Raw genomic sequence first — 72,089 nt, forward strand, 5'->3', positions numbered from 1 at the left:
TCAGGGTGTCTACTTCCATGGACTCCAGTTCCTCAAGGATGTATGGAGTCCCCTTCAATCTTTTCCCAATCTCTGAAGAGGTAACTAGTATTGTTGATTTTCACATGGGGCTCCTCTATATTCAATTTGTTCATGACCAGCATTTGGCATATGTTACTCTAGTTCATTGAAAAGCGGACTCTATTTATCTCCTCACTGAATTGGCTAATAAAGGTAATAAGGCTTTAAGGGAGAAAGCCACCATTCTCCTTTCCTACGTGTGATATCTTGGCCATGAAATCTTGGCTAGCATGTACCAGCTGTCATCTGAACAACTTGAATCCATTTTAAGCTGCTTCACTCTGTAACTGTCTCCCAGGTATGCACCTTTCGGGGCATTGTGAAGCAAGCATTGTGGAACTTTGGTTACACTGAAATATCAAAGCCTTTGTAGGATTTTATCAAAAAAGACATTCCTAAACCCTTGCAGTGGTTCAATCGGTAAAAAATGCGGTCTAAGATGCGAAATCTTTTACTTGGTATTGTCATAAAATAATGGATTTGCAGTTGGAGAGTTGATACAGAGTCATGGGGAACCCCTAAATGCCCATAGTTTATTACTCTTCAATTCTGAACCCAGTAATGGCTGGGCTCCTGACATGTTTAAGATCTGTAGCAGCAGTTCTCCTTTAACTGTTGTGTGCCTTGTTTAGTGGTGCATTCCTCCTCACTACAGAAACCCACCTCCTATCCACAGCCCAATTATCTCTATTCTCATATTTCTCTGGCCCAGTGTCCAACCCTTTCCTCTGTCTCTCCATGCCCACCATTGAGGATGGAGAACCCCATGATTGTATTTGTGTTACTGTAGCCAAACCCTGTGTGGACTTATCAGATGTACCTATTTCTTGACTTTGAGTTAACATAGTTTGCTGATGGATCATGTCACAGAAACAATTATGGTGCCCTGATTACTGGATATGCTGTATGTACTTTGGATCTAATTGTAGAGAGTTAGCATCTACTGACTGCAAAATTCACTTACATTGTAGAGCTTATAACTCTCACCGGATCCTGTATTTTAGCTAAAGAAAATATTGTAATCGTGTACACAGACTCATAGCAATAATTTGGAGTGGTGCCGAATTTTAGGCTTTTATGAATGCAAAGGTTCTTTTAGCAGACGTCCAATGAAAATGGACAGTATGTTCAAAATATTCTGAATACTTCACAGTTGCCAAAGAAGGTAGCAGTAGTAAAGTCCCCATGATGATGTTTCAATGAGTAATATCCTGAATAATTAAGCCAGACAAATCCTGCATTGCCTAAGACTGCTGATGTTGTTAGATTTTTTATGAAAACAAATTTATTCCTGTACCAACACTGAAGGATTGGCCTTAATTTCAGGAGCAAGCCCCTCCCTGAAATTGAAAAACAGTTCTGAATCAAGCACGATGTAAAGGAACCCCTGGGTGAGGACAGTCAATACTGGGTGTGTGTTTCCGCTGAGATTTCTACTTCCCAAACTCTCCAGTTTGCCTCACGGAACAGTTTGTGTTAGTTGGGACTGCACAATACATTCTACAGCAAACTATTGGTATGTGTCTTTCTTTTCTTTCATATATCGGAACTATTGCCAGTCTTGGGTCAAAGTGATTAATAACAGCCACTTTGATCATCCCCCCTTAGGGACATTTTGTGCACATCCAGATAGACTTTATCCAGATGCCCAAAAGTGCAAGTTTTTCATACGTCCTGGTTATTTTAGGTATGTCCTCAGTATGGGTGAAAATGTTAGCGTGTCCCCATTTTTTAGAGACTCTATCCCTCTGTTCAGAGTACCAGATATCAAGTGACTGTTGGACACACGTTGCGTCAGCAGTAGTACAGGCAGTTTTCAAAAGGCAGAACATCTTCATTTGTGCCTATCACTCACTGTCAGCGGACAAAATGGAAAGGAGCAATGGAACCCTCCAAAACAAGATAGCTAATATATGATCAGAAACATAATTAAAATGATATCATGGCCTGTCATTATTGTTATGGTCCCTAAGAGTGATTTCTTCCCAGAAGAATGAAGCCCATATGAAATAATCATGGGCCTACCAATGATGCTGTCTTTGAATCCCTGTGTCTCAACTGCTAAGTTTGATGTATAGATGAATGATGATGCAGTTTTACATTATTAAAGAAAGCTTGTGTATTGTCTCTACAGTTTCAATTTTCAGGTTCAAGCAACCTTACCTAATTGTCTGATACAAGCCTACCACTTCCTCAAGCCCAGTGAATGGGTACACCAGACAAAGACCCTACTGCAGACTCACTAACGTGGTCCCTGTCCGATCCTGCTCATCTCCAACACAGCTGTTAAATGCCATGATCTGGCACTGTGGAGCCACTAATCTCACTACAAACAATCTGCTCTTCCAATTGACAACAGTGCACCTGCTTCTCTTCTAGACCTGTGCCTGACCCTGGATCTCCTGCTTCAATTGCTCCTACTGTACCTCTTTATCAGATAGTGGACAGACGTCTTGGTATCCACCTTTTCATCCTGCTCTAGTACCACCAGGCAACACTGCAGCCTCCCATTGTTACCCCCTCTGTCCGAGGTAGGCAGCCCCCTCATGGATCACAGATCCCTATATGGGTATTGACTGCTATATTTAATGCTGGTGGAAGGTCTGGGTGGTGGTGGGATACATCCACGCTGCAAAATACAGAAGGGTAACTCCTATGTGTTGACATTGGAAAAGTACAGACAGTTCTTCTTCCCGCTAAATTTGCATGCACATACCTGTTGATGTGGGGAATAGCATTCCTTTGATGGTAGTACCATCAGTTACAATGACAATTACCTTCATCTTTTCTACTATGAGCACTGACTGCCACAGGGTTACGGCATCTCCCCCAACTCTGACCCAGGCCTTGAAAACTTTAGCAATTCTATGAACTGGAAGATGCCAGATGTACCTCATATTGCAAAGACTGAGCAATAATTTATTTGAGAGCACCTAGAAACAAGCCTCTCCAGTGTTTCTGTTGGATATAGTAAATGTGATTTAATAGTAGAGATGAATTCTTATGGGCTACCTCCATTTGAGTACCGTATCGATCATGGACTATGGTTTTATAAGCGCCGCCAGAAAGTAGGTCATGCCTTTTTCATTTAAGGGTCACAGACCTACCTTTGCCTCTTTTTTGATTGGGCTGGGACTTGTTAGCCAGGATACATTGTCCTTACTTTGAAACACTTTACTGACCACCTTTAGAATGAAAGAGGGGAGGCAGGCTGTTTCTACGACTTCTAGATTCTTTTCTGACTTTATTTCCATTCATGGAGTGACCTGTGCATTGGATAACATAAGAAGGAATGTAGCGATCTTAGACAAAATTGCTAATTCTACCTCAATAGCTTTAGGATTAGTGGATGAGCATCTAGATACCCATGTCAAGATTCTGATTCAAAATCGAAAAGCATTAGATTATATCTTAGCAGCCAAATATGTGGTTTGCTTTATTACAGGTATCGGTACTGAATGTTGCACCCATCTTCCCAACACTTCCTTTGGCACACATGATAGATAACATTAAGGAGAGTGACAGAGAACTACATATGATACAGAGTGAGCCTTATCTCAGACCCAATGGCATCTAGACACAATTGGAAGAGTCTGGACCCTAGGGATAAAAATATTTGAAACAATTATTGCAATTATTTTAATTGTGGTTGTGTTACACATATCAGTAAAGTTAGTAATGTGAATCATCCTTCCCTTTTGCAAAAACAAAGACATTGCCAACGCTTATAAGCTTGCTGTTTCTGAGGATGATGAGGAAAGTGAAAATGAAGATATAAAGAAGGAACTAATAATGGTCCTTTCTGTTTAATTATTGTATCACAAAAATGTAGCTTTCCTCCTCAAAAAGGAAGGGGTGGTTGTTAAAACATAATCATGCTATGCACTTAAGCATTCTTTTTTATCATATTTCACTGTGTGTACAAATATGCTTTATAATTATATGTGGTTGGTGTTTCTTATTGGTCTGAATTATCTTTTATCCTCAGTAATGATTCCTGAGTTTTGTGACTACAGAAGGCTTAGAAGCCGTTTTTTCAGCATAGTACATTTGCACATTTCTGCAAAGCAAAACCTTGTTTTCAGAGTTGGCAGTTGGAAGCAGGATTTTAGGAGAATAATGAACTCAGAATTGTATTCATGAATGATATCTTTTCCTCAAGGATGTATCGTTCTTCTCCAGAGAATATCCTGCCACCTGCTCATTAGATACGTTTTTGTTGAAGGCAGTAATTAGGCTCCTTAGACCTGAAATGAGAGAAAACACATATATTCTGAAGTAAATTCTATGTATTTTAAAACGAAGCTCCAACAGCCTCTTCGGAGTGAGAGCTATGGTCAATTGAAATGACAATTTATTTTATTCATTTACTGTGCTGCTTGATTTGAATTTGTTTGCATTAAACACGTTAGGTTAGAGGGCTTCCTGATATATTGTGTTTTATTTTTAACATTTATATACAGGAGGTAGCCAATGAACACCATGATACCAGTTGTTGGGTAAGTTTCATAAACTTACAGTGTTAGCAGGATGTGCAAATTGTCTCTGGTTCACCTAACTTTTTTAATGCGAAGTCATACCTTGCATTAAAAAAATCTCACAAGATACTATTAGGAGGCTGGTTCAAGGAGTAAGACTTTTTCTGTTCAATCCTGTGTCTTGCGGGCAAAATTACACAGAATAGAATATTCTAAAATTTCTAGTAATCTTGCAAATTAAAAATACCTTGAAATGTCGAAATTTTGTGAATTTCAATAAGGTAATTGAAATTTCAATCAGCTTTAATTCTGCCTGTTTCTTCAGGTTAAGAAATGACATCATTTAGGGAGACCACTTTCACTGCCATACTAACATAGGGCAAATGAAGATGGCAATGATTTGTTGTTTCGAGACTTTAAGATTAAAAATAAAATCAGCATGCTGCCTCTCACAGACTTCAGTTTCTCTTCTAAGGCTTTCTGCCTAATGACAAGTGATGTCTTTGGAGGGGTGCTCAAGCTGCCACCAATGCACAGATAACTTCATATGACATTAGTTTATATGGTGTGTTGATGGTTAGAGTCTGCTTTACTTAGAAGAATCAACCAATAAGTAGGATGCCGTATGTAATGCTTTACAGTCAGAAGTTGTGTGAAACTACAAAAATATAACTTCAAGTTTTGGCACTATTTTATAACCATTTACATATTCTGGTAAGTTTCCCAGTTAGGTCTAAATTTGCTCGTGGGAAATGTTTTCCAGAACAAAGTGCTTTAAGAGAGATTTCGTTTGTAAAATATATTTTAATGTTGCATGTCTGCTTTAAGTTTGTGTTGTTTGGAGATTTCTTTCCAACACACCTACTAGTAGTAGACGTTTTCTGCCACTATTTGTTTTTTCAAACTTTGTAAATGCTGTGAAGTTCTTAAAGGGTGCATTTAAAAAAAAAGTAAAGAAACATCATGAAGGTGTGAAGGAAAACTCATGTAACTTTGAACCCTGTTAACTAATTGCAACATCAAGGCCAATACCTAATCAATTCCTATGGCAGCCAAACACAGCCTCTTCTGTGAAGGTAACTTGACGTGTCCTTCATTTAGGATGGTCATTTGGAGGTTCTAGGAAGGCAGGCAGTTGAGCATATACCACTATTGCCATACAAAGCAGCCAGGTCGATGCTGCCAGGGATGTTAGTCACTCAAAGGTGCCAAGAGGGGAAGGGCCTCTATTTCCCAGAGCTGTACCTACACCACTACAGTATGAGGAGGTGCTTTTTTAAAAAAATCCACAGCAACATACCTCCTCCATATAGGGAAGAACAAGAAAGGAGGATGTATATTTGCTTATGCTATACCTGAATCAGAGGAGTATAGAAACTGACAATGCAAGTCAATGTTCTTCTGTTCCAGATTTACAGAAACTATCTCTGATTACATCATGGAGGCAATATTTGTGGAGAGCATAGGTTGATTGTGCCATTTACATGTTAGTTCTGAACAGAGGTATGGACTGGAAACAATCTCATATGAGTCCAGAATCTGGGAGCAAATGTACTAATATTGTGAATAGCAAATAGTAAATTGTAAAGAAGCAGTATTTACAAATTGGTAATCAAGATGTAAAAAGAAAATATAACTATTATAAAATAGCTGTTCATATTAATTTGCAATTCGAGATTACTGTGTTCCAAATAGCAATTCGGTAACATTCCAAAAATTATTTTTCTCTATTTACTGAATTAAAATTTGAGCATTGATAGTTTGCAATCTGCGTGTTGTCAGTGAATGATGACTCACAACCAGGAAGTTGTTTGCTAGTTTCACAGAGCAGAGAGGCAAATGTGCTTTAAAAAAAACTTAAATAGATTCTCCTGAGCCTCAACATGAGAAAGTGGCCAGGAAATGAAAACATATATTCAGAGAAAAGAAGTTGGCTCCGGATTGTATTGCACATAATAAACAGCTAGTTGGTAATTGTTCACTCTGTGCCAAATAACACGAAAAAGGTCAATTTGTTTCTAAATTCAACAGCTCATTAGGGCTGTGGCATTAACATCCAGGATTATTGATGAAATTAGAAACAGTGCTGTGAGCTACACTCCCAGATAAAAGTAAAGATGGCTAGCAGGAGAAAGGAAGCAAGTGCCACTAGAGGGGAGACCATCATCTGAGACACCACCCACCTAGACTGAGGAGACAATTGAGAGCACATTGTTGTCCCAGCAGTCCCAGCAGTGTCTGATATTGAAAATGAAGTACCATCTCAGCCATCATCATGTGTTACCTTTAGAATAAATAATTTCAATGTTATGGTCATTAGAGAAATTCCTTACACTGCAATCTTAAATTTAAAAAATATTTATTTATGTATACACCACATTTTCAAATTGCAGTTCTAGATTATATGCAGACCAATACATCAGAAATGTGTAGTTTGTCATTGAAGCAGTAATGTATGTATGTATGTATGTATTGGTACACTTTTATAGCGCGTGTCTATAGCGCGTGTCTGTCACCCGACGGGTATCCTGGCGCTAATAAACATAATTTTTTTCAAATTTGTATTTAAAACATTTTAGAATTCTAACTCTTGGAAGCATCAACCCATATCAAAATTGAAAGTAGTATTGAGTACCTAGGACATATTCTTTAAACTTAAAAAAAATATATACATGTTAAGTTTAATTATACTTAAAGCTCTTATATGTGTAAACAGAAGAAACAGAAGAGGTTGCAAATGAGGAGAAAGAACAAGAGGTTTTCTAGTTTGGAAATACATCATGATACAGCTAAGCAGTCCCAACCAGCAACCCCACTAACTAGTCAGTGGCAAAGCCTATTAAAGTTACTTGACTTAAAAGCCCCAAAAGCAGCCTACTCCAAGGTCTCGAATTCTCAAACAAAGACTGTTAACGTGCCACAGACTTGGTGTTAGAGCCGGGCCAATATGTGGTCATAACATTGTGTCACGTGTTCAACTGCAAGGGCATTTAATACATTAGAAGCAACAGTAGAACACCAGCAAAAATCATCTTTTTAGATACTTGATACCAAGAGTGTAGCTGTGTGAATTGGGACCATCAAGCTCCCGCACAGCCAAACCCGTTTGAACCGCACGCTAGTTTAGGAGTTTTCGACTGTCTGGTGGGCTGTTCTATGACAAGCTTGAAAGTACTATGTATTTCAACCAGAAATTACATGAAAAAACTGATGTGGTTAATCATGCAAACATGTCATATGTGATTTTTTAAATGTTTTGCATCATCTTATCTTAAAATATTTGTCCTGTTTACTCTGCATGGCCTGCTTTTGACTTCCTTTGATAAATGCTACCAAGGGATGGCAAAGTTGTTCCTCATCATCAGGATCATCTTCTTCTGGATAAATGACAAGTTATTTTCAGGTTGCTGTATTATGTAGCACAGCACAACATGCAATTATTTTACATGAGGTTTTGTGAGAATATGGCAGAAGCGGTTCCTCCATTAGGGTGGAGGAGCATCACCCTACTGCTATCACTGCAGTGAAAGCATTAAAAATAAAATAATAATAACACAGGTTATTATCATTTTATTTTCCTCGCTTACTTCAGCTGAGCCGAGGGCGGGCCATCCATTCTGACAACACATCAACACCAGGCAGCTGCGGGAAGGAGGAGAAGTGATGACACTGCAGCATGTGCGCATGACAGTTTGGCCGGCTATCTTAGAATGGCCAAAACGCCATGCACCCTTATATCTCTCCACCGGAGCTGTGCTGTACAGCCAGGTGAATTACAGGCACAGGGTCATAGTCTGTTAGTGAACGCAGAACCAGGGCGCTCTAACCAATCCCGATGGTGCTTTCATGCTGGGAAATACCAGCATGACAGCAGTGTCTGGATTGGTGAAGGGGAGCTGTGAAATGTCGGGGTGTTGAGGAGCAGAGGCATAGAAGAGCACAGAGGCTGCAGAAGGTAGGTAAGCACTATTTAAGAAAAACATTCTTACATGCATTGCACTCTGTGTTGCTGCCCCCGCACTGCCTCCACTGCACTGCCTTACCACTTTAATGGCACAGCAGCCACCACTGGAATATGGCAAACCACCACCACTCCTTTGAAGGCACAGCAATATGCTTTCTAATAGTCCAAAACTTCTTTGTACTACAGAGGAGGTATTAGGGGATAGCTTTCCTTAGTTCAACAGGTGCAGTAGCACTGAGGCCCTGACAAGTGAGGAGCTCTCTGCACACAAATCAGTTGATGTTTCAACTACCAAATCTGTCTTTGGAGGTCCTATTTACTTGCAGGCATTAAGGCCCAAGATAGACTTGATAGTGTACTGCCATGTATGTTTACGTGCTCTGAAGTGTCTCCTTTCACTGGGGAAACGGTATTCAGATAAAGCAGGCAGCCAATGACGAATTGAATATATACTGTCAGCAACAAGACCACGATATAATGCTAAATCTAGTGTACAAATAAACAATGCATAATCAGGATAGAGACATTCAGTTTTTCTTACCCAATAGAATTTCGTCTCCAAAATCAGCCAAACGATTGTAGGAACCACATTGTATAAACATTTTGTTGTACATGACTTACTTCTTTAATAGTACTACTCATAAACTACAAAATAAAACTCACAAACCCATGGACAAAGAACCCCCCTCTCCAATCATTTCTGCGCAGAAATCTCAGCATGGTGGCAGAGATATCGGCACACAGGTTTATAATGTAGTAATAAATATGGAAAGGGCCATGGGAGTGGTGGGAATAATTACTACTTAATGGGAGGGAGTTAGGTAAAATTAAGGTGCGGCTTGAAGGGACATGCTAATACAAAACACATGCCTAGAAAAGAGTATGGGCCATATTATGAGTGTGCCTTTGTGGATGCTGGACCGCCCGGCTCCCGCCCCGCCAAACCCATGTTTGAACAGCCCACCAGATTAGGAGTTTCCTCCTGTCGGGTGGGGCTGTTCCACGGCGTTCCCCGGCTGTGCCTATAAAATAGGCAGATCAATGGGAACATCAAAAGGCAGTACCTGCATGGCATGGGCAGCTGCAGTCCATGCCGTGCAGGTATTTGTGTGGATGCAGAAGGGCACATGTTGTGCCCCCTTGTGTGCATTCACATGGCATGAGGCACAAGGGGTCCTGTAGGGCCCCTGTTGTTCCCTCACCTCCACACTTTTCATGGCGATCTTACTGCCATGAAAAGTGCGGCGGTGAGGTAATTCGTAATATGCCTGGAAGTGCTGAAGCAGCCCTGCCAAGCATATTGCAGTCTAAGGACCGCCCGCTAAATCTCAGGCAGTTGCAGCGGATGTGGTGGGCTGACCACTCTAGTAGTAAGAGGGAGGTTGGGAGACTGCCACTGTGAGTCTGGCAGCCCGTGGACCACCAGTTTCATAATAAGGCCCTAAGCCTTTGCAAATCACAGAATATATTTCTAAAGTTACTACATCCCTAAAGGGCTCAAAATAGGAATCAATATACTACAGCCAAGCCTCAGAGTAAGTCAAGCACCGCATATGTCTAACCACTAGTACTGTAACACATTCCGATAGAAAACAGTGGAGTCAGGGAATTAAATGTCAATTTAAAAAAAATAGTTTGACATTAAAAGGGATATATATTCTTTTTAAGTTATAAAGAAATAATTAATTTTCAAATGTAGTAATAAACTTAATTAAAAAGATTAATTAACACTTAGAATTAGACTCCCTAATAAATGATGATTGGAGCTCTATTGAGAATAGGTATTTTTTTGCTTTTTCACCCCACCCCTCCGCCCCTCTGTGCCCCCCCCAAACCCCCCTCCCTCCCATGGGAAACCCTTGTACTCACTATCCGGAGTACCGGAAGTAAGTGCCCCGACTCCTCCCAAACCCCCCCATGAGTGCCTCAAATTATATTTTATTGTGTTCTTTTTCGCTCCCTTTTTGTTATTTTTTGTTAATTTTTTTTTTTTTTTGTGCATAATATACACTATTTCATCCTTGGAAATTTAATATTTTACCTAACAGAACCAAAACTAGATGTTGATCAATTTTTTTTCCTTCCCTTTCTTTTCTCGCTCCCCCTTATTTTATATTATTAGATTGGATGATTTGCTTCCACTTCCTCCTAAATAATAAAAAAAATAATTCTAAGCGGCAGATAAACAGGGCACTGTACAATTTGGCGGTATTTTCAGCTATCATCTATTCCCGGGGCTATGCTGAAGGTTAATATTTTTTCCTGGAATGTTAATGGTCTCCGCACCAAACCGCGAGCAAATAAAATCCTTCAGTATTTGCGGGATGTTGATGCGGATATCATTATATTGCAGGAGACACACTTAGTTGAGGGTGAAATGCTAGAGCTGGTTAAGAAGAATAGATGGTTGGACACTTCAGTCTCTACCTCCCAATCGCTGAATATAAGCGGAGTGTCTATCTTGTTCAAAAAATCTATGATTATGAAAATCATCCAGCAAAAGGCAGACACTGGAGGAAGATGGGTCATAGTGGCGGTCGAGATAGGTGGTGCAGTTTTAACACTAGTAGGTTACTATGGCACGAATCGTGATGACCCTTCGGCATTAGAATCTTTATTTTTCCATCTTCTGCAATTTCCAGAGCCAGTCGTAATTACTGGCGACTTTAATATTGTTCTGAATCCTATGCTGGACAAATCTCCAACAAGTAGACAGCAGCCTCTCTCAAAAACCAGAAATTGTTTACTTGGATGCATGAACCAATATGGCTACGTTGACATCTGGAGGGTAAGAGCAGGACAGAGGCAGGGATTCTCATTTAGGAATCTTAAATATCGACATCGGTCGAGGATAGACTTTATCCTAATCAGCCGAGATTTGGCTAACTCAGTCAAGAACGTAGATTACCTTCCTTCGCATTTCTCCGACCATTCTGCCATGAAGTTAGTACTTGAGTGGGGAGATAAGCCCCCCACTAGGACGTGGTCTTTCGATAGATCTCTCCTTACTTTATTGGAAGATATAGAGTATATACAATTAGAAGCACGGGCGTTCTTTGAAATCAACACAGGTTCAGCACCACTGGGTGTTGTTTGGGACGCCTTTAAGTGTACATTAAGAGGAATTATAAAGAACAAGACTGTATACAGAAGAAGGCAGTATATGGAAGAGGTGTCTTCTATTGAAGAGAATATTACAACAACCCAGGCAGATATTGAAAACTGTAGAGAAGATAACAATCATGATCTATCCCAGAAACACGCAAAACTGGTCGAATTGAAGAATTCATTGACATCAGTATTAGATAAAAGAATTATGCAGAGATGGGAGGCGAGCAAATTATCTCATTTTCAATACGGGGAGGGGGCAGGCAGGTTGCTGGCCTGGAAAGTAAAATCTGATCAGGTGCGAAATCATATTGATTCAGTTACAACTGACAATGGCACTTTTATAAAAGATTTTGATATTAGGGAAACTTTTAAAGATTTCTTCCAAGCAATATATCAGGAAGACCTTAGTGTCACTTCCGAAGATGTGGTTAATTGGTTAAAAGATCTCTCTTTACCATCTTTGACGGATGAACAGAGTACATTTTTAGATAAGGAAATAACTAAGACTGAGGTAGAGCAGGCTATACAGGGAGCCAAGGGAGGCAAGGCTGCAGGAACTGACGGTTTACCGGCAGAAATCTACAAAAACCTGCTACTAGAGGTGTCTCCTGTTCTGGTGGAACTGTTTAATAAGATCTTGAGGGAAGGAGAGGCTCCCCCAGCATCCTGGGACAACGCCTCGATAACACTAATCCTGAAGCCAGGAAAGCCCCCATCTGACTGTGGTTCGTATCGGCCAATATCAATTTTAAATGCCGACTATAAGATCTTTGCGGCAATATTGGCCAAAAGGCTCGGTCAGGTAGCCCCGGATATACTGCATCCCAATCAAAAAGGTTTCGTAAAGGGGAGGCAGCTGTTTGAGCTCACATATGATCTAGTGGGAGCTATAGATCTGGCGACGAAGGAGACTCTGCCCCTCTCGGTCCTCACTTTGGACGCCACCAAGGCCTTCGACAGGGTGAACTGGCAATACCTGTCGGAGGCTTGTTGAGGTTCAATGTGGGGGACAAGTTCTGTAGAGCAATAAAATTGCTTTATGGAAGCCCATCGGCCTCTATCCTGATCAATGGGGGCTAATCTGAGCCATTTAGGGTAATGAGGGGTACGAGACAGGGTTGTCCCCTGTCCCCCCTATTATTCGATTTGTATATAGAGCCATTTGCGCAGAAACTGAGAGAAAACTCACAAATTAAACCCTTTGTTTACTGCGATTGGGTCAAAAAAGTGGCCCTCTACGCAGACGATATCATGATTTTTACACCAGATATTAACACTACGTTCCCAGTTGTTATAGATCTGGCCCTGGAATTTGGAAAGGTTTCAGGATATGAAGTGAATGCCTCCAAAACGGAGTCAATGTCATGGAACGTTAACCTAAATACCCATAGTGCGACATCAAGGGTTAACTTGCGGTACCTGGGGATAGTTATAGACAAAAATATAAACACGATAGCCTCTCTCAATTTTGTAAAAGTTGCAGCGCAGTGCCGAAAACTGATGAGAACATGGGCACATCTCCCTCTTACCATCTTGGGGAAGGTAAATTTAGTTAAAATGTCCATACTGCCAAAGATTTAATTTTTATTTAATTCAATTCCGCTGTTTTTTGACCCTAAATTAATTTCAAAGCTGCAGAGCGAGATATCCTCTTTCATCTGGAATAACAAGAATCCAAGAATTGCTTGGAAAAAGATAAGGCGTCGGAGGGAGAAGGGCGGGCTGGCGGGCCCAGACCTTCAGGCTTACGCATGGGCCTTTCAGTTAACGCATGCTCGCATGCTTTTGAAAACACCAACTGAGACAGGCCTGGGCCTTATGTTTTCCACTTTGCTGAGCTGTGAGGGAGTTGGGCAGGCCAGTTTCTTGTTTAAATTTGGTGACCCCAAATTAAAAAAAAAAATTAAAGCTGAAGGTACTACAGGGGATGGCCAAGACGTGGTATAGAGTGAGATACTCGATTAATCTAGGATATTATTCAAGCAGAGCTCCAATATGGGATTTACCTGTGCCCCCAGCCTGGGCGGAAGACGCATTAGCCCTACCACTTAAAGAGGCCGGAATTATATCTTGGGGAGACTTATTTTCTGACGGATCTCTACTTCCATGGAACTACTTGACCAACAAAGTCGGGCCGAGACTCTCAAGATTTAAATATCTGCAAATCTCAAGTTGGGTTCAGGCATTTAATACACGGTCCTCGCGTAACAGCAGTCTTCCCATAGGGGGAGGGAGTGAATTAGAGGCGTGCCTGCTGGACAAACCCCTTATAAAGAAAGAGATCTCGCTTTGGTACAACATGATCATAGAGCAATCAGATGGCAAATTCTGGCTTCCAACGCAATTGTGGGCTGAGTCGATGCCAGGAAAAGATGTAGAAAAACTTTGGCTAACCTCATGCAGGGTACTGTGGGATTTGGTTAAGCCTGCTTGGCTCCGAAGGAACCATATATTCACAATGCACAGAGCTTACTGTTCCCCGCAGAGACTGTCAAAATTCTCCCAGACAGGGCCGGTCTCTTGTCCAAGATGTGGTTTGGTGGCGGCGTCCGATACTCACATGTTTTTTGAATGCCCACAAATTACCCCTTTCTGGAATTCCATAAGTAATAAATTGTCCTCGATTCTGGATTTTCAGATCACTATCGATTTGGGTTTAGTTATCTTTGGCCTGAGTGGAAAAACCCGCAATGCTGCCTCCAACTTGGTGTTCTATTCCATTCTGGCGGCCCGCAGGGAAATTTGCAGACACTGGAAAGACGCTTTGCCACCCACCTTTTATGAATGGCGTTCTTCAATCCTCCAGATTTCGAAACTGGATTTGGCAAGGGGAGGGAATCAGGGGAAAAGAGTCTTTTGGAAGCAGCTAGAGAGGTCATGTTGACACCTGTTTTTTTTTCCCCCAGGTCCAATGATTAACGCAGACATGGCTCACCTTCTGGCTCTGCCACAGAAGTGGCATTGCTTAAAAGGGCCCTGGTATCCCGGGCATTATTGTCCAACAAAACAGCCCACATGCTAGAGTTTCATGGCCTGCCAGTTGATACTGAAGGGATTTGGCCACCATCCCTCCTACTCTATCCCTGCCAGCTGATGCTGAGTCAGTACAGAAGCACTGCCTGATTTTCTGCTCCGCGGCAGTTTATTGTTTTGACAGATTGGAGCCATGTACGCAAATGAGGATACAAAAAAAAAAAAGAAAAAAAAGATTAATTAACACTTTTGAAATACAAACATTTTACCCATGTTCACTGAATAATAAAAAATGAATATTAGTGAGAGTGAGCATTGTTTTAAGTTATTGCTTTATTATATTTCACTAAACGTTCTCATAGGAAGACCTCCATCTTATGGCGGAGATGTGCACAAACAGTTGAAAATTAACTTTACACACACAATTTCTGCTGTTGGAGGCTCCACACGTTCATTTGAGGGTACGGAGACATTTAAGTGAATACCAAAAATGGAGAGTTGCAATTAGATATCAGACTAATTAATCAAGTGAGTAATTATACAGGTGTATATTTATCTTCGTGATTTGGGAATTTAGGAGTCATGTGCAATCCTAGGTTAAATGTAAGAACATCTGTAATAATGAAATTCGCATTACATCCAACTTGCATATTTAGGGAATGCTGACTTTTATGATTGTGAAAGAGTAACTCTTTTCCAGCAGGTGGACATATTAGAACAGGTTTTCCATCCGTGCAACCTTATAGTTTGACTTCTTTAGTTGCTGTGCAGTGTTTGGAAAACAAATATGTGCATTTTATTTTAGCAGCATACCAAGTAGGCATTTTGGTACATTAAACTTAGATAATGCACTCTGTGATTCCCCACCTGCTGTGCCAACTTTACCCTGGCAACTGCATGAAGCTAAATAACACAGATAACATAGGACACACATGTGCAGAAATAGTCTCACTTTTGTGGGTCTGAATGCCCAATATAGAATGTAAATCAGGGGTGAGGTAAAAAATCGCCAACCTGATTACCTTTTTCTTTGAATATATGCCGTCTTCTCTCTGATCAAATATTGTGAGCCCTAGTCCTAAAAAGTCTCTCCCGCATTCCCCCTGTGCTGCCAAGATCCCCTTCCACCTTGCCACTATTATGTTTTACATCACATTGTCAAAGGTTAAATGTCAACTGCCAAAAGGATCACACACAACTGGAAATCATTGAGGACTCAAAAATTGAGTTGTCGCTTGAAGTACCATCCGTGACACCTGAAAAAAATTTAGCTTCCAAAAATGTACCAATCGAAGTTAAGGTTGAACTAAGAAAAAATAATGTTCAAAGTAGAGTCCACCCATTTGTCAATCTGATGGTAGAAGGATTCACAAGTAAAAACGTAGGAAAAAACATAGATGAAAGCAAATAAAGAAAAGAAATTTTCGGTACAATGGCAAAGGCGGTGGCTGTAATAGACCACAGACTAGCTGAGCTAACTAGTCTGATAATTGGAGCACAATCTGATTCATCAACTACCTATTTGGAATGTTCCTGCGCACCAATAATAAATAAATTAACATCAATACCGGAAGTCATTAATACTACATTGGAAGACGTGAAAGCCAACCTTCAATTGAAAGACGCTAAGAAACCAAAAAATAATGAAAGCAAGGGCTTAGGAGTTGAAAGTAATTTTACAACAACGGAGTTAACAGCCAAAAATGATTTAGTAGACAAGGGGAGAAACATATTCCAACAGGAGGTAAACCTTCTGTCCAACCTACACTACATTTTACTGATGATCAAGGGATTAATGCAGAAGATTCAACATCATATACAATTACAAAAAGACAGAGGAAAAAACTACGCAAAGCAAGACACAAAATTAAGATGGAGTTACACTCTCAGGCGGAAATACCTTGCAATGAGACTAAAAGTAAAAAATATCATGCGGAGGAAACCATAGGACAAAAAAAAACATTACACTTAATGACCAGTTTATATCAGGAACAACAACAAACATCCAGTGCTTTGATATCTTTGTGAAACCTGCCAAAATTTCTATGAAAAAGAACACCCACAATGGCGAAGATACCATAAGTGACAACATAATGCTTTCCCCTGTTGAACGAACCGAGGTGAGGACGCAAGCTCAACCAGAGAAGGCTACCAAAAAGAAGAAGGGAAGCTGCTATGAAGAAAAAATAGCCAGAGAGGACACCCAATAGAGCACACTGAAAAAGGGTGACCACAAATCAAGTCCGCCAAATGGGGGAAAAGCCAATGCCCTGGAAGTTTTAAAAGAAGTAGAGCAAATAAACAACAGTAACCAGGTGCAACAATCACCTTATGGCGATCGTCATATAGTATCACATCTAAACTGGAATTCAAATCAATCAGCTTGTAATCTTGCTTACTCAAGTCGGATACAACCAAATAACAATGCATAGCATGAATCTGTGCGACAAATTGAACAGACAGACCAAATTGAGGACAGAAATCTGTTTTAAAAAATGGACCATTTAGTTATAGTAAGACAAAGTGAGCACAAAAGAGTTATACATAAAACCCACCAGGAATCGAAAAACAATCCAGAGAGGGAAGTGCCTGTCAACGGGTCGGAACAACTGATTTTCAAACCTGTATACGAATCCCGAGGGCAGCAAGATATGTTGAACAGAGGCAATCTCTTGTGCCTCTTTAAATCGATACCTTCATTTGCCAACGTGTCATCCAGTGACATTGAATGTGTTGGTTTCTTACATAATCCTGATGGTTCACAGCCACTAACAATAATAACCGTAATATCACCCTCTATAGTGGAACAAATTATAAATGAGCATAAACCTTTCGCAATTGGGGGATAACTATTAGCAAAGTCAAACCGAAGGAACACCCAATACCATTGCTAAAAGCAGAAAACGGGCTAACCGGTGAAAAAGGAAAACATGGCATCCCGGTCTTCACAGTATTAAAATATTTGCAAGGAAAAATAAACTTAGATGTCGAAAAGCAACTGGTCGACAAAAAGTTTGAAAATACTAGAGGGATAAATGAGAAATGGATAACAATGGCCTTGCATGGGAAAGATAACCAATGACACAATAAGCAATACAAGACACATAAAAATGTAACGAACGGAAGCGATACAATAACAATCTGTTTGTGGAATATAAATGAAATAGGTAAAAAATTAGATAACTTTACTCAATCATCAATATTTAATTCTTACCAGATCATATTATTACAAGAGACCTGGGCAATCCACGCGTGTTTTCTCCATTGATACAAAGGATACTTTGAACCAGTGAACAAGCATAATAAACATAGCCGTCCTTGCGGAGGCTTAGCGATATTCATATCAATAGACTTGAAAGCAAAACATCAGCAAGTGGCGTCAAAAAACTGCATTGTTCAAACGGTTAAGTTAGAATATAAAACAAATAATCAAGTAAAAATTATAAAGTTGGTTAATATATATATTCCTCCGACAGGAATCGCAAGGTAGTCTATGTATTCTACACTCACTAGTTATCTACTCGAACAAATGATTGATGATCCTTTTGCAGAGTTTATAGTTATGGGAGACTTGAATCTAAACCTGATAGTTCCATTTACAAGAGATGATGTCATCCAGTCACAAGATCAACAATGGCTTATTCCAGAGCAATCAATGGACACATCAACAAAAACTAAGCATAAAAGATCAGGTCTAAACTTTGTGAAAGATATCAAAGCACTGGGGCTACGTATATTAAATGGGAGATTTCAAACTGACTCGCCCCCAGCATGGTCATTTTAAGCACAACATGCGAAGTCACAAATTGACTACAGGATGGTATCATTGAGCATCTTTAATAACATTACTTCGTTCAATTTCAGGAAGCTGGCTGAGAGTGATCACAGCCAGCAAATATTTACAACATCACTAAAAATACGATACATTAATTTTATCGGTCAATGCAAGAGCAGGTCGGAACCATAAATTACGGGAAATTAATTTGGAAGCCAAATACAAAAGAACGTACCAGTGAACTAGCACAAAAGCTGGTAATTGAATGCTTTCAAGAAAAAACAGCTGTGTCTGCAATTGATCATTGGGTAAGCTTTATACGCAAAATAGTTGAGCCATACGACCCTTCCAGTAATTCAAGGAATAATAATTCAAAGCGGAAAGAAAAAATAGAAACAAAAATTAATTTGACATATACGGTTCGGAAAATGAAACAGCCGCAAAATAAACTCTTGAAGGAGTTAACCAAGCTCCCAAACAACAACGAAATACTAAACACCATAAAATCTGAGGAAGCTAATCTGGAATGAAAAAACTAAAGCCAAGAGCGATCTGTGGACCAAAATTTTCTATGACAGCAATCAAGCAAACTCAACAGAGTTATGGAAAATGATAAATAGCTTAGTAAGACCGGATAAAACTGTGGTGTCATCTGTACTAACTGAGACTGAATGGGTAAACAAGTTCAAGTGGCTAATTTATTAAAAAAACAAAAAGATGGTACACCTGGTCCAAATGGTGTCCCGTTTGCCCTCTACAATGTGGCTCCAGGCATATGCGCTGAACACCTAACTAAAGTCTTTAATGAGGTAGTATGGAGAGGGATGATCCCCGAATCATGGAGTGGGTTACTAATATCCCCCATCTTTAAAAAGGGAAATTGGGCCCAGCCTGAGAAGTACCTTTTAATAACACTACAAGACACGGACGCCAAACTGTTTGCAGGGATCTTCTTGTCAAGCCTATCGGACTGGGTAAAGGAAAATTAAATTCTCCAGCCAAATCAAACAGCCTTTATTAAAGGTCTAAGAACGACAACAAACATCCTAGCCCTATCGATATTAATGGACAAAGCAATTGCAATAAAACAACCATTGTACCTTTGCTTTGACGATTTTATATCAGCTTTCAACTGTGTGGACAGAAATTTACTCCGGAAAAAGATACGACTGCAAGGGATCCCACCACAACTATTACAGTTGATTCGTCTCCTCCACACACACACCTGGGTAAGAGTGCGGACGGGCGATGGCCGATCACTAACTAAGGAAATACCGACGTCAGGGGGCCTAAAGCAAGGCTTCGTACTTGCCCCATTACTATTTAACCTGTTTCTAGCGGACTTAACGGAGGTACTTAACGAAATAAATGCTCATCCACCTAAACTTGCAGATAAACACATATCAAACCTCCTATATGCGGACGATGTTGTACTTCTAATACAAAAGTGGGATTACAACGCCTTATAGCGCGATTATCTGAGTATGCAAAAGATAATAGGATGGTTATAAATGTATCAAAATCCAAAGTCATGGTGATTAAAAAAAATTCAAGAAAGAAATACAAGTCAAAATGGTTTCTGGGAAAGTCACAATTAGATCAAGTAGAAACCTATTGATATTTGGGTGTTATATAAAATGACAACAGAAATTTTCTTCCACAGAAACTTGAAATCCATAGGAAATCAAATGCATTGACAGCAGCATTTAGGACTATCCAAAAATCTATTAGCGACCTTACCTATCGCCCATTTTTAAAAGTTATTTCTGCTAAACGGCTACCCTTGTTAACCTACGGTAGTGAGGCCCTAAATGGAAAAGATCCAGCCATTATCAACAATGCTACCTCAAAAATTTTCAAAATCCTTTTCCATTTGCCCATCAACACCTCACAAGCACAAGTCAGACTGGAATTCGGTCTAAATAACCAGATGTATGCTCGAAAGGGACATATAACTAAAGTCTGGTACAGAATAAAAAACAACCAAGACAACTTAATGTCCCAGTTAATTTGGAGAGAAATTAGCGGCAACAGCAAATCATCAGCTTGAAAATACTTGGATGCGGCCTTGGAAGAATTTAAGGTTAGACCGGTTTGGGACTCCTCTATTACTCAGGAATCATTTAAGAAAATTGCTAATAAAACCACAGATCATTTATCATTGCTAAACGAAAGGCCACTTTTGCAAAAAGGAAGCACGCATGGCAAATAATAAATGGTTTTTCAAAAATGATGGCTCAGCAATACTTGAACACCCCATGGTCGCTGAAAAATAAACAAATCTTTATTGTGGCACGTTTTGGTGTACTGCCGGGTCTATGCCATTTACCATCTTGGAAAAAGTACGAAAAGGATACTGTATGTAGGCTGTGCAAATCTGGGGAGGAGAACATTAACCATCTCTTGTGTCTCTGTTCTGTACTGAGAAATGAAAGAGCAACTGTATTAAGAAGTCTATTTAATGAAAAAGTGGTGAGAACTTGAAGACAGGCACTGATCCTATGTCTTTCCCCAGACGATTTACCTTTGAATTCCACTCTGGCAAAAATTTTAACGAAAGTGTGGAAAAAATTAGAACTCCAGGAAACATAAAATTAATAATCACTTTATATTCTGCCCTTTTAAAATGTTATTGATTGCTTTATTCTTACTTCATTGTAAAGGATTTTATCAAAAATACTCATTCATATAAGATGTATTGCATTTTTAAAAGAATTGTTACTATTTAAACTGTATAATGGATTATTGCATGAATTTGTTTTATTGTAAGATTTTAATTAATCAAACAATAAAGGATATATACTTCCACCTTGCCACTACAGGAAAAGCTGCCAAGTCGGAGGGACAGATTTGCTTTCTGACCCAGATTTTATAGTTTGCACTAGCTTAACAAATGGTTCCACTTAGTGATAATTTGTGATTGCAAAAAGCTAATTTCTGAGTTTTTTGATATTACATAATACCAAATTTATTTTAATGAATTGCTATTTAGTAATCACAATTTCCTTTCACTATTTCACAATCAATATTCTTTTGGGTTCTTATTGCAGATTTTGCAAACTGCCTATTTTAGCTGCTTAATATATTTCAATGTGGCATTTTTGCTTTTGAAAACCGCGTTCGGACTATTTGTGAATCGCAAAACCTTCAGACATAGGGTCCCTGGTGTCATAGGCAGCTACTCATGCTCATTAGACTGGTGTCGATCCAAAACAAGAACTTTGACACAGCAACACTTAGCCAGGGGGCTTAACATGGAGTGAAACTCAATGCCATTGATTCTTTTTTGGTTTCTTCACCACCAAGAAAAGACATGAAAAGAATCATCAACAGAAAAACACAAGCAGAACAACAGGCAACACCAGCACGCATAAATTTTCAAGAAATGGAATCTCCTTCGCCTTACCTATAGAACACACTATGGCAGAGGTCCTTCATATTATAACGCAAAGATGATGGCAAACAAATCAAAATTTTCAGCACTGCCTATAATATTCAAAGTATATAATTGTCGCCAATGAGGCTAATCAGCAGTCCTATCCCCCCCTTTACCCAAATCTATACCGTTTTCTGGGTATTCCTCTGAATATGTGTGAATTACAGAAAGTAGCAGATCTGCACTCGGATGTAGGTGTAAATCTGAGGGTGCATATTTACTACTTCCATTGTGAATAGGGGCCACCGCTTGTCACTTTCTAAAGAACTGAGGGGCATATTATCAAGCATTAGTGATAATTATCGCTATTGCTTGGTTAGAGACAAAAATTTACCGCTGAGCTGCGGCGATTTTTATCGCAGATAAACCTTGGTATTACCAAGGTTTATCGCAAATGCGATAAAAAACGGCCGCAATGCATGAACATCGCTGAAAAGTCAGCGATATTCATGCATTACCAAGCTAATGCTCTTAGCCATGTTATCCACCTCCCATTGGATAACATGGCTAAGAACTGCTCAGGGCAGGTGTTAGTTGGTAATAGGAGATAGCGATGATAGTGACTGTTTCCAGTCGCTAACATCTTGGCACGCCCACTTTGCATGTCATTAGTGATAAATATCACTGACATGTGATCCAGCGCTCTCACCAAAATATTGCACAAATGACACTATCTACTACCACAAAACTTACATTACAACACTAGGCCCATAACAACTATAGAGCGCTTGAATCATGAGGCGATAAGATCTAAATATAGTTGTTTAAACCATCTGCAATAATCAAGACCAGCTTGTCATTTTAGAAAGTTTATTTTAACACATCTAGAAAAACTTAGGTTTTGGTATTTTATTAAACAAGCATTAGAAATTGTCATAAAGAAAGATTTATTCAGTATTAATAAAAAGAGCATAAATCAAGAATTATTATTCATTAGCAGGAATAAGTAAAATTAAGCATTTCCCAAAATCCTAACTATATCTCTGTCTCTACCCTCATCACCTAGTAATAAAGTAATTAATAAAAACTCCTGTCCTCACGTGTAAAGTCCATCAGCATAACATCGTCCTCCAGAATTTCTCGAGCGTAAGCCAACTATGTGTTCTCTGAACCTATTCTTATACCCTAAATTGAGCTGAGCTAACTAATTTTCACATTCCAGCAGACGAATTCTAGTTCTCCATTGGCTGAGCCACCTCGTACCACAGTAAACTGTGACACCTCCTTCTTACATGCCCGGGCAAATTCACTAGTCCATTGTTCATTTAGAAGTCTTGGCAGTTCTTCCTTAGGCTGCTACATTTTGTAGCGACAGCTTCCTTTTAACCTTGAGCCTGTCAGCTCTGAACTCCCGTGGCACGTTAGCAAACGTTAGCAAATTTCTCCAAAAAGTCATCTTTTTAGCAGTTCAATCCAAAACCTTTCAAAATAAAAGCTCAGAGGCCTTTTCCATCCTTCTCAGAATTATTTTCACTTGAGCCATTTTCATCATTAGGCCTCTTTCAGAAAGCGTCAATTTTCTGCGCCACCTTCCCTGCGCCACTTTTAAAAGTGTACTATTTTCTGCAGCCATCTCTAAGCTTCATTTGTAAAACTATCATATAAACAAACACAAAGAATAATTAATGAAAGAAATACAGTTTGTTCTGTTGCCTCCCATCATTGCTAATAATTAACCCATTAGTCTAAATTACCTAGCAGTAAAGCACAAATAAAGCAGCATTTTATATTTACCAATCTTCATGAATCCATAAAACCTTATGTGCACCTAGAATAGTAGAAATGACATCACATAGACAAGGAAAGCAAAATAAGCACATGCCTTTATTTTAAAAACAGCTGCTATTAGTTATGACATGACAATAGACAAAATTAATTTATTATTTTCTACATACATGAGAATGCAACATAATGCACATTTATGAGCACACATGTTAGTTTCCCGCGTGTTCTGTGAAAATGCAACTTTAAACTAGGTTGAATTATTATACACACAGCACAAGTTGACAAGTTGTTAGCATTATTAATTTATTTATGGAAGTGTGACTTCACGGGTTTAAACAGATTTCTGTTTTCTATCCCGCTCCATCAACTCCCTCATCTGGTGATTAACAAATCACCACACCACCACCCAAAATTTAGCAAAGAATTTATCTAAGATGAACATGATTCAATTTCACCTGTATTAGTATTTCTAAAGACTTATCTCATCAGTTTATCTATAATTCTCATACTGAGTTTTAAGAAACCCCTCTAGTTCTATTTCTTTTTCTTGTGTAACATACAACTAAGCTTCAATAAATGTGTTGCAAAAACTATAACTAATAAAGTGTCAGTATTATACTATGTTTGTCATATTAACCTTTAACTTCTCCTTGTTACTTTCTAAAAGAACAATAACCTAAATTAACCATAGTAGAATTATATTTTCATTAAGCTTGCAAAGAAAAATAAAACAAAAATTTTAAAAATTTTACCTAAATTTTCTAAAAATTTCTAACACCCCCCTTTTTTCTAATTTTTTTTTTTTTTTTTTTTAAACCTTCTAACAGTTTTTCTTCGACCTTGTGTCACCTAACACATTTTCTTCAGCCTTATGCCAAAAACAGAAAACCTAAAATTTAACAGGTATATACTTCAATCATTGTCCCTTTTGTTTTCAATCTCTTTTTGACTGTGACTATTTACCTCCATTACAGGTATCACTTCTATTTTCTTTCCTGCCTCACTTTTCTTTACAGAATCTTTTTTACTTGATATCTCATTAATCTTTTTCTTTGATCTGTATCTCAATTTGAATTTTAGGCCTTCATTTTCTTCTGGCCAGTTATCACTTTTTCTTAGTAATTTCTTCTTTTGCTTGGTCACTTTACATTCTGTTCTCCAAGCTCCTTTTCTGAATTTTCTTATTTCAGAATCTTCATCACTTTCATCAGTTTCAGTGTCAGATATTTTCATTCTGGACTCAGGTACTTCTTTACTCAGCAGCTTCACTCCGTTAGGAACATCATCTTTGTAGCTGGTACTTGGCAATTCATTTTCTTCTTCAATTACCTTCAACTTCCCAGTTTCAGAATTCCTGTTCCTGCTTTCAGAGCTACTTTTCTGCTTTTCAATACTCTCCTGGTCTTGAATCACAATCTGATCACATTCTTATTCTGCTTCTTTTTCTGGCAGATTTCCATCATTTTCTGAGTCTTCAGTCACAATTTTCAAGTCTTCTTCAATCAAGGCTTGTTTTCTTTTCATGTTCTCCAGATGTCGACCAACTTGTCGATCTTCAAGATCTGAATTCTCTTCAGGCTCTTCTTCAGAATCTGAATCATCAATTGTGACACTATCCTCATCAGGATTTTCAGGTGTAGTTACACGAAAAGTATGGCCAGTGTCAATCCACTTCTTCAGTCTTTTGCATTTCACTGCATTTGTTGTAACAAGACTGACTAGCCTCCTTTTCTGCCACCTTGGCACTAGAGAATTTCTTTTTAGACGAACCTTTTTCCTGATCCTTTTACCTGGTAACGGATCAAGTACTTGCTCTTTTTCTCTTGTTTGTACTTCAGTTTCTTCTTCATCAAACACAGAGATCATTTCATCTGAGAAATTCCTGCAGTTCTCCAAATTGATGCTATCATTGATAGGCATCATTCTTTTCTCTGTTATGAATGTCTGTCTCATGACCTTGTCCATCTTAATATCACGTGGACTTAAATCTGTCTTTTTATCAGTAGTGTTTCTCAGAAACATCAAAACAAATGGAAGAACATCTGTCCACTTTGTACCTGCAGCTAGGCACATTTTTACATCTCTATCTTTTATAGTAACATTCTCATGCTCCTCAACATCTGAAATTTCTAGTTTATCTGCACAATGAAACAATCTGTTTTCAATATGTTTTCTGTCATCTAGTAAATTTGCAACAGTAATTTCATCATTACGTCGCATCTGAAATGTTTCAACCCAATTTGAAAACAAACAGTAAATCACAAAAATGTAGCACAGTTTGTCATGCAGTGCCATCTCACAAAAATCCATTTGTAATCTGTTCAATGAATCACTCTCCTGTAATTCTGTTCCCAATCTCACAATTGTTCTCTTAATTGTGTTCACTTGCTGATAAGTCAGACACCTCTGGTAAAGAAATTCTGCAATTTTATGGTACATTCTGTCCATGCCAGTAATCATGCTATTTAGCAAAACTACTCTGTCATCTTTGTGTATCCAAATCTCATCCTCATCTCGCTGTTTAAAATCTGTACTCAACCATGTGTTTCTCAACCATGTGTTTTTCTCCTCATGAGTTGCTTCATCTTGTAAGTCTTTGACTACCTGCCATGTTTCAACTACAGATGTTAGTATTAGTGAACTCAAAGCATGTTCATCATTCATTTTGTATGCTGCACATATCACGACAGCAAACCTTTCTGCCAATTGAATATCATCAATCAATCTTTTAATTAAATTTGCATTTCTGAAAAGTGAACCTGCAGAAGTCAATGTTTCAATCTGTTGATTAATTGTGTCCTTCACTTTGATGTCTTCACTTAAAAGAACATTATTTTCATTCCAACATTCTGGAAGTGCATTTAATCTTTTTGGACTGTTTTCCTATTCTTTATTTAATCCTGTATCTGTTTTCTCTATCTGCTCATTAACAAAAAAATTTAATGGCAGTGAAGCCATCTCAATCTGCTGAACCATTACCTGTCGCTGTATTTGTAGCTCTTTATTTAGCTCATTTATCTCAATCTCCTTTTCCTTTGAACATAATTTTGACTCATCAGGCTGTATCAATTTAATCAGGTCAATGTCAGACTTCTCACTTACCAGAACTGAAGTCATCTCTGTTCCTTGCTCGGTTGCAATCCCTACTAATTCAATCTCAAGTACAATAGAATAAACCTTTTCAATTAATGGGACCTTTAAAATTGCGGAATTAATTTCATCTTTTCCCAGCACATGGACTATCTCTGTTTCCATAATTTTCATGGACTCCTTTAAATCATTTGATGAATTTACATGATCAGGAATATTAATTCCAGATGTACCAATCATTTCATCATGTTTTTCTGTTGCATTAATTTTTGAAGAAGTCTGAGTTGGGACTCTATCAATTTGATCTGACACTTTTGGCGTTACATTAATCTGCTCTAGGGATCTTCTTGAATTTCTATTCTCATCCATATTTACAACATCAATTTTACACTGATCAATTAATTCTTCTCTGACATGTTTATTATTTACATTCACTAATTTGGGAATCTTTAATTTGCTCTCGCATTTGGCAACAACCTTTTTCATTTTCTTATATAAGGAAGACATTTTCTTTAATTAATTTGGTAAACGTACTCTCTAAATTTGCCTTGCAGCGTTTGCTGATCAATTAATTAATTAATTTAACACTATCAGGTGTAGAATAATCTTATAATTTGGTCAATCTAATATTTCTCCTAATTTGCCTGTATCACTAATTATAATTAACCTGTAAAGAAAAACATCAATTTGCAAAAACAATAGCAACGCAAAATTTTTATTTATAACAATAATACTAACATATAATCACATGTGTTTTAAATGTACTTATTTTTCACTTACACACCTTCTGCATCATATACCTGTGAAAAAAGAAAACCTAATCTATTTGCTTTTAAATTTAGACAGTAATCTATTTGCTTTTAAATTTAGACAGTAAAAATGTAAATTAACTAAAACACTATTGGTAATAATTTAATCAATAAATCAAATAACAGACCAAACCACCTAAACAGAACAAAGACTGCATATACTTTTAATATTATGTTTCTGCGCGCGCGACCACTTTTAAACAGAATTTCTGCTACACTGCTGCTTTTTATTTATATGCAGCTTAATGGACAGAAACAATACAGTAACGAACAAAATACTTGGAAATATTTATTTATTTAATTTTGCTGTATTATTTTTATTTAGAAATTACAAATCACCAATTTTATTTATAATAAAATGTTTGTCTGCCAGTACAACACACATCAACTCAATGCTGTAATCCTTATTCCAATACACACTGCCACTACAGTCTCTCCTTTTTGCTCAGTCCTTCCCTAACACAAGACACAGTGTGAGGGATTTGATTAGACCATGTAGAAAATACATCCACTAGGATGTACTCTTTAAAATGTACAATGTAATTTATTTCTGCTCATTTACTAAATTTTAATAATTTCTCGGCAGGCAGTTATAATAAAGCCCACACTCGAGCCTCTAATTACACGGAGCTCTGCCCGGCTCCTCTATGACGAGTCGGGACCAAGGAATGCTCATTAGAAAAGCCTCAGCCAATCATAGTAGGGCTCACGGAGCCTCGGCCAATGAAGTCACAGCGCCTGAGTGACGCGGCGCGTTAATAGCCAATAAGTGCGCGACTCCTCAATGACGCGCCGTGACAAAGCGTGCAACACCCGGGGACATTTACAATTGTTAAACTATCTATGGAGCCTCGCCCAATCAGAGCGCGGCTCACGGAGCCTTCCTTAATCAAGCCTAGACGACCTCGAGGCTCACGAAGCCTCAACCAATGAGGTCGCGGCCTTTGTGTGACGCTACGCGTCAACAACCAATGGGTGCGCGGCCTTGTGATGACGCGCCCAAACAAGGGCATCTCCTTCTATTACAAGCACTCTTTACAGCCGCAATCAGTTTCCTTTCACACACGCTCCTTTCTATGCGTGTAACACCCGAGGCTAATGTACATCCCGAGGCAACAACAATTTAATATTTGGACAATTCGCAATTGCTAAACTACCTACGGAGCCTCGCCCAATCAGAGCGGGGCTCACGGAGCCTCGCCCAATAGAAGCGCGGCTTTTCTATGACGCGTCGGCCTTTTGACCAATGGGAGCGCGGCGGCTGACGTAGACAGCCGCTGCAGCTCGCAGCTCTCCCTTTGCGCTTCAAACAGCAGCAGCCCCTCCTTTACAACTGCTCTTCATACAGCATGCTCACTATACGCATCGGCCTTAACACGCTCCATATGTGACAAACTTCTATTTAGCTCAACTGAACTACTTATCATTATTTCTAAACCCAAGTTATTATACGGGGATGCTTACAAATTTATGAATAACTTGGCATGAAGTGAAGACGCGCACTAGCCAATCACGCGCGACTATTCCAAAACATTTTAGCGAATCATAGCGCTGCTTTGCTATGATGCTCCAGACACCTGAGCCAATCAGAGCGCGGCAAGCTCTGACGTAGGCAGCTGCTGCAGCTTCTGTCTCTCTCCCCACACGTTCTCACTCGCAAAACCAGCCCCTCCCTTACAATTTTCGATCGGGGCACATTTTAATGATTTTAAACTACGGAGAACAATTTATTACTATATTTAAAGTGTGGAATGTTTATAAAATGAATACTAATCGCTTTTTACTTACTTAAAAAAAGTTTAACAACGTGGAATACCTTAATTATAGCCTAATTAACACAGAACATTCTAAAATGTTCCTGAATGTTTTAAAATAGCACAGTTCACCTTTTTATACTTTTCAACTATGCTGAACACTTTTGAATTGAATTTTATTAGCGTGCAGAGCTTTTAAATGTATTTAAACACTGCACAACATCATAAAAAGTCTTAGAATGGTACAGACTTTATCCTGAACTTTCCTAAGTACCTTAGAATTACTTTTGGTACATTTTAGTGAATACATAAAACGAAACTCATCTGTCTGCTTCTCTAATTAGGATAGTTTACATACATTCAAGTATCCACACTTCGGAATAGTCGGCGCTATTCACACTAAGGATAATTTCCATTTGCCTGTAGAGCAACTCTTACCCTACCCTTCTAACACGTAAAAATATGAACTCATTTTCCTCTGAACGCACCGCGAAGTGACATTTCTAAGAGTTCCACTTGAACATACCTTACAAAACAATCACGCACTTTCACACTGAAAATTCCCTAACTTCAGTCACACATGAAATCCGTACAGGACTCTCACCTGTTTATAGAAATCATGCACCGTTAGCAAAATAACACCGTTATCCGTACAGGGCTCTCACCTGTTTATAGATATAAAACATGTACCCGTACAGGACTCTCACCTGTTTATAGATAATCATGCACCGACATTACCCTGCCCTTCACTCAAGCTCGAATATAACTAATACTCTTATCACAGTGAGTTTTATGGAAGGCGCTTTGTCCCTATTCTCATGCTGCTCTAATTTCTTAGAAAATCCTCACTATTACAAGATTCACACCTAGCCCTAAAACTGTGTTGCACGGCGACAACACTGTATTGCACGGCGACAATACTTCTGGTACACGGCGATACCAACAGTGATACTCGGCGATATCACAGAAACAGATCAGATATTCTGCATGACTACCTTCTCATCACACAGTTTTTGTACCGGTACACACATAGCACAAAATAAACAAACTCAACATGTGTTAAAACTTAATCCTATGAATTTACCAACATATATGTATCATGCATGTAACATGTATGTCAAAAACAACATATATAAACCGTCCGATGGCTACCAGAAATTGATCCAGCGCTCTCACCAAAATATTGCACAAATGACACTATCTACTACCACAAAACTTACATTACAACACTAGGCCCATAACAACTATAGAGCGCTTGAATCATGAGGCGATAAGATCTAAATATAGTTGTTTAAACCATCTGCAATAATCAAGACCAGCTTGTCATTTTAGAAAGTTTATTTTAACACATCTAGAAAAACTTAGGTTTTGGTATTTTATTAAACAAGCATTAGAAATTGTCATAAAGAAAGATTTATTCAGTATTAATAAAAAGAGCATAAATCAAGAATTATTATTCATTAGCAGGAATAAGTAAAATTAAGCATTTCCCAAAATCCTAACTATATCTCTGTCTCTACCCTCATCACCTAGTAATAAAGTAATTAATAAAAACTCCTGTCCTCACGTGTAAAGTCCATCAGCATAACATCGTCCTCCAGAATTTCTCGAGCGTAAGCCAACTATGTGTTCTCTGAACCTATTCTTATACCCTAAATTGAGCTGAGCTAACTAATTTTCACATTCCAGCAGACGAATTCTAGTTCTCCATTGGCTGAGCCACCTCGTACCACAGTAAACTGTGACACCTCCTTCTTACATGCCCGGGCAAATTCACTAGTCCATTGTTCATTTAGAAGTCTTGGCAGTTCTTCCTTAGGCTGCTACATTTTGTAGCGACAGCTTCCTTTTAACCTTGAGCCTGTCAGCTCTGAACTCCCGTGGCACGTTAGCAAACGTTAGCAAATTTCTCCAAAAAGTCATCTTTTTAGCAGTTCAATCCAAAACCTTTCAAAATAAAAGCTCAGAGGCCTTTTCCATCCTTCTCAGAATTATTTTCACTTGAGCCATTTTCATCATTAGGCCTCTTTCAGAAAGCGTCAATTTTCTGCGCCACCTTCCCTGCGCCACTTTTAAAAGTGTACTATTTTCTGCAGCCATCTCTAAGCTTCATTTGTAAAACTATCATATAAACAAACACAAAGAATAATTAATGAAAGAAATACAGTTTGTTCTGTTGCCTCCCATCATTGCTAATAATTAACCCATTAGTCTAAATTACCTAGCAGTAAAGCACAAATAAAGCAGCATTTTATATTTACCAATCTTCATGATTCCATAAAACCTTATGTGCACCTAGAATAGTAGAAATGACATCACATAGACAAGGAAAGCAAAATAAGCACATGCCTTTATTTTAAAAACAGCTGCTATTAGTTATGACATGACAATAGACAAAATTAATTTATTATTTTCTACATACATGAGAATGCAACATAATGCACATTTATGAGCACACATGTTAGTTTCCCGCGTGTTCTGTGAAAATGCAACTTTAAACTAGGTTGAATTATTATACACACAGCACAAGTTGACAAGTTGTTAGCATTATTAATTTATTTATGGAAGTGTGACTTCACGGGTTTAAACAGATTTCTGTTTTCTATCCCGCTCCATCACATGCAAAGTGGGGCCCGAGATGGTCGCTATCTCCTACTAGCTGTCGCTAACTGGTGTTAGCGACAGCTAGGTAATAGGGAGATAATTTTATCTCCGCTTTCTTGGCTTTTAAAGCCAAAAAAGCGGAGATAAATCCCCTTGATAATATGCCCCTGTGTTTGCAAATCACTGAAAATGAACACTTCACTCTAAATGCAACTCTTTGAGGTGTAGGAATAAAATATGCACCTCTGCACAGAGTGGTTTAACCATTTTGTTGTAAGTCTCTTCAGTGTATGTGACATCCAGTATGGTATTCTGAAACCAGAACTGAAAGTAGATGAAGGGCCTTGAGGGTGGTGGTAGTCAAGTTACGACACTTTCCATCCAACTTTAGGGTTCTGGGCAGTGAAACACAACCCTCTTCCCCATGCCAATCGACTTGAACCCAGGAATCCTCTTAGGACATCTCTGGTCTAACCATATGTATAGGCAGAGTGAACTCCCGAGGCTCCTTTAGCCCAGGTAAGGAAATGGGCATCCATCATTACAAGGGAGTAACAAGGGCCCCCACTGCCCCTGCAGTGCAAAGGGCCACAGGCTTATCCATACTGGAGGGGGGGCCTCGGTCCCTACTGATGTGAGCGGCCCCTTCAGCATATCTTGCAGAGGGGCCCCCTCACGTTTCTTTACACCACTGCCTCATTGGTCCCAAAGTTGTGGTCAACTTTTCCCCACTCAAATTAGCCAGGAGTCATATGGCCGTGTTGGTACTCACAGAACTACAACTGATCTGACTGTATGGACAGGAAAACAAAACATAATGAACATGCTGGAAGCCAGGAGGTGTGACTTAGACACAGTGAATCGGTTTCACCCAAAATATTTTTTAGGGTTACATGTGACATAGGAAGATGATAATCAGACCTTTAAGTTTAAGTTTAAAATATTTATCAAGCGCAACGTACACCTGGGCGGTTTCTTGGCGCTAAAATAGCAGGCAGCCAACTGGGCAAGATCAGTCGCTAAGACATAGACTGAAAAGGCGAGCAGAGCTTACGAAAGGAGAGCCTGAGTGAATAAAAAAGTCTTCAAAGCTTTGCGGAAGCTGGAATACTGGGTGATGGACCTAAGATGGAAGGGGAGAGAATTCCAGAACATGGGGGCAAGAGTGGAAAATTTCGAGCCACCCTGTTTTTTTTTCCGGTAGCGAGGAACTGCTAGAAGAAGTTGTGCCGAGGAGCGGAGGTCTCTGCCAGGGACATAAGCTTTGATGGCTGAAGATATGAAGAGAGGGGCCAGGCCCGTCCTGGCCTGAAACGCCATGCAGTCTAATTTGAACAAGGCGCGTTCCCGCACGGGGAGCCAGTGGAGGGTCTTCAAGAGGGGAGAGGTATGATGAAATTTGGGGAGACCGAAGGCAAGGCGGGCCGCCTGGTTCTGCACCAGTTGCAGTTTACGCAGGCTGTACTGAGGGATGCCATTGAACAGGATGTTCCCGTAGTCCAGGCGGGACAGGACCAGTGCGGACATAATTAGTTTAAGTGCAGAGAAAGAAAAGGAGCGAGAGATAGAGCGGATAGTGCGAAGAGTAAGAAAGCAGGAAGAAACCACCGAACCAATCTGGGAGTGCATAGTGAGTTTATCATTTAGCTTAATGCCAAGAGTCTTAACAGAAGGGACAGGGGTAGGAGGAGAACCAAAGGAGGGGGGCCAAAATAGAGAATTCCAGGGACTGGAGCAACCACCCGTCACCACAAGTTCCGTCTTATCGGGATTGAGTTTCAGGTGGTTGAAGTTCATCCAGTCCCTGATGAAAGATAGAATAGATTGGAAGTTAGAGATGGAGTCAGGGGTAGAGGACAGGTTAAAGATGAGCTGGAGGTCATCGGCATAGTTATATACCGTGACCTCCAGCTGCTGTAGGGCAAAGATAAGAGGCGCGATATAAAGATTGAACAGTAAAGGAGAGAGAGAAGAACCCTGGGGAACACCGCACTGGACCTGGCAGGGGGTAGCTGAAAACTCCCCAAGATGAACCGCCTGGGTCCGGTCCCTCAGAAAGGACGAAAGCCAGATAAGGGCTGAGCCTCCTATGCCCGCCGCCTTGACACGGGAAAGCAAGATGGAATGATCCACCGTGTCAAAAGCGGCGGACAAATCAAGGAGGACCAGCGCCTGGGATCTGCCTACGTCCATACCCTCTCTAAGGGTGTCTAGTACTGACACCACCACTGACTCTGTCGAGTGCTTGGGCCGAAACCCAGCCTGACACGGAGCCAGCCTCCCATTCTCCTCGACAAAGGAGCTGAGCGCAGATGTAACATGTCTCTCAAGCACCTTCGCCAGAAAGGGTAGAAGGGAGATGGGGCGATAATTGGCCATCACGGAGGGGTCGGCTCCTGGCTTTTTTAAGATGGGGACGATGGAAGCGGATTTTAGCGATGGAGTGACAACCCCTCGAGCCAGTGAGTCGTTAAGGAAGCCAAGAGGAGGCAAAGTACAGACAGAGTAAACCTGCCGTAAGATGTGTGCCGGGCATATGTCAAAAGGGGAACCAGATTTAATTTTGGGAAGGAGAGACAGGAAAAGTTCTTCAGAGAGAGGAGGAAAGGAATTAAAAAAGGCTGGGGTGGGGGGAGGCAGGGGGTCAACAAAAAAAGGGGAGGGAGGGGGGATGTTGGATTTAATTGTCGAGATTTTTTCAACGAAGTAGAAATTCAGCGAATCGCAGAGTTTCTGAGAGGGAGGGGGTTTAAGTGAGGTCCTATCGGAGAAAGCCAGGTCGTGAGTGATGGCAAAGATCTCCTTTGGTTGGTTCTCGGCCGCCAAAATTTTGGCCGAGAAATAGGCTTTCTTGGCCTCAGTGATGTTTTTTTTATAAGTCCCTAGGAGATGGACATAATGGGTCTTGGAGGTGGGGGAATAGTCCAATCTCCATTTGCGTTCAGCCCTTCGAACCGTAAGCTTAAGTTCTTTCAGATCATTATTAAACCACCGATTGGCGTCTTTAGGGCGCCTAATCGAGGTGCGCCGGAGAGGGGCCAAGCAGTCGCTTCCCTTCATAAGCCATGAATCAATGGCTTTAGCTTGGGTTGCGGAATCCAGTCCCGATAAAGGGGGAGAGGAGGCCAGAAGTGAAGCCGAGAGGTCGGACAGATTGACCTTACCCCAATTGCGAGCCCATGAGTTTTTGGTGTGGATAAGGGTCTTGGTCAGACAGAGACTAAGGGAAAACGAAATTAAAAAGTGATCGGACCAAGTGCAGGGGATAACAGACAGTGCAGACAGGGAACAATTAAGAGACCAAACTTGGTCTAGAGTGTGGCCGTGAATGTGGGTGGGGGTGTGGACAAGGGAGGTGAAATTGAGAGAGAGGAGGGTTTCCGAAAATTCCTTTGATGAGGCACATTCCTTAGGGTCCGTCGGCCAATAATTGAAGTCCCCGAGGACTAGAGCCGAGGCATAGTTGACCGCCAGGGTGCCAAGTAGATCTTGAAAGGCCGGAAGGAAGGATGGGGTTGGTTGAGGAGGGCGATAGACGAGCACAATGGCTAGGTGGGGGGAGAGGGAGGTGGAACGAGCCACCAAGTAGTCAATTCCTCCCAAGGAGGGTGAGGGGAGAATTTGGAACTGGAGGTCAGAACGGGCAATGAGAGCAACGCCTCCGCCCGCTTTCCCGCCAGGACGGTCGGCACGGATAGCGTAATAAGTCGAGGGGAGGGCAGCCAATAGAGATGGAAGAGAGGCTTCAGAAAACCACGTTTCCGTCAACAGCAGGAGATCGGGTTTGTCTGTGTCTAAGAGAATGAAGAGTTCCTGATGGTGTTTAATGGCTGACCTAGTATTAAGTAAAATGATAGATAGTGGGGGAGAGTGGAGATCAGAGATGGTTGATGAGCCGGGGGCCGACGGGGAAGCGAGAGGAGGAGGGCAACCTAGTGGGCAGGCATGACAGGGAGAATTACAGCCCATAAGGATAGTCCGATGAATAGTACGAGGATCAAGGGGCCAGTGGCCTTGTAGTAGGGTCAAGTCAGCGGAAGAATATCGGATAAGAGGACCAGGGGTAACAGCCCCTAGCCCCGGCCAGCCGCGGACGGTCGCAGACGGGCTTAACTCTGGCGCGACTCCGGCGCGCCTACGACGCGCCCGCTGCGCTCGTCCGCTGCGCTAGCGGCTGGTGGACGTTTTAGTAGCCATGTGGCCAGGGGGGTGTGGTCACGGAGAGGCCGACCAACAACCCGACCCAAGATGGCGCCCGTAAAATACTACTGCCCAACCATCTGCAAAAGCAACACTCAGAAGCATGTCATTCGACATTAGCGGTCACCAAATACGTAATGACTAAAAATGAAAGATTATATTCCAGAACAAAATATATTTTTGTTAAGTTAATTTTCCCAAAATGTAAACAAATCCATTTGATGCAAAACATGTATACGTTCTTTAATTGACTTATGATGTTTGGGGGCAAAACGATTGCATTTCCAAATGTATACTAAAAATAGGTGCCACAGTGGTTGTCACTGCTGCTGTCTGAAACCGTCATCTGTAAGAACAACTCAGTCTGTCTGTTGTCAACACCCTGCCCTGTCTTAGAAGATTCTCAATCTCATGATAAACTACTTGGAAGATGCAAGATGGAAAAATGAAAGGAATTGAAATGTATATATTCAGTTAGGTTCAGATAAATGCTCTGGTAAATGACAGCTAGGTGAAATTCCATTTGTATCATGAATAGCGTGCATCACCTATGGCTTCTTAAACGTTTAAAGGAATTGATGTTAGGGAAATTGCGCTGCAAACATGCACCATTTTCCCACAATTGTTTTAAACATTGTCTTGGGACTGGTGAGCCTACAGCAGTTATGGGGAGGTTCAAGATCGCTTGGCACACCATGAAAGTAGTGGGTTATATCCTGAATGGCATTTCGAAGCCTACGGCTTTTAAGCATTTTTATATGAAAAAGTGCTATAAGATGCACAATATGACCAACTTTTTCAATCTTTTCTTGAAAGGAGAACCCCATCAAACCCCTAAAATTACCCCCTTCTCTCACTGCTATTCTGGGCAGGTATTTTTCTCCACCACCATGAAAGATGACTTCATTAAGGATAAATGTTTACAATTCTTTTTGCAGAAAACAACATTACCTATTAAGCACCAGCACGCTATTAAACATGTGTAATTGTATTTCTATTACTAGCACAACTAATATCTCCCAATATTTAATATAAAAATATAACAATGAAGCATTTTGTAGTTACACTTCACACGTTTAAATCTACAGCGTGTTAAAAAAGTTAGCTGCCAGTGTTTATAATATTACGTTTGAGAGACTGACGAAAGCTTACTTTCCCTTCTTAAAAATTTGCATCCAGGTATTTGTACATTTTTTGATTGCAAATTAAAATCGCATTTTTTTGGAATGTTTCTGGCTTCGCGAGAGATTTTGTCACTATATATAAACTCCCAGGGGTCATTAATCACTGCTGTTCTAACAGCTGTCTGTTTTTTCCTTCTTTTCATTCTTTGCCAGCCGGGCCCATACGGATCAGCTGCTTGCCAATGCTATATCTGTGACACCAGCACAGACTGTAAATGCTTCAATAGTAATGTTAACTCTTCTATTTGAAAGCAGTAGTCGTTCCAGCTAATGTTTGAATTGTGAAAAGCATTAGAGCCGGTGTTTACCCTAATAGAACACAGCGTGTGTATTTGTAAAAGAGCATGTTAACCCCTAGGGGTATATTGGGAGTGAATAACAACTCAATGGTACCAATTTATTCCACCTCTGAATGAGTGATATTCGCTAAGACCCAATGAACCTGGTAGGATTCTAACAAGTGACTATGAGATCAATTACTGAGTCCTGCAGTGAACACATTGGTCGCCACAGAGCTACCATTGAGTTTAGGGCTTAATGTTCATGCTTGCCAGTTTTTTATTCAAGCTGGCCCAGATTATAAGGATTTCTGCGGTCTCACAAGAAGGAACAATGGGGCAGATGTATCATCCGTTTTTTTTGTCGCAAACGCTGCGATTCGCAAAAAAGCAGCGTTTGCAACAAAAAAATCGGCAAATGCGATGTATGAAGAAAATCGCATCGCAAAATTAAGGAATCGCAAAATTTGCGATTCCTTAATTTTGCGCAAGCATTTAAGGAATCACAAAAAGCAACTCGGTAAGGTCCCCCACCAAAGTCTCCATGGCACAGAGGGATTCCACAATACTGCAAGTTTTTTCAGGTAGTTTTATTTTTACTCTGACACCATGTGCAAAGTAGGTAGTTATAGTTAGGACCTAGTTACTATAGAAAAATGGCAACATTCTATTCCCAATAACTTTGGTGCCGATTGACGAATCTTTGCAAAATATTCAAAACCAATTCTTTGTTGATATCAGCACCTATATTAATAGTTTGGGGGTGATTCATTAAGGGGGGGCCAGGAAAAAAGGGGGGCCCAAAACGTGTTTTCTCCATGTTAATTGCCATAGGAAACTTTAGACAAGGCTACAGGTTGAACGGCTGAACGGAATTACCCCAAATTTGGCAGGAAGAAGGGTCTTGGTCTGGAAAGCATGCTTTTGTTTATTTATAGTAAATCCGTTCAGTAGTTTTCGAGAAATATCGAAATTTACAGATATTGATATTTGGGAATTCTGCCATCTGATTGGCTGAGGCGTTACGCGCACAAGCTTGCTGCTGATTGGCTGCAAGCGGTTGCAACTAGGCAGTGTTGGCCGCCATTTTGTGATTCCGTTGAAGCTAGTAAGAGGAAAAAGGGTGAAAAAGTGGGAAAGAGAAGGGTAGACGCACTGTAACCTCTGTGGGGTGTTTAGAGTGTGCTATAGAGGGGGTGCGAAGCGAGGATTCACCCCTACCGGTATGAAAGTGGTAGAGTCTAATGCTGTTAAGGTGAGCTTGTGTGGGACTCGGAGATTAAATGTGAGCCCAAATAGTGTGTCTTATGCTGTGAAGTCATGGGCCGTGGCCGCTGCACTACACTTGTGGAAGTAGTGTCAGCATGTGCTTATAACTACTGGGACAAACTACTGACCCGTGCTGGTCTGAAAGTCCTGGGGTATGGAAAATATGTGAGGTACTGTCTAGAATCTCATGGTGCTAAGCTGAGCTGCTGCCGGACTTGGGGATGAAAGCGTGAGTCCAAACTGTGTGTCATATGCTGTGAAGTCGTGCTCTGGCCACTGTGCCACATCTGTCCAAGTAGTGTCAGCATGTAGTTATAGCTACTTGGATGAACTTTTGTTTCGAACATTGTAGATTGTGGATGGTGCTTAGGGGGCGTTATAGAGGGAGTGCGAAGGTAAATTCGCGAGTATGAAATCAATTTGGTATTTGTGAAGTGCTAACTACTCACTCCTATGGGTCTGATGGCGCTGCGGGGCGTAAGCTGAGATGCTGACGGACTCGGGGTAAAGCTGTTGAACTACTGACCCCTACCGGTTCGAAAGTGCTGGGTACGGAAATTATGTGAGGCATTGCCTAGAGTGTCATGCTGTTAAATTGAGCTGCTGCTGGACTTGGGGATGAAACCCTGAGCCTAAACTGTGTGTGCTATGCCGTGAAGTCATGTGCTCTGAGCGCTGTGCCACAAGTGTTCAACTTGTATATGGTGCTTAGGTGGTGTTGTATAGGGAGTGCGAAGGTAAATCAATACAGTATTTGTAAAGTGCCAACTACTCACCCTTATGGGTGAGTAGAGTCGGGGATCAAAGCGAGAGGTCTGTGCTGCAAAGTGAGATGGTCTGGCCGCTGCGCCACAGCTGTGTGGAGAATACATTTTGGCGATGGTCAGGGAGTTGCCATTATATGGCCCTAAAATAGCAGGTTTAAGTTGTAAGTTATAGGGTGGCTCTAAAGAGAGCCCTTGTGTTCATTAGTTGGAGCTACATGTAAGTGTGGATGCACAGCTTCAAGTTATTCAGGAAAACTCGGTTTCCCTGATCTGTGAAGTGTACTCCATAACTTCTGTATATATCCGCCATATCAAAACTTATGTTGCTGTTGTAGATGGAGCCCATTTTGTGGTCTCTGAAGTATGCAGAGACAGCTTTGTTGACTTTCTTCCAAGATTTTTCAATCTGAGGAGAAAATTATTTGGGCCATTTCCACTTCTGTCTTTGGCATATGTTGACAGTTTGAGGCAAAAATAACATCAATTGTCCAAAGGTGTCCTTCATAAGCATTTCCAAACCTACCCCAGTAAATGTGCCTAGGTCGTTTCCACCACAGTGCACAATCATGAGGTCAGGGTGTAGGAGAAGCAAACAGGTTTTAACTAAAGGCAACAATTGGTGCCACTTCAATCCTCTCTGTCCAAACCATTTAATGTCCACATTTTGTAAAACCTTGGTCTAAGTCAAAACGTCTCTTTTCTGCATACCTCTTGCACCAGAAAACATAGTTATGTCCTACGAGCCACACTAGCATTTTGAAGGTATTGCTGGAAGGTATGGAAAGATGTCTGTAGCTCATGCAGTTCCTTCGTAGAATAAGAGATATGTTTAAAGATGGGGAACTAGTTTCTTTTCGCCTAGAAAACAGTACCTGATTGGGAGATGAAAAGCATTGTTTTTTAAAAGTAGGGTGCACATTCCTTTTGTGGAAAAGCATCTTTGTGATTGATTAAGAAAAAAGTTTGAACGAGGAGTACATATTATAGGATAACATTTGCTCAACTCAACCAAACCTGCTACTTGCATTTGGAAGGCATTGTTCGTACTTAAAACAATCACAATGTTTTAACCTGCACGTGCCGTTTATTGTGCGAGAACATTTTGCAAAAAAATATTGTTAGGTTTAAAAAAATGTATGAACTTTTAACCTCCACATCTTGTAGAATGTTTTAGAAAGTGTGTTGATAGAATGCGTTGCATTTCTGACTTCTATGTTTACTTGAGTATTAATACATTTGTTTACATGGAAAATTAGAAACATAGTAATAGAGAGAAATTTTGAAAGCTAAAAGAATCAAGGAACTATTCCAATTTGTTCTTTATTACCTACTGGCGGTCGCCAGTAGGTAGTTATAGAGTTAGGACCGATTTTCCATAGGATGTGCATTTTTTGTTTTGCTTATAACTTTGGCGTCATTTGATGAATCTTCATGAAATTATGAAAAGTAATTATTTCTTCATATCAGGTTCTATGTTGAAAGTTTGAGGGTAATTCGTCAAGGGGGGGCCGGGATAAAAGGGGGTTCCCAAAACGTGTTTTCTCCATGCTAATTTCCATTGGAAAGTTTAGACAAGGCTACATGTCGAACAAGTGAACGGAATTACCCCAAATTTAGCAGGGAGAAGGGTTTTGACGTAGAAAGCATGCTTTTGTTTATTTGGTGTAAATCGGATCAGTAGTTTTTAAGAAATATCAACATTTATAGATATCGATGTTTGGAATTTCTGCCATCTGATTGGCTGAGGCGTTATCAGCAGGAGCTTGCTGCTTATTGGCTGTGATGGGGTTGCAACTAGGAAGTGTTTGTCGCCATTTTGTGATTCCGTTGAAGCGAGTATGGGGAAAAAAGGGTGAAAAAAGTAGGAAAGGAGGGTAGGAGCACTGTAAGCTTTGTGGGGGAGTGAGAAGCGAAGTAGTCACTCCCACCGGTCTAAAAGTGTGCTGTTACTCATAGTGACATGGTGCTGATATGATATGGTGCTACACTCTGGTATGAAACCGAGTCTAAACCATGAGGTCATTGTTTTAAAGTGATGTGGTCTGGTGTTTGTAGCATACACGTGTAAGTAGTGTTAGTAGGCATTTATACCATTCAGGGAGTGGGAAGCGAACTAGTGACCGCTACAGTGTGTTGATAGTATACCGGAAGTGGGAAGCGAAGGAGTTAGGCCTACCGGTGTGAAGACTTGGGAATGAAATCGAGGTGATTGCTGTAAAAGGATGGGCTCTGGGTGCTGTAGTATACGTGTGCAAGTAATGTTAGTAGGCGTTTAAACCATCAGGGAGTGGGAAACAAACTACTGACTGGTACCACGTGTTTATACTATACCGGAAGTGGGAAGCAAAGTACTCACGCCTACCTGTGTGAAAACTCGTGGATCAAACCAAGCCGATTGCTGTAAAGTGATGGGCTCTGGGCGCTGTCGGATACTAGCTCCTGAAGTATAAGTGTGTAAGTAGTGTTAGTATGCGTTTATAATATATAGGGAGTGGGAAGCGAGCAACTCACCCTAACTGGTGTGAAGACTTGGGGATTAGCCTAAATTGTGAGCTCATTGCTGTAAAGTGATGTGCTCTGGGCACTGCAGCATACCTGTGGAAGTAGTGTTAGTTTACGTTTATACAATATAGGGAGTGGGAAGCGGAAAACTTACCCCTACCGGTCTCAAGACTCATGGATGAAACATGAACTCATTGCTGTAGTCATGTGCTCTATGTAGTATTCCAATGTAAGTCATAATAGAATGTTAGTATGTAATTCTACTAGAATCTAAGTATGTAATGTTAGAATGTAGGGCTGTCATGAGGGGAACCTTGTCGAGTTTGTACACGGTGCTGGAGAAGACAGTTGCGTTGCTGTCTGCTCCTGTTTGCGGTTGTTTCAGGTGTATTGTTTTCTTGTAATAAATCTACTTATTGGATCCACTGCTGTCTGCCTCTTCACTACATAAATTTGGCAACGAGCGGGAGAAGGTAAAAAGAAAGCACCACTCACCAATATTTCAAAATTGGTTGCGTTGTGCTGAAGACCCGTTTTCTTCGTGTAGTTGTTTCTACTCAAGCCAGGGTCATCGGCTCATTGAACTGTCATCCGACTTCTGGTAGGATTTAAATTTTGCGCTTCCTCTGCTTCTTCACTACATTCTGGCCGCTGTACTACACGTGTGTAAGTAGTGTTAGTAGGCATTTATTCTAACAAATGGATCATGATCCTAGGGAGGGCGACATGTCAGGCGCAGGTCATACAATATCTCGGGGTGTGCATTCGTGGGACATTTGTGTTTGCTATTAGAGGGCTGGTGCATGGCTTCCACCCTGTGATAGCAAATACTTATTTGACTACTTGAAGCGAGAGAAACCTTGGTATCGCTTTAATAGAGGGGATGCAGATGGTAAAAATGGAGAGAAAAAAACAAAACAAAAAAAAAGCGGGGTCTCACCCATTCTTTTAAATGAGGCCTGTGGTGGGTAATGTTCCGTGGCCAATCCAATTATTATATTGCGGGGTCTCTGTAGGACTGGGGTTCTTAATGTCACATGTAAAATAGGCGCGGAAGGACACAGAGACGTTTTGCAGCCTAGCGGACCGCCACCTTCAGGGGTGTTGTTTACTAATTGTTCAGGGGATTCGAGGCCAAATGAAGTCCAGGTATCGCCACACTTCGAGGCTTTATTTAAATATGCAGGGTTGGCCTCGGCAGTCCCTGAAGGCTCGGTGGTCCTAGGCAGTGCCTTATTTGTTCGGCAATCACGTGGGCAGTACTTATGGTGTTATAAAGTGATACACTCATAGAACTCTTGCAGTTGTACAATTACCCAGGCTTCATTTGTCTAATAGTCAGTTAGAATATGTTTGGTAGGTGCACTCTGATATTAGATAACTTTATCCTTAAAATCTCTTATAAACAGATGATTTTCACAATAAATAGTAGACAAGTGTTGTCAGAAAAAGAAGACCTATACACTCAGTTATTTATTTGAGAAAAAGTAACCTTTATTAAAACACAAATTAAAAGAAACGTAACTTTAATAGAAGAAACAGTATAAAAAAAAACGTGGGTTGGACTCCAGTGGAGGCAGCGTAGGAAACCTGCAAGACAAAAATGAAACATAAGTATGTGTGCTATGTGGAAGAGGTAAAGAAAGGAAGTCCGAATGAAAGGACGATAGTGAGAATGGAAGGAAGGGGGAGTGGGAGTGGGTGGAAGGGAGAAGGGGAGGGAGAGTAAAAAGAAGAGAGGGAGAAGGAGAAAGAGCGTTGGCCTACTGCACCCAACCCTTAGTGTTTACCCTCCCGTCACCCGTTTGTCTAGGATGCTAGAATCGTCAGGAAGAGTGTGGTTCAGCAAGTCCTTAAAATGAAACACATGAGGCCAGAGATTATGGGCCATATTATCAAGGAACGGCAAAAACATTATCGCCGATCGGCGATAAGGGGTTGATAATATGCCCTTGTAAATTCCCATAGAAGCCCAGGTTCTGGTATGAACCTGGGCTTCTATGGGAATTCACAAGGGCATATTATCAATCCCATTATAGGCGCTTTAGCGGCAGTTTCCTGCAGCTAAAGTAGTGATAATGTTATTGCCGTTCTTTGATAATGTAGTCCTACATTATTAGCTACGGGGAAATCGCTTGCATGCACCTGTGCACCAAGGGTGCTGCACCCCAGTCCCTTCCCGCACACTGTGCTCAATTGTAGGTCTTGCACACCAAGGCTTCACTGCTCATCTGCCACCACTGGTGTGTCACACGATGTGTTGGTGCAAACTCCGAGTACGGGGTATGTTTGTACGGTAGACCAGGTCTCCGGTCGGGGACAGTGTCTTGATACCACAATGGAAGGTGTCAGAATGCACAGGGCATCATTGCTGGGTCAGCTCCCGCTCCGCCCTTCTTGAGGCAATCAATGGAATGTCTGAAAAGGGGGAAATAATTTAATGGTGGAAATGTCTGGAGGTAAATGAAGGTTTATTTCAAGCTTTATAGAAAATAGGAGTTGAGTGCATCCTTTGTTCTTGAAGTACGATCTACCAGCTGTTAGTGGTAATCGTGGTTCAAAGAGGAGATGGAATGCTCGAGAAATCACAAGGTTAAATAACTATACATTATACGAATGTTTATATAGAAAGGAACAGAGCGCATGCTAGAAGCATAATGTGGGGGTGAAATGCAGTGGTGGAAGCCTGTGTGCATGTACACTTAGTAACAAGCTCAGTAAAGTCTCCTAAAAGCCAACACCACGTGTCTGGCTCAGGCCTACAGTACGGTCCAGCATGTCTTTAAAATGAAACAGATGTGAGTGAATGAGGTCAGAGATCACATCATAACGCACAGCAACAACGCTTTTTAACACATGCGCACTCAGGGTGATGCACCCCACCCTGAAATGCCAGAAACCGGTCCTCAGCTGAAATGCCAGAAACCGGTCCTCGGAAGCTTGTTTCCGGTCCAGGGAAGGCACGGCTTGGCAGTTCGGGCTGGACTGTTGCCATGAGGCACAGGGTCAGACTGATTTGCATTTGGCCATGTCTGAACTGGGGTGGCAGAGTGGGCTAAAGAATGGTGATGGATTAAACCCAGATCTGTTGACTGGGTGTGAGTGTTTGATTGGTTTAGATGCTCCGTCCATCACCACCCCTTTTTGTACCCCACCCCTCCGGCAGCATCGCGCTTAACAGGTGTCTGTAGGGGAAATGCTGCCCATAAGCTCAGTCCTACAGTATGGTACAGCCGGTCTTTAAAATGAGACAGAGATGAGACTGAATGAGGTCAGAGATCACATCATTACGCACAGCAACATTGTTTGTTTGCACCTGCGCAGCCAGGGTGATGCACCTCACCCGTCCCGCCACACCAAGCTCAATTGGAGGCCCTGTGCATCTGCTTACCTGCTGTCATTTTTGTGTGAGCAAATACTAGTGTTAATTGCAGGATTGTGTACACCTCATGGATCCCTTTTGTAGACGACGGGCAGTAGGGCTCACAATTTAGAGCCTGTGTTGATTGCCAGGATGGTGTTCACTTCATGGATCCATTTTTTTATACCGCGCATTGTGATATGCGAGGTGGATGCGTTAATATCACCTGAGGCAGTGTGGAAGAACTGGGAGATGTGGCGTTTTCGTTATCCTATTTATACGTATGCAAAGTGGGCTTGGCTTGCGTACGCCAGGCCAGCAAAGGGGTGTGAATAATTATTCTGGGGACCTGGGCGTTGTTCAGTACCTCTCTGGCCAGGAAGTGTACTTATGTGTGTTTCTTTTGTAGTTTTGACCTCGCATAGTCTGCAATTTAGATTAGTGTAGCATGTGTCGGGAGGGTGGAAACTATTGTTAATGAGATGGTGTCATTTGTGATGTCATCAGCAGTGCATTGCGGGCGCGCAAGTTATAGTTAGCTCAACTAACTATAACTGGCGCATTTCTCTGGTTTTATAGGTGTCAAATGTCCAACTAACTATACCATCCCTGAAACCAATGGTTTTTTCAGTGAATTTCTAAGGTTTTTTAAATGCTAATTCCTAACTATAAGGTCTGTAAAACCTATGTTTTTTCCAGTGAATTTTTTTCCACCGCTTCCGTTAAAGCCCCTGAAGAGAAGCACATGGAGCTTCGAAACGCGTCAGGCAGATCCCATACGGAGCGGTGTCTACGAGTGGATCCCCGTCCTCACCTATCCATAAACCAAGCTGCTGTTCGCGTGCTACTCAAAGGTGGACACCTTCGAGCATTGAGATATATATATATATATATATATATATATATATATATATATATATATATATATATATATATATATAAGCTCCCAAAGTCCTTTCGAAACACGGCAATGAAATCCGCCAGGAAAGAAGAAAGCACTCTCACGAGGGGGAGGTTTCCAACAATAGTTTATTGAAACCTTCAGGCACAAGCAAGACGCGTTTCGGCACTTAGCCTTTATCCATTGCAAGGCACTTAGCCTTTATCCATTGCATGCAATGGATAAAGGCTAAGTGCCGAAACACGTCTTGCTTGTGCCTGAAGGTTTCAATAAACTATCGTTGGAAACCTCCCCCTCGTGAGAGTGCTTTCTTCTTTCCTGGTGGATTTCATTGCCGTGTTTCGAAAGGACTTTGGGAACTTGTATTGTGAAGCGGGTGGATAGCACCCGCTCTTGAGTGCAACTGGCTGGTGGTTTTCGAGCGTCTATATATATATATATATTCACTGAAAAAACCATAGGTTTTTATTTATTTATTTATTTTTTGCACTTGTGATACCCACAAAGGGTTTCCCGGCGCCAGGGCTGAGAGGCCGAAACACAGAGAGCAGCAACAGTCAAAGACCACAATTATTTATTAAAAAGCCAAGTTTTAATGTTTTTCTTATAGCTGGCGAGGTTATCCTCCTTACGTAGGGCTAAAGGGAGGGAGTTCCAAAGAACTGGTCCCAGATGGGAGAAGGATTTTCCCCCCACTCGGGCCAGTTTAAATCTGGGAACCACAAAATTTGCTCCATTTAAAGAACGGAGATTGCGTGCAGGAACGTGGGGCCTAACCAATTTTTGCAGGTACTTTGGTGCGGTCCCTGCCCTGATCTTGAACATGTAGGTCAAGGCTTTGAACCGGACCCGGTTCTCAACCCTCAGCCAATGCAGGTCCCTGAGGTGCTTCGAGATCCTTGCTGTCCTAGGGATCTTACACAGCAACCTGGCTGCGGAGTTCTGGACCAGCTGCAGCCGCCTGGTCACGGCTAGATTGGAACCCAGGTATAAGATGTTACCGTAGTCAAGCCTGGATGTAATTAGTGCATTGACTACGGTCTTCTGGGTATCCACAGGCAGCATCCAGATGATCTTCCGCAGCCATTTAAGGATCGTGAAGCAAGTACCAGCCACTTTATTGACCTGCTGTTTCATCGATAGTGAGTCATCGATGCACACCCCTAAATTTCTAACCTGGGTAGCCGGGATGGGGAAAGCACCCAGAGATGGCGGCCAATGGGTATCCTGCCACAGATCTCTATTTTTACCCAGGAGAAGGATCTCCGTCTTCTCCACGTTAAGCTTCAGCTGGTTCGTTGACATCCAGCTGAAGACTTCCTGAAGACCTAGTTTCAGCACAGAGGGGGATGAAGGCTCTGAGTTGGTAAGGGAAAAGATAATCTGCGAATCATCCGCATAGGTCATGAGTTCTAGACCTACCCGCTCTGCTAAATCGGCTATGGGGCGGAGATACAGGTTAAAAAACAGCGGACTCAAAATTGAGCCCTGAGGCACGCCATGGGGTGACAGAAAAGTGTCCGACTGGGCATGTGAGGACGAGATCTGAAACGTCCGATTGCTCAAGTAAGATCTAATCCAATCCAGCGCTGTCCCTCCGACACCATCCTCACTCAGTCTGACAAGCAGTCTGTTGTGTGAGATGGTGTCGAAGGCTGCGCTCAGATCAAGCAGGACAAGAGCAACCGTTTGCCCGTCGTCCAAGAGTCCCCTGATCTTCTCAGTGACTCCCAGGAGGGCGGATTCGGTGGAGTGGCCTGCCCTGAAGCCCGACTGGGAAAAATGGAGTAGGTTGTTATTCTCCGTGTATGTTGAGAGTACACCATGGATGTGCTTCTCCAAGATTTTTGAGAAGGCAGGCAGCAGGGATATCGGGCGGTAGTTGGCGAGCACCTCTGGATCAGCAGCCGGCTTCTTCAACAGAGGGCTGACCATGGCGTGCTTCCAGGACGCTGGGACAGTTGCCAGATGAATGGAGGCATTTAGTGTCTCGGCAATAATCCCCAAAGCAGCGTCATCCAATTGGCTCAGAATGTTAATAGGGAGAGGTTCACATGGAGAGCCCGATTTAATGGAAGCAGCTAAGGATTTCAGGGTGTCCAGGGAGATGGGTGTCCAAGAATCAAGCCGTTTTCCTGTTGAGCTTTCTAGGGGTGAAACTTCCCTGTCATCCCTCACCGGGGGATTAATATTGGCGAGAATGGTCTCGATCTTTTCCACAAAGTACGTGGCAAGATCTTGACATTTTTGAGGGGTAAGGGGGCGTGTAGCCACCATAGAGTTTGCTCCGGCTAGTTCTTTAACTGTATTAAAAAGGGTCCGCGCTTTGTTGGCAGCAGTATTGATGGTCTCTGTTACATAGGACGCTTTGGCTCTAGTACAGGCCATATGATAGAGATTTCTGGCCTTACGATATGTTTCCTTTTTTAGAGGATCATAATGTTTGCGCCATTTCCTCTCAAGTCCCTTACACTTGGTTTTTTCTAGTTTCAGTTCTTCCGTATACCAGGGGGCCGGGGGCCGATGGACATTCCCTCTACACCTGGTAGCGGGCAGACAGATGTCAACTGCTCTCTCCAACCAAGTGTGGGCTTCCAGCGCATTTATTTCCATGTCAGCACCCAAGACAGGGGGGGATATCTGTAATGCGTTCTGCAACTCGGTCAGATCTAGCTTTTTCCAATTTCTCATGAAAATTGGGGGCCGAGCAGAGCATGGCGACTTGGATTCTCTAAGAGTAATACTAAAAAGCGTTAAAAATGGTCCGACCAACAAATAGGGTCAGTTTTTAGCCATTTTAGCTCCTGTATGTTGGAAATAATGGGGTCTAACAAATGCCCAGCTTTATGAGTGGGGCCCTCATTTCGCAGTAACATATTCAGAGTATTGAAATCCTCCAAAAGGTTGACAGCTGTGCTATTAGATGTGTCCTCCAAATGGAGATTTAGATCCCCCAATATAGTCAGGTTTTGGGCATTCAAAAAGTAAGGTGAAATGAAATTAACCAAATTCGCAGCCCAAACATTACTATTTCCAGGAGGGCGGTAAATTAAAAATCCAGAAAACATAAAGTTCGGATTCAGTGAAATTTTAAAAAATGCCGCTTCACATCCGGGAATGTTGACCATTTTAAGGTCGCAATAATACTCCCTGTTAAAAATCACAGCAATGCCCCCTCCTACTTGTCTTTCTCTGTCTACTCTAACGATAGCATAGTTAGAGGGGAGTGCGGCAGCTACATCGGGACCTGCACCGTCATGTAACCAGGTCTCCGTCAAAAATACCGCACATGGTTTTTCTTCTACTAAGAGGTGATAGATGTCTGCTTTATGCTGGGGCAGTGATCTACAGTTAACAGTATAAAAGGTAAAAATACAAGGATTTAAAGCAGAGGTTTGAGAAGGCGATGTAAAGTTGTGTGGTACCTCTGGGTAGGGCTGGACATTGGATAGGGCAAAAGCACAATGAGAACATGCTTGTGAACCCGTTAGAGAAGGTTTTACAACGGAGCATTTATTGTTAATACAAGGTCGCATGGCTTTTAGCTGATCCGCGGAGATCATACCAGGACCAGCATTTCCTGCCCCGTGACCCGGCCTGGCCCGGACGGGCACAGACGGGCTGGTCTTAGGCTCGTCTTTGGCGCAGTCAGAGGCGCCTACCCTGCGCGCCATCGCTGCGCGCTGGGGCCGCCGAGTGGCTAAATACTCTCCAGGAAGCGGAGGTCTAGAGCGCTAACCGCTCGACACTCCGTGAGGTGCCGCCCCTGTCCCGCCCTCGACAACCGCGATTGGCTGGAGTGCCGGTTGCCTTAGAACTAGGCGGAAACAGTCCCCGGCTAACAGATAGTATCACTGGTGAGTGCGAGTAAGTGCTCTTGTTTATCAGAGTGAATATTAAAACAACGTATACACTACATCAGTTCAAACTGTTTTTAAAAAAGAGAGCTTCAGCTCAAGTACACAGCGCAATGTGCGTTTAAAATAATTATCAGCCTCTGAAAGCGAGCTGCATTCACAATGTTTCAGTGCTCGGCGCCCAGCGGGGAGTAGCTGCCACCAACTCTTACCGCGTGGAACGTCTGCCTCCTCGCAGCCTAAATACTCTCCAGGAAGCGGAGGTCTAGAGCGCTAACCGCTCGACACTCCGTGAGGTGCCGCCCCTCTCCCGCCCTCGACAACCGCGATTGGCTGGAGTGCCGGTTGCCTTAGAACTAGGCGGAAACAGTCCCCGGCTAACAGATAGTATCACTGGTGAGTGCGAGTAAGTGCTCTTGTTTATCAGAGTGAATATTAAAACAACGTATACACTACATCAGTTCAAACTGTTTTTAAAAAAGAGAGCTTCAGCTCAAGTACACAGCACAATGTGCGTTTAAAATAATTATCAGCCTCTGAAAGCGAGCTGCATTCACAATGTTTCAGTGCTCGGCGCCCAGCGGGGAGTAGCTGCCACCAACTCTTACCGCGTGGAACGTCTGCCTCCTCGCAGCCTAAATACTCTCCAGGAAGCGGAGGTCTAGAGCGCTAACCGCTCGACACTCCGTGAGGTGCCGCCCCTGTCCCGCCCTCGACAACCGCGATTGGCTGGAGTGCCGGTTGCCTTAGAACTAGGCGGAAACAGTCCCCGGCTAACAGATAGTATCACTGGTGCGTGCGAGTAAGTGCTCTTGTTTATCAGAGTGAATATTAAAACAACGTATACACTACATCAGTTCAAACTGTTTTTAAAAAAGAGAGCTTCAGCTCAAGTACACAGCACAATGTGCGTTTAAAATAATTATCAGCCTCTGAAAGCGAGCTGCATTCACAATGTTTCAGTGCTCGGCGCCCAGCGGGGAGTAGCTGCCACCAACTCTTACCGCGTGGAACGTCTGCCTCCTCGCAGCCTAAATACTCTCCAGGAAGCGGAGGTCTAGAGCGCTAACCGCTCGACACTCCGTGAGGTGCCGCCCCTGTCCCGCCCTCGACAACCGCAATTGGCTGGAGTGCCGGTTGCCTTAGAACTAGGCGGAAACAGTCCCCGGCTAACAGATAGTATCACTGGTGAGTGCGAGTAAGTGCTCTTGTTTATCAGAGTGAATATTAAAACAACGTATACACTACATCAGTTCAAACTGTTTTTAAAAAAGAGAGCTTCAGCTCAAGTACACAGCACAATGTGCGTTTAAAATAATTATCAGCCTCTGAAAGCGAGCTGCATTCACAATGTTTCAGTGCTCGGCGCCCAGCGGGGAGTAGCTGCCACCAACTCTTTCACACCAGTTATAGTTAGCTGGAAATTTTACTCGCATAAAACCATTGAAATTCCCACGTTATAGTTAGTTGGACTCACTATACCTTGCGCGTGCAATGCACTGCTGATGACATCACGTATTACATCACTCATGACATGGTCAGTGACATCACTCATGACATCACTGATGACACCATCCAGTGAATGTGTGTCTTTCTGAAAAATAAATATGTGTTATATATGTATTTGTAAAAGTTGATGGAAGAATAAATGTTTAAATAAGTGTTTACATGGATTTAAAAAAAAAATTTTGATTGGTTAACTGGCTTGTTAAGTGTATCTTAGTGAATACATATATTAGTGAGTAATGTTGAAATATTTAAATATATGTATTAGTGTTTCACTTTGTGTATAAGTGGCTGCATGGGTTGGTGAGTAGCTACATGTGTATGTATGTGGGTTATTAGATGTTTTTCTTAGTATCAGTATGAGTGTTTGTATGGTTTGGTGGGGGTATTACCTAGCACATAGATGCATGAATGACTGACTCTCTCTTTGTATGTGTTTTAAAGACAGCATAGGTGCAGGACTGTATGGGTGGATGAGTGTGTATATGTGTGTGTTAGTGAGTGAATGACTGTTTCACTAGTGTCTTTATCAGTAACTACATATGTTGTAATCTAGAATATGTGAATATTGATGTATATAAGTGAGTATATGTGAGAGTAAGTGATTGTAAGAGTTCCTGTTTAAATTAGTATGTGTTTCTATAAGTGATTGTTTAAGAGAGTAAGTATGTGTAAGTTTCTTTAGAAGTAAAGTGGTAGTGTGTGTATAGCTGTATATGCAAATAAATGGATGCTTAATAGTTTATTTGCATGTGTGAGTATGTGTCAGAGTATCTTTTAGATGACTGTCGGTGTGTAAGAGGATGAATAGGTGTATCACTACATATGATGAGTGAGTATATGTATGAGTGACTATATAGAACTGTTGGTGAATGAGTGGATGTGTATATAGATGGTGGAATTATTGAATTGGTTGTTGTAACTGGTATGGGTATCTCCATTTTTTTGAAAATTTTAGTTTCTATTATTGAATATGTGTTTCAAGGGTTACATTACAGTGAAAGGAGGTCTGTCACTCTGTCACAAGGATTGTGTCATCAGTGATGTCATGAGTGATGTCACTGACCATGTCATGAGTGATGTAATATGTGACGTCATCAGCAGTGCATTGCACGCGCAAGTTATAGTGAGTCCAACTAACTATAACGTGGGAATTTCAATGGTTTTATGCGAGTAAAATTTCCAGCTAACTATAACTGGTGTGAAACATATGGTTTTTTCAGTGAATTTAATAGGTTTTTTAAATGCTAATTCCTAACTATAACTTGTGTGAAACCTATGGTTTTTTCAGTGAAATTCATAGGTTTTTTAATAGCAAATCTCTATAGGTATGAAATGTAATATTTTTATAATGAATTTTATATTGTATAATTATGTAATACAATTTTTTTAATGGTTTTTTTTTTTTTGCCCCGGAACGCTCCCGGGCGCGTACCGATGCGCGCACCGGTGAGCGCAGTGATACGGCGCGCCCCGGTGCGCGTACCGGTGAGCGTCCCGTTAGCGCTATTGCCGCGAACGAAAACATCATCGTGACGTATCGCGTAGCCGCGTGATGTGTCTTATGATGCACAGCGTAAACACACCTGGAAGCGCCCGAACGTATACGATCGGGCAACGTAAGCGCCCCCGGGCACGCCCCGGGGCGTGTAGCGTAAGCGCGTCGGGTCATGTGACCTGAAAATAACACTTATCATTGGTTCAGATCAGTTTTGGTTTCCAAATGATGAACGCCCGAGTCATGTGACCTGAAAGTAACACTTTTCATTGGTTCAGGACAGTTTTGTTTTCCAAATGATGAAAGCCCCCACCTATTTTCCTCATTCTCACTTTGTACTTTGAGTGAGGAAGACCTGTTGAAAGACCTCTCTGTACCCATTTGTCTGAAAAATGGCTACAGTAGCAGCAGCTGCAGGAGCATCTGCACCACCACCACCACCACCACAAGGACCACCACAACACCACAGTGGTGGAGAACAAGAAGAGGAGGAGGAGGAGGAGGAGGAGGGGAGGTTCCTACCAGAAGATACTACCCCATATAAGCCAAAGGAGCACTTTATCTGGCAGTTTTTTCCATCCCAAAGGACAAGAAGAAAGTTAATGTGCCAAAGGCGACTTGTTTAATCTGTGGCTTTCAACTTTCAAGGGGGAACCCTAACAAAAAATACTCTTTTGGTAACAACACCATGATTCGGCACATGCAACGCCGGCACCCTAATAACTATGCTAGGGCAGAGGTCAGGGAACTGGCCAGAAACCCTGCCCAATCTCCTGCCAGCACCTCCCAAAGTAAACAACCCACCCCATCGGGTCCAGAGGCAAGGGAGATTATCCCAAGCATTCAATCCAAGTTTTCCAATTTTAAAATCGTTTGCATATTTTGTGGAGCGACAATATGCTATGGTGAGCAAAGCATTACACTTATCACCTGTGCTTGGGATCACCACAAGTGCCCGAAGAAACATTAATTTTTTCCTGTTTTTTTTTTCGCTCCAGTTGAGCCATTTACAATTCCCTGTTTTTTGTTTCTCCCCATAAAAAATAAAAAATACAAAAAAAATATAAAACTGCTCAGAAAAGCCAAAAAAAGTAAAAAAATTCAAAAAAACAATACAAAAATATAAAACAACAAAAAGAATAAAAAAACAGTTCTTTTTAGAACTACCTCTAATTTATAAAAAAAATGCTACATTTTTTGGAAACTCTGTCATTCTTTTTTCTCCATGGTACGCTCCCCGGTGCGCGTACCGGGCGCTACCCCCGCGGAAGTCGACGGGACCTGCACCGTCATGTAACCAGGTCTCCGTCAAAAATACCGCACATGGTTTTTCTTCTACTAAGAGGTGATAGATGTCTGCTTTATGCTGGGGCAGTGATCTACAGTTAACAGTATAAAAGGTAAAAATACAAGGATTTAAAGCAGAGGTTTGAGAAGGCGATGTAAAGTTGTGTGGTACCTCTGGGTAGGGCTGGACATTGGATAGGGCAAAAGCACAATGAGAACATGCTTGTGAACCCGTTGGAGAAGGTTTTACAACGGAGCATTTATTGTTAATACAAGGTCGCATGGCTTTTAGCTGATCCGCGGAGATCATACCAGGACCAGCATTTCCTGCCCCGTGACCCGGCCTGGCCCGGACGGGCACAGACGGGCTGGTCTTAGGCTCGTCTTTGGCGCAGTCAGAGGCGCCTACCCTGCGCGCCATCGCTGCGCGCTGGGGCCGCCGAGTGGCTAAATACTCTCCAGGAAGCGGAGGTCTAGAGCGCTAACCGCTCGACACTCCGTGAGGTGCCGCCCCTGTCCCGCCCTCGACAACCGCGATTGGCTGGAGTGCCGGTTGCCTTAGAACTAGGCGGAAACAGTCCCCGGCTAACAGATAGTATCACTGGTGAGTGCGAGTAAGTGCTCTTGTTTATCAGAGTGAATATTAAAACAACGTATACACTACATCAGTTCAAACTGTTTTTAAAAAAGAGAGCTTCAGCTCAAGTACACAGCACAATGTGCGTTTAAAATAATTATCAGCCTCTGAAAGCGAGCTGCATTCACAATGTTTCAGTGCTCGGCGCCCAGCGGGGAGTAGCTGCCACCAACTCTTACCGCGTGGAACGTCTGCCTCCTCGCAGCCTAAATACTCTCCAGGAAGCGGAGGTCTAGAGCGCTAACCGCTCGACACTCCGTGAGGTGCCGCCCCTCTCCCGCCCTCGACAACCGCGATTGGCTGGAGTGCCGGTTGCCTTAGAACTAGGCGGAAACAGTCCCCGGCTAACAGATAGTATCACTGGTGAGTGCGAGTAAGTGCTCTTGTTTATCAGAGTGAATATTAAAACAACGTATACACTACATCAGTTCAAACTGTTTTTAAAAAAGAGGGCTTCAGCTCAAGTACACAGCACAATGTGCGTTTAAAATAATTATCAGCCTCTGAAAGCGAGCTGCATTCACAATGTTTCAGTGCTCGGCGCCCAGCGGGGAGTAGCTGCCACCAACTCTTACCGCGTGGAACGTCTGCCTCCTCGCAGCCTAAATACTCTCCAGGAAGCGGAGGTCTAGAGCGCTAACCGCTCGACACTCCGTGAGGTGCCGCCCCTGTCCCGCCCTCGACAACCGCGATTGGCTGGAGTGCCGGTTGCCTTAGAACTAGGCGGAAACAGTCCCCGGCTAACAGATAGTATCACTGGTGAGTGCGAGTAAGTGCTCTTGTTTATCAGAGTGAATATTAAAACAACGTATACACTACATCAGTTCAAACTGTTTTTAAAAAAGAGAGCTTCAGCTCAAGTACACAGCACAATGTGCGTTTAAAATAATTATCAGCCTCTGAAAGCGAGCTGCATTCACAATGTTTCAGTGCTCGGCGCCCAGCGGGGAGTAGCTGCCACCAACTCTTACCGCGTGGAACGTCTGCCTCCTCGCAGCCTAAATACTCTCCAGGAAGCGGAGGTCTAGAGCGCTAACCGCTCGACACTCCGTGAGGTGCCGCCCCTGTCCCGCCCTCGACAACCGCGATTGGCTGGAGTGCCGGTTGCCTTAGAACTAGGCGGAAACAGTCCCCGGCTAACAGATAGTATCACTGGTGAGTGCGAGTAAGTGCTCTTGTTTATCAGAGTGAATATTAAAACAACGTATACACTACATCAGTTCAAACTGTTTTTAAAAAAGAGAGCTTCAGCTCAAGTACACAGCACAATGTGCGTTTAAAATAATTATCAGCCTCTGAAAGCGAGCTGCATTCACAATGTTTCAGTGCTCGGCGCCCAGCGGGGAGTAGCTGCCACCAACTCTTTCACACCAGTTATAGTTAGCTGGAAATTTTACTCGCATAAAACCATTGAAATTCCCACGTTATAGTTAGTTGGACTCACTATACCTTGCGCGTGCAATGCACTGCTGATGACATCACGTATTACATCACTCATGACATGGTCAGTGACATCACTCATGACATCACTGATGACACCATCCAGTGAATGTGTGTCTTTCTGAAAAATAAATATGTGTTATATATGTATTTGTAAAAGTTGATGGAAGAATAAATGTTTAAATAAGTGTTTACATGGATTTAAAAAAAAAATTTTGATTGGTTAACTGGCTTGTTAAGTGTATCTTAGTGAATACATATATTAGTGAGTAATGTTGAAATATTTAAATATATGTATTAGTGTTTCACTTTGTGTATAAGTGGCTGCATGGGTTGGTGAGTAGCTACATGTGTATGTATGTGGGTTATTAGATGTTTTTCTTAGTATCAGTATGAGTGTTTGTATGGTTTGGTGGGGGTATTACCTAGCACATAGATGCATGAATGACTGACTCTCTCTTTGTATGTGTTTTAAAGACAGCATAGGTGCAGGACTGTATGGGTGGATGAGTGTGTATATGTGTGTGTTAGTGAGTGAATGACTGTTTCACTAGTGTCTTTATCAGTAACTACATATGTTGTAATCTAGAATATGTGAATATTGATGTATATAAGTGAGTATATGTGAGAGTAAGAGATTGTAAGAGTTCCTGTTTAAATTAGTATGTGTTTCTATAAGTGATTGTTTAAGAGAGTAAGTATGTGTAAGTTTCTTTAGAAGTAAAGTGGTAGTGTGTGTATAGCTGTATATGCAAATAAATGGATGCTTAATAGTTTATTTGCATGTGTGAGTATGTGTCAGAGTATCTTTTAGATGACTGTCGGTGTGTAAGAGGATGTATAGGTGTATCACTACATATGATGAGTGAGTATATGTATGAGTGACTATATAGAACTGTTGGTGAATGAGTGGATGTGTATATAGATGGTGGAATTATTGAATTGGTTGTTGTAACTGGTATGGGTATCTCCATTTTTTTGAAAATTTTAGTTTCTATTATTGAATATGTGTTTCAAGGGTTACATTACAGTGAAAGGAGGTCTGTCACTCTGTCACAAGGATTGTGTCATCAGTGATGTCATGAGTGATGTCACTGACCATGTCATGAGTGATGTAATATGTGACGTCATCAGCAGTGCATTGCACGCGCAAGTTATAGTGAGTCCAACTAACTATAACGTGGGAATTTCAATGGTTTTATGCGAGTAACATTTCCAGCTAACTATAACTGGTGTGAAACATATGGTTTTTTCAGTGAATTTAATAGGTTTTTTAAATGCTAATTCCTAACTATAACTTGTGTGAAACCTATGGTTTTTTCAGTGAAATTCATAGGTTTTTTAATAGCAAATCTCTATAGGTATGAAATGTAATATTTTTATAATGAATTTTATATTGTATAATTATGTAATACAATTTTTTTAATGTTTTTTTTTTTTTTGCCCCGGAACGCTCCCGGGCGCGTACCGATGCGCGCACCGGTGAGCGCAGTGATACGGCGCGCCCCGGTGCGCGTACCGGTGAGCGTCCCGTTAGCGCTATTGCCGCGAACGAAAACATCATCGTGACGTATCGCGTAGCCGCGTGATGTGTCTTATGATGCACAGCGTAAACACACCTGGAAGCGCCCGAACGTATACGATCGGGCAACGTAAGCGCCCCCGGGCACGCCCCGGGGCGTGTAGCGTAAGCGCGTCGGGTCATGTGACCTGAAAATAACACTTATCATTGGTTCAGATCAGTTTTGGTTTCCAAATGATGAACGCCCGAGTCATGTGACCTGAAAGTAACACTTTTCATTGGTTCAGGACAGTTTTGTTTTCCAAATGATGAAAGCCCCCACCTATTTTCCTCATTCTCACTTTGTACTTTGAGTGAGGAAGACCTGTTGAAAGACCTCTCCGTACCCATTTGTCTGAAAAATGGCTACAGTAGCAGCAGCTGCAGGAGCATCTGCACCACCACCACCACCACCACAAGGACCACCACAACACCACAGTGGTGGAGAACAAGAAGAGGAGGAGGAGGAGGAGGAGGAGGGGAGGTTCCTACCAGAAGATACTACCCCATATAAGCCAAAGGAGCACTTTATCTGGCAGTTTTTTCCATCCCAAAGGACAAGAAGAAAGTTAATGCGCCAAAGGCGACTTGTTTAATCTGTGGCTTTCAACTTTCAAGGGGGAACCCTAACAAAAAATACTCTTTTGGTAACAACACCATGATTCGGCACATGCAACGCCGGCACCCTAATAACTATGCTAGGGCAGAGGTCAGGGAACTGGCCAGAAACCCTGCCCAATCTCCTGCCAGCACCTCCCAAAGTAAACAACCCACCCCATCGGGTCCAGAGGCAAGGGAGATTATCCCAAGCATTCAATCCAAGTTTTCCAATTTTAAAATCGTTTGCATATTTTGTGGAGCGACAATATGCTATGGTGAGCAAAGCATTACACTTATCACCTGTGCTTGGGATCACCACAAGTGCCCGAAGAAACATTAATTTTTTCCTGTTTTTTTTTTCGCTCCAGTTGAGCCATTTACAATTCCCTGTTTTTTGTTTCTCCCCATAAAAAATAAAAAATACAAAAAAAATATAAAACTGCTCAGAAAAGCCAAAAAAAGTAAAAAAATTCAAAAAAACAATACAAAAATATAAAACAACAAAAAGAATAAAAAAACAGTTCTTTTTAGAACTACCTCTAATTTATAAAAAAAATGCTACATTTTTTGGAAACTCTGTCATTCTTTTTTCTCCATGGTACGCTCCCCGGTGCGCGTACCGGGCGCTACCCCCGCGGAAATCGAAAAAAAAAACCCGCGAAGCACTTTTATGGCCCCCACATCAAACCTATGGGGTCAGGGGGGTCTACCCTGCCCCCTTTTAGTCATTTCCCCCTTTGTTTTTGCCACCTCTTGTGTCTCAATCCTACCGACACACAAGATGGTGGCCGCTCCGGACTGTTTAGAATGTTGACAAACACCCGAAAGCCAATCAGCTTTCCGCTCGCGAACTCGCGTTATGCGCCGGGTGCGCTCCCCGGTGCGCGTACCGGGGGGCGCCTATAGATATATATATTTCTTTGAACCTAAATTACTCAAAATCCACTGGAGCACATATCTTGAGACAAAGCAAAGGCACATTGGGCTACCAGTCCCTACAATTTTGCCAAGTTTGGTGGAAATCCATTCAGCCGTTTGGGCTAAAAGTGAGTCCAACCGCCCTATGGAAATTAACATGAGGAAAACACGTTTTTGGGACCCCATTTTATCTCGGCCCCCGCTTGGCGAATCCCCCCCAAACTTTCAGGGAAGGAGCGGAGCGGGCCATCTAATTTGAGAAATTCGCGAAAATTCGTCCACCGGCGTCAAAGTTATTCCCAATAGAATGTTTCGGATTTCCTATGGAAACTAGGTCCTAACTATAACTACCTACTGGCGACCGTATATAGTGTATATATTGAGATTGATCCTCATGACGCACATTGCACTTTGCACAACAATATCGGTTTTGACATTTGGATTTATCCAGTGATCTTTTGTTTGTTTACACATTGATGTAATTGCATTTGCACTTTAATGTTATAGTATGGACAGTTATAACATGGCGCTAATTCAGGGACTATCCCGTGATGTCTGTAACTTACAGTCTGTTGTCCGTGTCTATGATAAGTGCAACACGTGACCAAAAACCTACCAATCGGATTGTATTCCCACTTAGCACTAGCACTTTAAAAATTGCCTTTTTCCCAGCGTGCGTCATGTGATCAAGGCCTCTGTGTAGGCCGAAACGTCATGCTGTGTGCCGCTTCCTCGAGGGTACAATAAAGAAACATTGCTCACTGCACCTGAGGTCTCCTCTCTTCTTCCTGCGCAGCGGTCTCCAGCACTGGGCTCCGGGCGAGAGGCAGCAGGGATTGTTTCATATTGCCAGACCGGCAGTGTGCTTCGCCGGTATTTGGATGACCCCTCCCCTTGCTTGTGGCGGAACAACAGGAAGCCGAGACCTCTGCTGACCCGGAAGTCGTTTGTCTCTCCCGTTAGGGAGTAATTGTTCCAGCCCCCGGTTACTGCCAACGCTGTGCTGCTTGTTAACCCGACGTGGAGCCTGCCAAGCGTTCTGCTTTGGTTGAGATTCTTCGGCTGGGACCAGCGAAGCAGCACGGAGAAGAAAACACCGGTAAAGGGAGAGTGTGCGCGACTGTACGGCGGCTTGCATTTGCAGCGTTCGCCCAAACAGCTGTGAGAGCGCATCACGCGCGATACTGACTGAGAGGAAGCGGCATGTCGGCAGACGCACTAAAAGCGAGGGAACAGGCAGCGCTAAATGCGTTTGATGACTCCCCGGCTGGGGGGTCAGCTGAACCATCCGCCTCTAATGCACCGCAGATGAAGTTGTGAGCGTTCGTGATCATTTTAAAAAACTGGAAAAGTTGATGAAAAGGGAACTCTCCAAATGGTGGGAGCACCGTTCACTGAGTCGCTATTTGGAAGTAAATAGGATACCGCGTGGTTTGCGGGTCATGTTGGCCCCAAGTTATGAGGATCCAGATCCGGAAATGCTCCGTGAATGGGCCGACTGCAATTTAGAATCGTCACGCAAACTAGTCCAAATACTGGTCCGCTATGCGGAGAGTGACCGGTTGAAAACACAGGCAAAGATTGAGGAGCTTAATCTGGTCATCGAAGCAGCCAGTGTGGACTGTCCAAATGAGTGTATCAAACTTAGAGGCGATATGATGGCGAGGATACAGAAGGAAGAAGAATCCATCAGCAAAAGGAAAGCCTGGAAATTCCAACGCGATAAGGCAGACTATGCGGAAGGTCGCATTTTTACCTTTGCGAAAAAGTATGACGCCATCAAAGCCTCACGAGGCCAAAAACTTGCAGGCACCGCGGATCGCCCTAACCAATCACAGGGAACAGCACAGCAGGATGACTCCTCGGAGTCCAACTTGAGTTCAAGTATGAATAGCGACTCAGACTCCAATTCTGCACAATCAGGAAGGCAATTGGGGTTTACAAAGCTCACGCCAGCAGAGGAATTGGACTGTGTGAGGAAAGACTGGCGAGGGACCCTACGCCCGAGAACGCAGTCGCGCTCAGGAACAAAAAAATCAACGCAAAACGCTACCAACGTCGCAAGGCCAGATCCAGAGCAAGAGCCAAATCAGCAGAAGAGGAAGAAAAAGAGTGCAAAGAGATGGAACAGGAAGTGAACCTATTATCTGGAGCTAAGGACGTTGCCCCCTCCATCATCAACTTGACGGACATGGTCCTGTCCGATTCTGAGCTCAATATTCTATCTAAAGGTCTCACATTTTGTCCTCCATGCGATCTGAATTATGCGGACACAAGAATTGATCTTTACAAATTTGTCCGCAAAATCAAGCTACAGAAACACTTTGCTGGAGGAAAAACCCGCAGCAGTGCTACGCGGGTTGAAGCTGGAGACGAGGGATTACAAGCCCGTGACTTGCCTGGCTTGGAAGCCCTAGAGTCTCTCAGATCGGAGCAGTCATCATCACAAACTACATCTGGAGGTGAGCCCAGCAGGGTGGGGGGACTAACGTCTTTTAAACCGCGCTCAACGTTCACACCTGTGATGATGTATGATAATTTGGACATTTTTCACGATGTAGTTGTCAAAGACATCAAGTCATTACATTCCAAGGTGCTCAATTCTAAACGGAAAAAATTTACACAAAATGATCAATACATGCGTCTCATCCAAAAAATTCAGGCCAATGAAAATGTCATCGTCAGACAGGCTGACAAGGGAGGGAACATAGTTTTGTGGCCACGAAAACTATATCTAGAAGAAGCCCTCTCCCAACTGAATGATCTGAACTGCTATAGACATAGTGACATTTCATTGGTCAAAAAAGCTCAGGAAGACTTCCACTCTTTGCTCATGGGGTGGAGGTCCTTTGGCCTACTGAGCATGGATGAGCTGAAATATCTGAAGAATAACCATCCAGTCATGCCAGTCCTATACCTCATTCCCAAGATCCACAAGAATCCTAGTAAACCCCCGGGAAAACCGATAATTGCAGCGTGCGGGGGTTTATTAGAGAAAACAACAGTGTATGTGGACTCTTTCTTGCAGGAATTTGTTCAGGAGTTACCATCATATGTGCAAGATTCCAATGATTTTGTAAGAAAGATACAGGATATAGAGTGGGGTATGGATCTGTGGCTCATTACATTAGATGTCACGTCTTTATATACCAGTATTAATCACCAAGACGGACTGCGAGCCATAGAATTCTACTTAGGATTGCGACCTATAATCATGGCTGATCATAACCGCATGTTACTTTCAATGATCTCATTTTGTTTACACCACAATTTTTTTATGTTTAACAATAGATATTACCAGCAGGTCAGGGGTGTGGCCATGGGGGCCTGTTTCTCTCCCAGTTATGCCTGTCTACACATGGGCTACTGGGAGAGGCAGGTCCTCCATGGCACGCACGCAGACATTTCCAGACAATCTATTGTTAGGTGGTATCGCTATATAGACGATGTGTTCCTAGTCTGGAAGGGCACTCGCCAGGAGGCTGAGCACTTTGTTGACCGCATCAATAAGAATGACTACAATCTGCACTTTACCTCTACCATCAGCAGGGATCAGGTGCATTTCCTTGACATGACAGTCACACCAGGAGCAACACATCTAGAAACAAGGTTGTATCGTAAGGAGACGGCTGGAAACACGATTCTCCACGCCAGCAGCCATCACCCTGCTCACCTTATACGCAGCATTCCGTATGGTGAAATGTTGCGTATACGTCGTTTGAGCAGTACAGAAGCCCAGTGTAACCTGGCTCAGCAGGCCAGTAGGTCCAGATTCCTGGCTAGGGGGTATCAGGCTGCAATAGTGGATAAAGCCATAATCAAAGCTAATGCCATTCCACGTAATCAGGCCCTCGAGCCTAAGGTCCACAAAAAGTCCATCACCACTAATGATCAACCAGTCAGATTGATTTGGCCCTTCAATAGGCAACATGCAGCGCTGGGGAAAATAGTTTCCAAGCATTGGAATCTAGTGAAATGTGACCCAGTGATAGGGGATAGAATACCCAATACCCCATCCATCACATACAGGCGAGCATATTCCATGCAGAATGCCCTAGTAAAATCTAGCCCAGAAGTCCTGACCGGTAAAATTTGGTTAGGGAAAAGTAAGGGCTTTAGGAGGTGTTCATCCTGCAAGGCTTGTCAGCATGGATTGAATAAAACCGAATATGCTACCCCATTCACCTCTGTGGCACGTAAAATAAAACAACAACTCACGTGTAAGAGTGAATATGTGGTGTATGTGCTGGAGTGTCCGTGTGCCCTGCGTTATGTTGGCAGTACCAAATTGCAGGTGCACAAGAGGATACTCCAGCACATTAGGGCCATCAATACCAGTGATCCAGCATATCCGGTGGCCCGTCACTTTAAGGAACACCATAACAATGACAGTTCCCTGTTGCGCTATTATGCTATTGACTGTGTTGGCCCTCTTAGGAGAGGAGGAGATAGGGATGGGGCCCTGAGAAAGTTAGAAACCAGGTACATAGTGGAAATGGACTGCCGAGCTCCGGGGGGATTGAATTCCACTGAAGATTTTTACACGTGTTTATGACAATATTATACTGTCGTGCACTGTCTTTTGCTCCCCCTGTTGAGCAGTCTGATGCTTCCGAATGGATAATTTAGGTGTATCTGTCTGTCTTGTCATAGAGATTTCTGTTCTTAACAGTATACAGTTTAGAGGTTTGGATGGTTCTTAAGTGGAGTGTAGCCTAGGCTTAGGTTGCACATTGATGTATTAAGAGCTTTCTTCACTTTCAAATGAACTATCCAGCGAGCTCTACAGAGAAAGAGTTGAAGAAAACAATGTCACAGAGTCACAAAAAAACTTGAAAATTATCACATAAAAATAAGTGCACATGTTAGTCTTCTTATCTCTCACTAGTCACATAAATACATCTGGTTTTAGGTATGGTCCATCCAGGCAATTCTTGAGCACAGGGGATGGTCACAGGGCGGAGGCTGCGATGGTTTCCCCTCCTCTTTTTGGGGGGGGGGGGTCAACATCTCCTCTGCCCGTGAACTTTCCAGCTCAGTATTTACATATATGTAAACATAATTTGTGTATTAACAATGGGATGCTGCGATCTTGGTATTAGGGCCAAAACATTTATTATTCTTGTTTACTATAGATCTCATCCCGTATCAATGATGTTGTGTTTATCTGTATATTTATTTGCAATATACTGTACAGTCATGGTTTTAACATATATATTTATATATTTATGATACATTTTATGAATTTATTTATATATTTTGTATATATTAGCTCATAAATTGGGTGTTATACATGACTTTTGTACATGATGTATATTGTATATAGTGTATATATTGAGATTGATCCTCATGACGCACATTGCACTTTGCACAACAATATCGGTTTTGACATTTGGATTTATCCAGTGATCTTTTGTTTGTTTACACATTGATGTAATTGCATTTGCACTTTAATGTTATAGTATGGACAGTTATAACATGGCGCTAATTCAGGGACTATCCCGTGATGTCTGTAACTTACAGTCTGTTGTCCGTGTCTATGATAAGTGCAACACGTGACCAAAAACCTACCAATCGGATTGTATTCCCACTTAGCACTAGCACTTTAAAAATTGCCTTTTTCCCAGCGTGCGTCATGTGATCAAGGCCTCTGTGTAGGCCGAAACGTCATGCTGTGTGCCGCTTCCTCGAGGGTACAATAAAGAAACATTGCTCACTGCACCTGAGGTCTCCTCTCTTCTTCCTGCGCAGCGGTCTCCAGCACTGGGCTCCGGGCGAGAGGCAGCAGGGATTGTTTCATATATATATATATATATATATATATATCAACGAGCAAATGTCCCAAGTGGGGGGAGCTGCTGTAAGCCGGTGCTGGCGGCGAGGATTGAGACACACTCGCAGTATTTTGCAGTAGCAAGATTTCTTTGTTACAAAGAAATCTTGCTACTGCATATATATATATATATATATATACATATCCATCATACATCCTCCAGGCATAGGATCCCTCAACCCTTCAGGGCGGCCTCTTTCAACAACAGGCATGAAGAAGCCCATCAATTCACTGCTGTAACACAAAACACAGTACCATTTCCGGAGCCGGCATATTTTTAATCAAAGGCTTAAGCAGCACCACATGCTTCCTTTCACCCTACGTGTTTCGGCGTTCTGCCTTGGTCACAGGAGGAAACCGTTGGCCAAGTGCATAAGTGCAGTCCTGGGTCACATGACCTGTGTAAAATACATCTCCCACAATGCATTAATGTGTTCAAATAGGTACTGGTGTTATGAAAGTTCTCATTCTGTTAGCATGAATCTCGTTATGCTTTCTTTCACTTTAAAATGCATTCATGTATATAAAATCCAAATGGAACACAGTCATTAAAGTTCTTACTTTTGGCATAATGCTTGAGTATTCTGGTGCACTTGATAAATGCTTTTCCTCTGGAACGATTGGTGCAGGAGGTCATCCTCATCAAATCCCTTCCATGTCACTGCCAATTTCGCTATATTAGCATTTCCTTGTAGGCAAGCCAGCAGCGTGTGAGTCATGCTCCGGTATTCAACCCATCATATGTCCTCCGAGCTCAGGAGCCCCCAACCCTTCAGATTGGCCTGTTTCAACAGCGGGCACGAAGAAGCCCATCAATTCACTGCATGTATATATTAGCAACTGTCCGTCAACAGTAGGTAGTTACAGTTAGGACCTAATTTACATAGGAAAAGAGTTTTTCAACTTTCCAATATCTTTGACGAATTATCACAACATTTCCTCCAAAAGATAACCAAGTGATTCTTGTGATGGATGGACAGTTTCAGAGTGATCCATTAAGCGGGGGGTGGTGAGAAAAAGGGGCCTCAAAAGACATGTATTGCCCATGTTAATTCCCATAGACCCAGTTACAGCCCGAACTGCTGAACAGAATAACACCAAATTTGGCATAAAGATAGATATTGGTCCAGTGAAGTGCTCCTTCATGATTTGGTGTAAATCTGTTCAGTAGTTTTAGAGATATTAACCAAAATACAAATTTGTGTATATAGGGACACAACTCCTCCTATGCTCTAGCAGTCGCTTGGCTCAAATCTGATTGGTTGAAAACACTTCAAACCAGGAACTGTTGGCAGTCATTTTGGGACTCTGCGTGAACCGAGTCTCAGAAAAACATTAATAAAAAGAAAAGGGGGCACAGCAGAAATACCCTGACCCCTAGGCCTCTTGGGGAAGTTCCACAAGGCCTCAAAAGAAGTTTTTGTTTCTTAATTTCTGCTGGAATAATACTTGATCCGCGAATCCTGCTGAAAAAGTTTAAAAAAATGAATTGTAAACTCATGCACTTAGTTAATAATCAGCCCCTGTGTGGGCCAGGTCCTGGGGCCATTTGTATAACAATGAGGGGCGGTGCACCGGTCCTCCCTCCTGGGGTCATCATTGCCCCGGGGATCACCACCTCCCTCAGGCTTGTTTACTAATAATTGGGGGCCTCTCGGACCCTGCTGCAGCCCCAGGGGCCGCCAACTCCCCAGGGCTGTCAATAAATCGAAGGGGTCCGTGTGGACCACCCCTGCCCTGCAAACCACAACATCCCTGAGGCTTGAACCTAAAACAATGCAGGGTGCATGGACACACCGCAGCCCCAGGGACTGCCAAATTCCCAATTTAAGGGCTTTTATTAAATTGAATACTGGGGGTCGTGTGAACCCCCCTAGGACCCTGGGGACCACCACCCTCCGGGTCCCGCTACTGCAATGTCCTGGTGACCCACCCCTGAAACATAGCTGTTTGCTGTGGCTTGGCGGGAGCTTCACTACTCTTGCCAAACCTCAGTAAACACTTCTCTTCCAGCAAGCGAGAACTTTAAAAATGCTCTCACTTGCTGGAAGCTGAACAGAATAGCTTTTAGATACAGGGAGGGCATGTTCTGCAGCTCCCTCTATCTAAAATCAATGCCAGCTCCCGCAGGAGGTAGGGAGCCAGCAGGGCCCATGGGGACCTTGAGGCTCCGCCCGTGTTCCCCAAAAGATGTGGCTGTATACCCTGGTTGGGACCAGGGCACTCACATTAGAGGCCGGGCCACAGGGAATGGGGTCCCTGGCCAAAATTACTTATAGAGTGGGGTCACATGGCCCTTTCCACAATTTCAGAAAGGCCGTGCCTTCGGGGGGGATGTTGTCACCGGGGCTGAAGTCAGTCCAGGCAAGGTAGTCGGGTCGCCATTCTTTCCTATTACATGTAGGTTAGACCCTGGGGGATCGCGTCCCTGGGGTTTAAATTGGCCCAGGGAAGGGAGCCCTCCCCTAAAAAAAAAATTACATTTTCTTTTAAAAAGCCGGCCCAGCATGTCTCCCAAGTCCCCACCCTCTTTCACCAGCACTCTGCAAACAAGCTTCCTGGCTGTGGTTTGAACTCCCTTTTACTCCAGAGGGTCCTTGTGGGACAACTACCCCTCCTGTTACCTCCAGTAAGTCCCACACAGCAAGATTGTTGCGAGGTTGTCAGAGGCCATTCCCTCTTTTTCCACCACTCCACAAACACACCTCCTGATGCACTGTTAGTTGGGAGATGAAGTCCCTTTGATTCCGGAGGGCCCTTGGGGGCCAACTACCCCTCCTGAAACATCCAGTAAGTCTCACACAGCGGGATTGCTGAGAGGTCTTGCAATGCCATGCTCCCTTTCTTCACCACTATAAAAACGCACCTCATGGCGCACTACTGATTAGGAGATGAAGTTCTCCCGGATGTTGAGGGGCCAAGAAGCCCTCCTGTTACCTCCAGTAAGTCCCGTACAATGGGATCCCTGAGAGCTGGTCAGAGGCCCTGCCCCCTTTCTTCACCACTCTCCAAATGGGACTACTAGTTAAAAAAAACTAGAAATTCATTTAACAAAGCGAAGGTTACAGAGACATTATAGTTAGGAAATAGTCACCGAAAAAAACCAAAGAATATAGGGATGTTATCGATTTTTAAAATAAACTTTATTTTTCAGTTTTACCATGTTACAGAACTTCACTGTATTATATTTCACAATTGTTTCATACACATTGCCTCAATGATATCTTAGTAAGTAGACACACATTATACCTGTACCTATTTGTATTTGTTTTCCAAATTTCCCAATTATGCATGCACCTCAGTATCGTTTTGTCCTACTTGGCCTAGTTGTGTAGCTTATTATGAGCCTGGTGCATCGCCTTAGTTTTTATTGAAATATACCCGTTACCTGCCTCTCCTGATACCCCCTCATTGTCTAGTGTGAGTAAGTAGGACCTCAGTTGCTGCCGAATGCCTCGGGCCTCGATGTCAGCAGTTATAAGGAGACATAAAGCTTGCTGTTTGTGTCGCAATCAATCAGGCTCTTGAGCCAGGTATGTCGATTGGGGAGTCTCGTGCTGCCCCAGCATATGGCTAGTTCTCTTTTCACAAGTAACAGTGCTATGGCAACATATCTGCGCATGGATTTAGGGAGCTCTTGAACAGAGCCCGTCAGTGCCATCAGGGGAGTGGGGTCTATGTGAATCTGGACCATAGTAGACAATGATTGTTAAATATCATGCCAGTAAGCCGCCTCTTTGTGGCATGTCCATGCCAAGTGTATAAAGTCAGCCATCGGGCTTAGCATTTAGGGCAGCTGCTCGAATGGCCACAGTCTATCTTGTGCACTTTAGCCGGTGTGACATAGGCCCGAAATTTACAAAATCGATAATTTTACGAATTCGGTAAAATTACTGAATCGTTTTTTTTACCAAATCAGTAATGTTACCTAATTGGTAATTTTACCGAATCGGTAAATAAGAAATGCAAAAAAATGAGTTTTGAGATGTAGGTAACTTCTAAAATACCGAATTTCATGAAATTCGGTATTTAAGAGTCGGTATTTACCATGGATTGAAAGCAGGTGGTAACCAGGTGCAGGCTACAAAAAAGGGCCCAAAATGCAACAGTGTGACAAGAATGGCAACATTCTACGTGATAGCAAGGCGGCTACGGCTACAGGCAGCAGGAGAGAGGGTCTGGAGAAGGGAGGAGCAGGTCTACAGGCAGAGGATAACGCTATTTCAACTAACTGAGCCAGAGATACTGCAAAGGTACAGGCTACACCCCAAAACCATCCTGGACTTGATCAGGGACCTGCACCCACTTTTGGAGCACCCAACCCCAAGGGCACACGCCATCCCACCCCATGTGCAGGTGCTGTGTAGCCTACACCTGCTTGCTTCTGGGAGTTACCAGAGTGTGATTGCTGTGGAAGGTGGGGTGTCCCAGAGCTGCCTGTCCTATTTCTTCCGCAAGTTCCTAGAGGCCATGATGCAGAGAATGCATCATTACATCAGCTTCCCTGAAACTCACGCCAACTGCTCAAGACCAAGACTGACTTTTATCAAATTGCACATTTCCAACATGTCATCAGCTGTATCGATGGCACCCACATCCCAATATGCCCACCTGCTGCCACAGAGTACATTTACAGAAACAGGAAGTCAATCCACACATGTGCGCGGATTATTAGGTCAAGGTTGTTACAACACACGTCTACAGTCAATATCCCCATATGACTCTTAAATGCATTATTCCTATTCTGTTTTAATAATTTTTCCTGTATCGTTGAAGTGGTTCTTTCTTTTTTTTGTTGTTTTAAATAGTGTTATCCTTGCAACATATATGTATGTATTTTATGTTTGTACTTTTTATGATACATGTATCGAATAAAAGTATAATGAACGGAAGTCAACCCACACAATCAATGTGCAGGTAATCTGTGATGCCAAGTACACTATCACGGACATAGTGGCTAAGTTCCCAGGAAGTACCCACGACTCCTACATCTTCCAGAACAGTGGGATCTACACACGCCTGACAGCGGGGGAATTTGGCGAAGGATACCTGCTAGGTAAAACACTGTGTGACACTCCCTTAATACATATTGCAGATGTATGTGTATGTGTGCATGTGAGTAATGGCTTTCTCATTTACAAATAGGGGATAGTGCATATGCCGTCCGCTCTTTCATCCTGACACCCTACCTCAACCCTTCAACCCCCAGCCAGAGACGATACAACGTGGCACACAAATCTACTACGAACATTGTGAAGCCGACCTTTGGGATGTTAAAAAGCAGGTTCCGCTGCCTCCACAAAAGTGGAGGGGCACGGCAATACTCGCCAAGCATCTGCTGTAAGATGATTGCAACTTGTGCAATGCTGCACGACCTTGCTACTAAGAAGGGCACCGAGGTGGAATTGAGCGACTATGAGGACCATGATGATGAACATGAACTGCCTGAACCCAACACAGCAGGAGTTGCAACACCAACAGATGGCAGACACAGACGGGCAGAGATCACACGCAACCTAAGTACTTTAAGTAAGTAAAGAGACACTGCCAGGGGTTCAATGTGAAAGACGTAGTTTAATGGGCACTACGGTAAATGTCAAAAGACACATCTTTCTACTCCAAAGTGTGCCTAGCCTAAGTAGGCGGACACAGGTTTCCTCACCCTAACATGTTCTCTGGAGTGTGGGCAGCATTACTGTCTGCGCCTACGCACAACACTGCGGGATGCCTGTGGTTGGGATTGTACATTGGCTGTTGAGCCAGGGCCTGTAGTTTGCCGTCTGCTGCTCCTCCTAATGTCCTGTATAGGGGTGCTGCTCCTGCTAGTGGTGTCATCAGTGTCCCCTACACCTTCATCTCCTGCATTGGCTGACTGGTTTGACAGTAGCACTTCCATCGCTGTTGTAACTCTCCCCATCTCCCTGGTAAGATCTGTGCAGCAGTGCACCAGCCCCTCCTGCATTGCAACAGAATGGCGACATAACAGGGAAGTTGCTGTTGCAAGACGGTTCATGACCTTTGTCTGATGTTGCATGCACTGCCTCTCCCTGTGCCTCTGTGTGCGTCCTTCATGCGGTTCATCACAAAGTGACATCACGCACTGGGACATGTCCCTCACCCCATCTGCCATGTCCCTCATGCTATCCGCCATTGAGGAGATTCCCCAGTTCATGTTTTCCATGTTACTGTTCAGGTGGCGCATTTGTCTTTGTACTGCAGTAATTGCTGTTGCCTGCAGGCACTGCACCTTGACCATCGTGGACTCCAGCCCACAGAAGACCCCGTCACCATGGCCACTTGTGCTTTCCTCCCGGACCCTACAGCGTCTTGCGCCTCTGTGCACAGATACAGGAGTGGGCGGAAAACCAGCAATGTTTGCCTCCACTGTCTCATTTAGATTCTCCCCCTCCCTTTCCTCATCAGAGGAGGTTTGAAGGATTTTTAGCAGGGGAACATCTTGCCTCCAGGGCCTGAAGACTTCCGACACCTCTCAGGCTGCTGATGGCGAATGTGTTTGTGGTCCTGCTGTGGAGAGTCATAGAGCAGAGGCGATAATGGATGTTGTATGGTGCCTGCCTCTGGTGTGGCAGCTGCATGTGTAATGGGTGCTGGAGGTGTTACAGTGCTGGGCCCTGCACTCCTGGATCCATCCTCACTCCTCTCCCTTTGGGGTGCCCTCTTCTCCCTCCCCTGTACAGTCTTGCACGATGA

Source organism: Lissotriton helveticus, chromosome 4_1 (assembly GCF_964261635.1).
Source record: "Lissotriton helveticus chromosome 4_1, aLisHel1.1, whole genome shotgun sequence".
Classification (NCBI taxonomy): Eukaryota; Metazoa; Chordata; class Amphibia; order Caudata; family Salamandridae; genus Lissotriton; species Lissotriton helveticus.